Raw genomic sequence first — 72089 nt, 5'->3', positions numbered from 1 at the left:
TGAGCTGGACCGCAGAGTGAAGGCAAATGGGCCAAAAAGTGCTAAGCGTCTCTGGGAACTCCTTCAAGACTGTTGGAAGACCATTTCCAGTGACTACCTCTTGAAGCTCATCAAGAGAATGTCAAGAGTGTGCAAAGCAGTAATCAAAGCAAAAGGTGGCTACTTTGAAGAATCTAGAATATAAGACATATTTTCAGTTGTTTCACACTTTTTTGTTAATTATTGTATATAATTCCACATGTGTTAATTCATAGTTTTGATGCCTTCAGAGTGAATCTACAATTTTCATAGTCATGAAAATAAAGAAAACTCTTTGAATGAGGTGTGTCCAAACTTTGGTCTGTACTGTATACATGTACATGTATACAGAGTATTACATATTTACAATTTATTAAAGTTTTTTGTGTTCTAAAGTTGTATTCCAATAAATAGATATTATGTTCTAGCTAAATATCTTGATTATTGGATCATAGAAATGATTAAATGTCTGATGTTCACATTGTACTACAATACATTTTTCACTTAAATATAAGCAATATATGTGGGAGTCGGAGTAAGGGAAATTGAGGAGTCGGAGACGCAGGTTTGGCTTACCGACTCCACAGCCCTGGTCGGCATGTTCTCTACATGAACTAATGCAAACCTTAAAGAAAAAAAAAAGATTCCAGGTTTCAAGGAGCAAAACAGGGAAAATACCAAGGGGGTGAATACTTTTGCAAGCCACTATTGGACGACGGATCTGCTCAGTCGCCTCCCAGTACTGTGTGATATAATGTCATATATGGTATCTATGATGTAACATGGGATATAATCAGTGATTCCACAATCTAAGGTGGGATATAACTTGTGATGTCAGTCTACGATGGGATATAATCTGTAATGTCACAATCTACGGTGGGACATAATCTGTGGTGTCATAGTCTACGATGGGCTATAATCTGTGATGTCACAGTCTACGATGGGACATAATCTGTGGTGTCACAGTCTACGATGGGATACAATCTGTGATATCACAGTCTACGGTGGGATATAATCTGTGGTGTCACAGTCTACGATGGGCTATAATCTGTGATGTCACAGTCTACGATGGGCTATAATCTGTGATGTCACAGTCTACGATGGGACATAATCTGTGGTGTCACAGTCTACGATGGGATACAATCTGTGATATCACAGTCTACGGTGGGATATAATCTGTGATGTCACAGTCCACGGTGGGATATAATCTGTGGTGTCACAGTCTACGATGGGCTATAATCTGTGATGTCACAGTCTACGATGGGCTATAATCTGTGATGTCACAGTCTACGATGGGCTATAATCTGTGATGTCACAGTCTACGATGGGCTATAATCTGTGATGTCACAGTCTACGATGGGCTATAATCTGTGATGTCACAGTCTATGGTGGGATATAATCTGTGATGTCACAGTCTACGATGGGACATAATCTGTGGTGTCACAGTCTGCGATGGGACATAATCTGTGGTGTCACAGTCTGCGATGGGATATAATATGTGATGTCACAATCTACGTTGGGATATAATCAGTGATGTCACAGTCTACGATGGGCTATGATCTGTGATGTCACAGTCTATGGTGGGATATAATCTGTGATGTCACAGTCAATGGTGGGACATAATCTGTGGTGTCACAGTCTACGATGGGATACAATCTGTGATATCACAGTCTACGGTGGGATATAATCTGTGATGTCAAAATCCACGGTGGGATATAATCTGTGATGTCACAGTCTACGATGGGCTATGATCTGTGATGTCACAGTCTATGGTGGGATATAATCTGTGATGTCACAGTCAATGGTGGGACATAATCTGTGGTGTCAGAGTCTACGATGGGATACAATCTGTGATATCACAGTCTACGGTGGGATATAATCTGTGATGTCACAGTCCACGGTGGGATATAATCTGTGATGTCACATTCCACGGTGGGATATAATCTGTGATGTTACAGTCTACGATGGGACATAATCTGTGGTGGCATAGTCTATGGTGGGATATAATCAGTGATGTCACAATCATGCTGGGATTACATATAATTTCCTATAATCTGGGGTGTATACTTCACAGGCCGCTGTTGCAGTTTGCTGCAGGTTTGGCATTTCCTCGCAATGCGGACGCTCATTTTCTTGCTGAGGAAAATCACTATTTGTCTGGTATTTTCTGCAGCGATCAGCAGAGATCGCCGGAGTAATCCATACCCGGCTACACGGCGTATTAACCCCGTCGTGTCCTCCACCAGGATTCACTCTGATCTCAGGACTTGACCTTCTGCGTTTTTTTTGCGGTGAAGCTTTAAACTTCTGTCTGCGGTACAGTCACTGATACACTGTAACGACGTCAGCCGCTCACCGAGGACTCATCAGTCTGCAGCAAAACACAAAAATGTCAGAAAATCTTCTTATACAGACGAATTTCTGAGCGTCTTATGAAGGGACACAAGAAGGTGACATTGTCCCGAAGGGGGAAAACATCCAGGAGGGAGGACTGCTGCTTCCCCAACTTTCTTATGTACTTTATGCTTCAATTCCTCCCCATTTTCACCTTCTCTGCTTGCTGTCTGTGAATGTTCTGACCCAGAAGCTAAAAAAACAGCACCAAGCTGATACTTCTCACAGCTGAGGGTTGGCTGCAATTGTGTAGCCAGTATTCCCACACTGCGTGTTTCTGCAGGTTTCGACCCCCATTCTCAGTGCAAGGCCTCGTTTTCAGAGTCGAGTCCTTGTGTCGCCCATTAGGCTCTGCAGCTCTCGCTGTTTTCAGCTCCGGCCTTCATTTTTCTTTCCGTAGTTTCAGAGTCGTGGGAACTCAGAGATTTTTCCCCAATGAAAATTAAAAGCAGCTTCACCAGTTTCCTGTTTGGATGAGGATGGATCAGTGAGACAAAAGCATCCGCTGCCCCCACATCCAGCACCGCCACATAGTAACCACACAGACAGTGCTTGCTATGGACCTGAGGAGCAGGAAAATATGGAAACACAAAGAAATAATACTGACATGTGGAAAACACACAGCGAGCTGAGATACAAAGGTGCAGGAACATCTGTGAGAAACCAAGGGCAGTGCAAGACCCCAACACACATCATATACAGCAGAGAGGAGACAGGAGATATATTACACATAGGAGCAGTATTATAGTAGTTATATTCTTGTACATAGGGGCAGTATTATAGTAGTTATATTCTTGTACATAGGGGCAGTATTATAGTAGTTATATTCTTGTACATAGGAGCAGTATTATAGTAGTCATATTCTTGTACATAGGAGCAGTATTATAGTAGTTATATTCTTGTACATAGGGAGCAGTATTATAGTAGTTATATTCTTGTACATAGGAGCAGTATTATAGTAGTTATATTCTTGTACATAGGGAGCAGTATTATAGTAGTTATATTCTTGTACATAGGAGCAGTATTATAGTAGTTATATTCATGTACATAGGAGCAGTATTATAGTAGTTATATTATTGTATATAGGAGCATTATTATAGTAGTTATATTCTTGTACATAGGAGCAGTATTATAGTAGTTATATTCTTGTACATAGGAGCAGTATTATAGTAGTTATATTCTTGTACATAGGGAGCAGTACTATAGTAGTTATATTCATGTACATAGGAGCAGTATTATAGTAGTTATATTGTTGTATATAGGAGCAGTATTATAGTAGTTATATTCTTGTACATAGGAGCAGTATTATAGTAGTTATATTCTTGTACATAGGGGCAGTATTATAGTAGTTATATTCTTGTACATAGGAGCAGTATTATAGTAGTTATATTCATGTACATAGGGGCAGTATTATAGTAGTCATATTCTTTTACATAGGAGCAGTATTATAGTAGTTATATTCTTGTACATAGGAGCAGTATTATAGTAGTTATATTCTTGTACATAGGAGCAGTATTATAGTAGTCATATTCTTTTACATAGGAGCAGTATTATAGTAGTTATATTCTTGTACATAGGAGCAGTATTATAGTAGTTATATTCTTGTACATAGGAGCAGTATTATAGTAGTTATATTCTTGTACATAGGGGCAGTATTATAGTAGTCATATTCTTTTACATAGGAGCAGTATTATAGTAGTTATATTCTTGTACATAGGAGCAGTATTATAGTAGTTATATTCTTGTACATAGGAGCAGTATTATAGTAGTCATATTCTTTTACATAGGAGCAGTATTATAGTAGTTATATTCTTGTACATAGGGGCAGTATTATAGTAGTTATATTCTTGTACATAGGAGCAGTATTATAGTAGTTATATTCTTGTACATAGGAGCAGTATTATAGTAGTTATATTCTTGTACATAGGGGCAGTATTATAGTAGGTATATTCTTGTACATAGGGGCAGTATTATAGTAGTTATATTCTTGTACATAGGAGCAGTATTATAGTAGTTATATTCTTGTACATAGGGGGCAGTATTATAGTAGTTATATTCTTGTACATAGGGGCAGTATTATAGTAGTTATATTCTTGTACATAGGGAGCAGTATTATAGTAGTTATATTCTTGTACATAGGGGCAGTATTATAGTAGTTATATTCTTGTACATAGGGGCAGTATTATAGTAGGTATATTCTTGTACATGGGGGCAGTATTATAGTAGTTATATTCTTGTATATAGGAGCAGTATTATAGTAGGTATATTCTTGTACATAGGGGGCAGTATTATAGTAGTTATATTCTTGTACATAGGGGCAGTATTATAGTAGTTATATTCTTGTACATAGGAGCAGTATTATAGTAGTTATATTCTTGTACATAGGGGCAGTATTATAGTAGTTATATTCTTGTACATAGGGGCAGTATTATAGTAGTTATATTCTTGTACATAGGAGCAGTATTATAGTAGTTATATTCTTGTATATAGGAGCAGTATTATAGTAGTTATATTCTTGTATATAGGAGCAGTATTATAGTAGTTATATTCTTGTACATAGGAGCAGTATTATAGTAGTTATATTCTTGTACATAGGGGCAGTATTATAGTAGTTATATTCTTGTACATAGGGGCAGTATTATAGTAGTTATATTCTTGTACATAGGAGCAGTATTATAGTAGTTATATTCTTGTACATAGGGGCAGTATTATAGTAGTTATATTCTTGTACATAGGGGCAGTATTATAGTAGTTATATTCTTGTACATAGGAACAGTATTATAGTAGCTATATTCTTGTATATAGGAGCAGTATTATAGTAGTTATATTCTTGTACATAGGGGGCAGTATTATAGTAGTTATATTCTTGTACATAGGAGCAGTATTATAGTAGTTATATTCTTGTATATAGGAGCAGTATTATAGTAGTTATATTCTTGTACATGGGGGCAGTATTATAGTAGTTATATTCTTGTATATAGGTGGCAGTATTATAGTAGTTATATTCTTGTATATAGGTGGCAGTATTATAGTAGTTATATTCTTGTACATAGGAGCAGTATTATAGTAGTTATATTCTTGTACATAGGGGCAGTATTATAGTAGTTATATTCTTGTACATAGGAGCAGTATTATAGTAGGTATATTCTTGTACATAGGAGCAGTATTATAGTAGGTATATTCTTGAACATAGGAGCAGTATTATAGTAGTTATATTCTTGTACATAGGAGCAGTATTATATTAGGTATATTCTTGTACATAGGAGCAGTATTATAGTAGGTATATTCTTGTACATAGGAGCAGTATTATAGTAGTTATATTCTTGTACATAGGGGCAGTATTATAGTAGTTATATTCTTGTACATAGGAGCAGTATTATAGTAGGTATATTCTTGTACATAGGAGCAGTATTATAGTAGTCATATTCTTTTACATAGGGGCAGTATTATAGTAGTTATAGTCTTGTACATAGGAGCAGTATTATAGTAGTTATATTCTTGTACATAGGGGGCGGTATTATAGTAGCTATATTCTTGTACATAGGGGGCAGTATTGTAGTTATATTCTTGTACATAGGGGGCGGTATTATAGTAGTTATATTCTTGCACATTGGAGCAGTATTTTAGTAGTTATATTCTTGTACATAGGAGCAGTATTATAGTCGTTATATTCTTGTACATAGGAGCAGTATTATAGTAGGTATATTCTTGTACATAGGAGCAGTATTATAGTAGGTATATTCTTGTACATAGGAGCAGTATTATAGTAGGTATATTCTTGTACATAGGAGCAGTATTATAGTAGTCATATTCTTTTACATAGGGGCAGTATTATAGTAGTTACATTCTTGTACATAGGGGCAGTATTATAGTAGGTATATTCTTGAACATAGGAGCAGTATTATAGTAGGTATAAACTTGTACATAGGAGCAGTATTATAGTAGGTATATTCTTGTACATAGGAGCAGTATTATAGTAGGTATATTCTTGTACATAGGAGCAGTATAGTAGGTATATTCTTGTACATAGGAGCAGTATTATAGTAGTTATATTCTTGTACATAGGAGCAGTATTATAGTAGTTATATTCTTGTACATAGGAGCAGTATTATAGTAGTCATATTCTTTTACATAGGAGCAGTATTATAGTAGTTATATTCTTGTACATAGGAGCAGTATTATAGTAGTCATATTCTTTTACATAGGGGCAGTATTATAGTAGTTATATTCTTGTACATAGGAGCAGTATTATAGTAGTTATATTCTTGTACATAGGAGCAGTATTATAGTAGTTATATTCTTGTACATAGGGGCAGTATTATAGTAGGTATATTCTTGTACATAGGGGCAGTATTATAGTAGTTATATTCTTGTACATAGGAGCAGTATTATAGTAGTTATATTCTTGTACATAGGGGGCAGTATTATAGTAGTTATATTCTTGTACATAGGGGCAGTATTAGTATTATAGTAGTTATATTCTTGTACATAGGGAGCAGTATTATAGTAGTTATATTCTTGTACATAGGGGCAGTATTATAGTAGTTATATTCTTGTACATAGGGGCAGTATTATAGTAGGTATATTCTTGTACATAGGGGCAGTATTATAGTAGTTATATTCTTGTACATAGGAGCAGTATTATAGTAGGTATATTCTTGTACATAGGGGGCAGTATTATAGTAGTTATATTCTTGTACATAGGGGCAGTATTATAGTAGTTATATTCTTGTACATAGAAGCAGTATTATAGTAGTTATATTCTTGTACATAGGGGCAGTATTATAGTAGTTATATTCTTGTACATAGGGGCAGTATTATAGTAGTTATATTCTTGTACATAGGAGCAGTATTATAGTAGTTATATTCTTGTATATAGGAGCAGTATTATAGTAGTTATATTCTTGTATATAGGAGCAGTATTATAGTAGTTATATTCTTGTACATAGGAACAGTATTATAGTAGTTATATTCTTGTACATAGGAACAGTATTATAGTAGTTATATTCTTGTATATAGGAGCAGTATTATAGTAGTTATATTCTTGTACATAGGGGGCAGTATTATAGTAGTTATATTCTTGTACATAGGACCAGTATTATAGTAGTTATATTCTTGTATATAGGAGCAGTATTATAGTAGTTATATTCTTGTACATGGGGGCAGTATTATAGTAGTTATATTCTTGTATATAGGTGGCAGTATTATAGTAGTTATATTCTTGTATATAGGTGGCAGTATTATAGTAGTTATATTCTTGTACATAGGAGCAGTATTATAGTAGTTATATTCTTGTACATAGGGGCAGTATTATAGTAGTTATATTCTTGTACATAGGAGCAGTATTATAGTAGGTATATTCTTGTACATAGGAGCAGTATTATAGTAGTTATATTCTTGTACATAGGGGCAGTATTATAGTAGTTATATTCTTGTACATAGGAGCAGTATTATAGTAGGTATATTCTTGTACATAGGAGCAGTATTATAGTAGTCATATTCTTTTACATAGGGGCAGTATTATAGTAGTTATAGTCTTGTACATAGGAGCAGTATTATAGTAGGTATATTCTTATACATAGGGGCAGTATTATAGTAGTTATATTCTTGTACATAGGGGGCGGTATTATAGTAGTTATATTCTTGTACATAGGGGCAGTATTATAGTAGTTATATTCTTGTACATAGGAACAGTATTATAGTAGTTATATTCTTGTATATAGGAGCAGTATCATAGTAGTTATATTCCTGTACAAAGGGGGTAGTATTATAGTAGTTCTGTTCTTGTACACAGGGGGCAGTATTATAGTAGTTATATTCTTGTACACAGGGGGTAGTATTATAGTAGTTATATTCCTGTACAAAGGGGGTAGTATTATAGTAGTTATATTCTTGTACATAGGGGCAGTATTATATTAGTTATATTCTTGTACATAGGAGCAGTATTATAGTAGTCATATTCTTGTACATAGGAGCAGTATCATAGTAGTTATATTCTTGTACATAGGAGCAGTATCATAGTAGTTATATTCTTGTACATAGGAGCAGTATTATAGTAGTTATATTGTTGTACATAGGAGCAGTATTATAGTAGTTATATTCTTGTACACAGGGGGTAGTATTATAGTAGTTATATTCTTGTACATAGGGGCAGTATTATAGTATATTCTTGTACATAGGAGCAGTATTATAGTAGTTATATTCTTGTACATAGGGGGCAGTATTATAGTAGTTATATTCTTGTACATAGGGGCAGTATTATAGTTGTTATATTCTTGTACATAGGGGCAGTATTATAGTAGTTGTCATGATCCAGGACGGGGTTTCGCTTTGGCCCGTCCTGATCAGACGGGGTTAATTGTTTCTGCCTCTCTCTGGCAGAGGGCGGCTATTTAATGCTCACTAGACCTAGGTCCGGTGTCAGTTTTACTCCTGCCCTCGGCTGAGTTAGTTGACCTCTTTTGTACGTGTGCCTTGTGCTATAACTTGCTGCTTGTTTGGTTTTGATCCGGTTCTGTCCCTGTTACGAGTTCTGCCTGTCCCTTTTGTACCACGCTGCCCTCTTGTGTATGACTCTCTGCTTGTGACCTGACTACTCTCTGCTCGTTCCTTTTGTACTACGCTGTCCTCTTGTGTATGACTCTCTGCTTGTGACTTGACTACTCTCTGCTCGTTCCTTTGGTACCGCACCGCTCTCTCGTGTATGACCTCTGCTTGTCTGACCTGCGTTTTCCTCTCCTCTACTACAGTATTCCAGCAGTAGGTACATCTCATCATCTCCAGTAGTAGGACGCTAAGCCCTGCCCCCTGCAGTCACATGATCGTAGGTCCTGGTACTCCTTACTATTTTCAGTGCCTCAGGTCCTGTCAGCAGAAACCTTCACTACCGTAGTGGGCCCTGTGTTCTCCCGCGGTGTGGGTAAGTCACTCCAGCCGTGGCAGTTGCCGACGCTGACAGGAGCCTGACAGTAGTTATATTCTTGTATATGGGTGGCAGTATTATAGTAGTTATATTCTTGTATATAGGTGGCAGTATTATAGTAGTTATATTCTTGTACATAGGAGCAGTATTATAGTAGTTATATTCTTGTACATAGGAGCAGTATTATAGTAGTTATATTCTTGTACATAGGGGCAGTATTATAGTAGTTATATTCTTGTACATAGGAGCAGTATTATAGTAGTTATATTCTTGTATATAGGAGCAGTATTATAGTAGTTATATTCTTGTACATAGGGGGCAGTATTATAGTAGTTATATTCTTGTACATAGGGGCAGTATTATAGTAGTTATATTCTTGTACATAGGGGCAGTATTATAGTAGTTATATTCTTGTACATAGCAGTATTATAGTAGTTATATTCTTGTATATAGGAGCAGTATTATAGTAGTTATATTCTTGTACATAGGAACAGTATTATAGTAGTTATATTCTTGTACATAGGGGCAGTATTATAGTAGTTATATTCTTGTACATAGGGGCAGTATTATAGTAGTTATATTCTTGTACATAGGAGCAGTATTATAGTAGATATATTCTTGTACATAGGGGCAGTATTATAGTAGTTATATTCTTGTACATAGGGGCAGTATTATAGTAGTTATATTCTTGTACATAGGAACAGTATTATAGCAGTTATATTCTTGTATATAGGAGCAGTATCATAGTAGTTATATTCTTGTACATAGGGGGCAGTATTATAGTAGTTATATTCTTGTACATAGGGGCAGTATTATAGTAGTTATATTCTTGTACATAGGGGCAGTATTATAGTAGTTATATTCTTGTACATAGGAGCAGTATTATAGTAGTTATATTCGTGTATATAGGAGCAGTATTATAGTAGTTATATTCTTGTACATGGGGGCAGTATTATAGTAGTTATATTCTTGTATATAGGTGGCAGTATTATAGTAGTTATATTCTTGTACATAGGAGCAGTATTATAGTAGTTATATTCTTGTACATAGGGGCAGTATTATAGTAGTTATATTCTTGTACATAGGAGCAGTATTATAGTAGTTATATTCTTGTACATAGGAGCAGTATTATAGTAGTTATATTCTTGTATATAGGAGCTGTATTATAGTAGTTATATTCTTGTACATAGGAGCAGTATTATAGTAGTCACATTCTTGAACATAGGAGCAGTATCATAGTAGTTATATTCTTGTATATAGGAGCAGTATTATAGTAGTTGTATTCTTGTACATAGAAGAATTATAGTAGTTATATTCTTGTACATAGGGGGCAGTATTATAGTAGTTATATTCGTGTATATAGGTGACAGTATTATAGTAGTTATATTCTTGTATATAGGTGGCACCATTGTAGCTACAGTTGTGCTCAAAAGTTTACATACCCCGGCAGAATTTTTGCTTTCTTGGCTTTTTTTTTCAGAAAATATGAATGATAACAACAACTTTTTCTCCACTCGTGGTTAGTGGTTGGGTGAAGCCATTTATCATCAAACTACTGTGTTTTCTCTTTATTAATCATAATGACAACCAAAACAGTTTTTTTGAAGTCTTTTGTGGTAGTTGTGGATGAGATTCTTTATATTCTCAGATGGTAAAGCTGCCCACTCTTCTAGGCAAAAAGCCTCCAGTTCCTGTAAATTCCTGGGCTGTCTAGCATGAACTGCGCACTTGAGATCTCCCCAGAGTGGCTCAATGATATTGAGGTCAGGAGACTGAGATGGCCACTCCAGAACCTTCACTTTATTCTCTTGTAGCCAAAGACAGGTCAATTTGGCCTTGTGTTTTGGATCGTTGTCACGTTGGAATATCCAAGTATGTCCCATGCACAGCTGATAACGTGCTGCGTTCATCTTTCCTTCAACTTTGACCAAGTTTCCTGTGCCTTTGTTGTTCACACATCACCAAAAATTCAGCGAACCACCTCCGTGCTTTACAGTAGGAATGGTGTTCCTTTCATCACAGGCATTGTTGACCTCTCTCCAAATGTAACTTTTATGGTTGTGGCCAGAAAGTTAAATTTTGGTCTCGTCACTCCAAATTTTCTTGTTCCAGAAGTTTTGAGGATTGTCTCTGTGCTGTTTTGCGTATTTTAGGCAAGATACATTGTGGCATTTATGCAGTAATGGCATTCTTCTGGCAACTCAACCATGCAGTCAATTTTTCTTCAAGTGCCTCCTTATTGTGCATCATGAAACAGCCACACTAGTTTTCAGAGAGTCCAGGATTTCAGCTGATGATATTTGTGGATTTTTTTTGCATCCTGAACAATTTTCCTGGCAGTTGTGGACGACATTTTTGTTGGTCTACCTGACCGTGGTTTTGTTTTTATAGAGCCCCTGATTTTCCATTTGTTAATCACCATTTGAATGCTGCTGACTGGCATTATCAATTCCTTGGATATCATTTTTGTATCCCTTTCCTGTTTTATACAGTTCAACTACCTTTTCTCATAGATTCGTTGATAATTCTTTTTCTTTCCCCATGTCTCACAATCCAGAAACGTCAGTGGCTGGATGAAAGATGCAAGAGTCTGTCTGGATCCCAGAAACTCACTCAGCTTTTATGCACACACACTGATTACAAGCAGACAGCTCACAGGTGAGGATGTTACCTTTAGTAGTCAGTCAAACCCATTTGTGTCAACTTCTGTGCATGTTATCAGGCCAAAATCACCAGCGTATGTGAACTTTTGATCAGGGTCATTTGGATGTTTTGGGTTGTCATTATGATATAAAAAGAGAAAACACAGTAGTTTGACAATAAATGGCTTCACCCAAACACTAATCATGAGAGGAGAAAAAGTTTTGGTGTTATCATTCATGTTCTCTGAAAAAAGGCCAAAAAAGCAAAAATTCGGCCGGGGTATGTAAAGTTTTGAGCACAACTGTATATTCCTGTACATGTGGTAGTATTAGAGGAGTTATATCGGGCGAGTTACAGCCCTAGCTGGGATGGATTTTTCTTCCATGCATTTAATAGAACGGTCAGCATGATTCAGCACTATAAAGTAAAGCAATGGTCATAATGGTGCTGTTATGCCGATACCTGCAATGAAGGAATCTAATCTTTGGTTACTGCCTGATCAGCCACTAAAGTTTTCTTCTAATGACGTCTTCTGTGTGTCAAGGTGGGATTGGGATAGGTTCCTCATCTGCTCCTCCGCCTGCCTCGTGTGTCCATGAGAGGTCACTGATTATTCAGCAAACTGCCTCCTTTTTGAAATTCCACACCGCCGCTCTCATTGGGGTGGGCAGCGCATGCGCAGTGTGATTCCACAGCTGGTCAACAATTCTTCAGTAAAATGGCGCTGTAAGCAGCGCATCCGGAGATCGAGAGTTGGGGTTAATGAAGACGTTATTTATCAGAGATCTCGATCTGCGCATGCGCAGTCTTTGGTGCCATTTTATTGAAGAATGTGGAATCACACTGCGCAAGCGCTGCCCACCCCAATGACTGTGCCGATGCGGAATTTCAAAAAGGAAGCAGTGACCGGTCATGTACACACACAGGAGGCTGGCGGAGGAGCAGAAGAAGACCCTACCCCCTCAGCCTGCCTAATTTTCGAATGTCATTAGAGGAGAACTTTAGTGGCTGATTAAACAAGAACCCGAGATCCGATTCCTTCACCGCAGGTGTCAGTTTTATCAGCAGCACTCGGCCATTACGGCCGTGCATTTACTTTATAGTTTTACATTCCGCCGACAGGTTCTCTTCAAGTTCTATGAGCCTAATGCATCACCGGCAGACGTCTGTCACCGGTCTGGTTAGAAGCAATTATTTTGGTCTTCGCTTGGAGATGTCGGAAATATGGGTCATGGATTACAGTACCTGCGGATGAAGGGCATACAATGGCGCTGATAATCAGTCCCTCAGGTCTATGTGTCTCCATGATCTCAGTTTATGGCTCTGAACTTTTATCGCTTGTATTCTGGGCTCACTAATATTATGCTGAACAGAAGTTAGGCTAGCTTCACGCTAGCGTTTTGGGCCGCAGCGCACGGCCGCCGCTAAGCCCCGCCCCCTCCGGTCATCTCAGCCTAGTATCGCACACTGCTGCTTGCGATCTGCACACCCTCTCTTTAGCATAGGGTGCGCAGACCGTGCGCTAGTAGAATTTTGCGTGCGCTGCGCCCTTTTGTCGGTGCTCCGAGCGCACCAAAATGCAACATGGTGCGTTCGGCGCACACCGGCGCACCGTCAAAAGGGCGCAGCGCACACAAAATTCTACTAGCGCACGGTGTGCGCACCCTATGCTAAAGATAGGGTGTGCAGATCGCATGAGCCGTGTGCGATACTAGGCGGAGATTACCGGAGGGGGCGGGGCTTAGCGGCGGCCGTGCGCTGAGGCCCAAAACGCTAGTGTGAAGCTAGCCTTAGTTCTGTAAATCAGGAGTCAAAGACATCAGCAGCGCAGAAGCCCCCCACCAAAATCTCTGCAGCCAGGCGAAGCCCGAATGAGCAGAACTCTTTCCTAGTGCCGCAGCCTTTACACAGCCGCACACCTCCGATGCTGGTAACATAGAGTCATGTGCAGACATAGAATAACGTGCTACAGATAAAGCACCAAGTGTCGATGTGTTGATTTATGCTGCCCTCTAGTGTTGGCTACAATAATATAGTGACATTTACGCCCAAATTAGAAATATTTCCAGTAAACGTCAGGGGTCCGCGGCCGCTGGATTAGAGCCTTGCAAATCTGATTTTACCGCTCAGATGTCTGGCATTTTTTCTGATTTATATATAAATTCAGTTCAGCCGTTTCATACTTTCCTGGTTAGTAAGTCAGTATGTGGGCCATGCTTTCTCTCAGCTGCTCCATTCATTGTCAATGGCACTGCCGGAGTTAAGCAAGCTCTGTACTCGGAAGTCCCATAGACAATGAATGGAGCAGAGGTAGAGCCTCGTACTCTGGATCACCAGTCATCAGTTTATTGGCCCCTACTCAGTGGATAGAAGATAATTGGAGATTTTGATTTTAAGAAAATCCCTTTAAGACGAGAGGTAATGTATCTCAGGCCGGATTCTGTGCGCTCTCTATTCTCTAAGAGCAGCCATTCTGCTGACATTCGACTCTAAAAGTGACAATTTCAGTGGCGCCTAAGATGAAGCTTTATACTCTGCATTTTGGGGTATCCACGTTCCCCCCTTTCCTCGCAGTAAATTCTGCACTTGCCACTCCTGAGTACAGCGAAGACGTCTTTATTGCAATCGTGTGATATAAAGTTATGGAAGAAATCTTCTGTTGCGTCCAAGGTTCACTGGAGCAGCGGTGTTTCCTCTAGGAAAGGGTAAAGTACAATCACTCCCGTCGGGTGAACTGAACGCTCAAGATCAGAGACGGCTGGATCTTATAGGGGTGAGAATTATCTGCTTACTATATAATTATTACGCTTTTCTGCAGATTCGTCCCAAATCCGAGAACAATGAACATATTTCCGCTTTATGTACGATGCTGGATCGTTACATGATGGAAACTTCTGAAACTTTCTAAACAGTTTATATTTTAAATTCTGAGCCATTTTCAAGAGCTCCGCTTGCTGCCAGTGAAAAGGAGCATGCTAGCTTATATTCACCAACTGAAACTCTTTTGTTCTGATACTTGTCACAGCTGAGGTTTCATTACAACGTACACATTTCGCTGTAGACTGAACAGAGCAGACTCCAGGTGGGTACAGATTAGACTCGTTTCACATTCTGTATTTTGCACATTTGGGCGATGAAAGCTCCTGATGTGCACTATATAAACGCCCTGTAGACCAAGTAAATCCCAAGAAAGGAGCCTTTTGTCATAGACTGGGCCAGTGTCCTCGAGCAAATATTTTTTACTTTAAAGCTACTCTGTTATAATAGAGTAATAAGAAACAAACTAAAAAACCTGCAACTGACCCTGCTGATTACTGTACAGACTGGAGATCTTAGAATCATAGAATCATAGAATCGTAGAGTTGGAAGGGACCTCCTGGGCCATCTGGTCCAACCCCCTGCTCAAAGCAGGATTCGCTAAATCATCCCAGTTAGATGTCTGTCCAGCCTCTGTTTGAAGACTTCCATTGAAGGAGAACTCACCACTTCTCGTGGCAGCCTGTTCCACTCATTGATCACTCTAACTGTCAAAAAGTTTTTTCTAATATCTAATCTGTGTCTCCTCCCATTCAGCTTCATCCCATTGCTTCTAGTCTTTCCTTGTGCAAATGAGAATAAAGTTGATCCTTCTACAATGTGACAGCCCTTTAGATATTTGTAGACAGCTATTAAGTCTCCTCTCAGTCTTCTCTTTTGCAAACTAAACATCCCCAAATCCTGCAACCTTTCCTCATAAGACAGGGTTTGCAGACCGGTCACCATTCTGGTCGCTCTTTTCTGAACTTGCTCCAGTTTGTTGATGTCTTTTTTAAAATGTGGTGCCCAAAATTGGACACAATATTCCAGATGAGGTCTGACCAAAGAGGAGTAGAGGGAAATAATTACTTCACGTGATCTAGACTGTATGCTTCTGTTAATACATCCTATAATTGCATTTGCCTTTTTTGCTGCTGCATCACACTGTTGACTCATATTCAGTCTTTGATCTATTAGTATACCCAAGTCTTTTTCACATGTGCTGTCACTTAGCCCTATTCCTCCCATTCTATATATGCTTTTTTCATTTTTATTGCCCAGATGTAGTACTTTGCATTTCTCCCTGTTAAAAACCATTCTGTTAGTTGCTGCCCACTTCTCCAGTTTATTTAAATCTTTTTGAATCCTCTCTCTCTCTTCTCTAGTATTAGCTATCCCTCCTAGCTTTGTGTCATCAGCAAATTTAATCAGTTTACCCTCAATTCCTTCATCTAAATCGTTGATAAAGATGTTGAACAATACAGGGCCCAGGACAGAGCCCTGTGGTACCCCACTTGAGACATTCTTCCAACTGGATGTGCAGCCATTTACGACCACTCTTTGGGTCCGATCACTAAGCCAGTTATGAATCCACCTAACAGTTGCCTTGTCCATTCCATACTTAGTCATTTTTTCAATAAGGATTGTATGAGAGACTTTGTCAAATGCTTTGCTGAAGTCAAGATATACTATATCTACAGCATTTCCTTGATCCACCCAATCAGTAATACCATCATAGAAGGAAATTAAATTAGTCTGACATGACTTATTAGTTACAAACCCATGCTGACTCTGTTTAATCACTTCATTCTTATCCAGGTATTGACATACATGTTGTTTAATAATTTGTTCAAAGATCTTTCCTGGTATAGAAGTCAGACTCACCGGCCTATAGTTGCCTGGGTCCACCTTCTTCCCCTTTTTGAAGATAGGAACAACATTTGCTCTTCTCCAGTCTTCTGGCACTTCTCCTGTTCTCCAAGAATTTTCAAAGATTATGGAGAGGGGTTCAAAAATTTCTTCTGCTATCTCCTTCAGTACTCTGGGGTGTAATTCATCTGGACCTGGAGACTTGAATACATTTAGGTTAGCTAAGTGTTTCCTCACTATCTTTCTGTTTATAGATATCCTGGATTCTTCTATTCCCTTAATAGGACAGTGAATAACAGTTGATGTTACATTTCCTTTCTGAGAGAAAACAGATGCAAAATAGGAATTTAAAAGTTCAGCCTTCTCAACATCCTGTCTTACCATTTCATCATTTTCATCCTGTAAAAATCCTATAGCATCTTTGACTTTTCTTTTACTTTTGACATATCCCCAAAATCCTTTATTATTGCTTTTGACATCTCTTGCAAGCCTCAATTCATTTTCAGCTTTAGATAATCTGATTTGTGCCTTGCAGGTTCTGCAGACAGCATTATATTCTTCTTTAGATATGCCTCCTTCTTTCCATTTTATAAACATTTTTTGCTTCCTTTTTAGCATGTGCTTAAGTTCTGTGTTCATCCATCCTGGTTTCCTTAAATGCTTCCTATTCTTCCCTCTTTTCGGAATTGTTAACAACTGTGCTTTGAGAATTTCATTTTTCAAGATTTCCCATCCTTCCTGGACATTTTTGTCTTTAAGGATATCCAGCCATTGGATCCCTCCAATTCTCTTTCTGAATCCCTTAAAATCTGCCTTTCTGAAATCTAACCTTGACGTCTGAGTCTTCACAGGTCTTCCGCCTCTAGTTATCCAAAATTCTAAAATAGCATGGTCGCTACCTCCTAGGGTCCCAGCCACTTTTACCTCCTCAACCATTTCCTCCCTGTTTATAAGGATTAGATCCAAGGTAGCAGTTCCCCTTGTTTTCTCCTTTACCTTTTGGAAGATAAAGTTGTCAGCAAGAGAGGATAAGAATTTCCTTGACCTGTTAGTTTTGCCTGAGAGAGATTCCCAACAAATGTCTGGATAGTTGAAATCTCCCATGACAACTATGTCATATTTTTTGGAGAACTTGGCCATTTGATGCATAAAGAGTTCATCCATATCTTCAGCTTGCACAGGTGGCCTGTAGTAAATGCCTACAATGGTGTCCTTTCCATTGTTCTGTCCTTGTATTCTTACCCAAACAGTTTCCACAGAACTCCCAGTCTCTGAAGCTTCAATCTCTGTGCAGATATACGCATTTCTAACATACAATGCGACACCCCCTCCTCGTTTATCAAGTCTGTTTCTTGCAAATAAGTTGTATCCTTCTAGTCTTGTATTCCAATCATGTGTATTGTCCCACCAAGTTTCAGTGATTCCAATGACATCATATTTCTTTTCCTGTGTTAGTAGTTCCAATTCTCCTTGTTTGTTGCCCATGCTTTGTGCATTAGTATAGAAACATTTTAGTTTGTGATTGGTTTCTCTTTCTCCAATATTTTTTTTAATTAGATTCTTTCGTCTTTGTTCTTCCTTTCCACTTCTAATAGCAGAGTTCTCAGTAGCATTTGTCAGGTGTATGGCTTTTTCTGGTCGTTTGCTTCCCTTCCCATGTTGTTCTAGTTTAAAGCTCTCCTTACAAGTGTAGCAAGGCGACTTCCAAATACATGTTTTCCAGTCTTCGTAAGGTGCACCCCATCTCTAGCAAGTAGTCCATCGTATAAGTAGTTCACTCCGTGATCCAGAAATCCAAATCGTTGCTGACGGCACCATCGACGTAGCCAGTTGTTCACCTGCAGAATCTTATTCCACCTCCTTGTTCCATGGCCATCCACTGGGAGGATGGAAGAGAAGACCACCTGCGCTCCCAGTTCTTTCACTTTCTTGCCTAAGTCTTCAAAGTCTCTGCAGATGGTTTCCAGGTCGTTTCTTGCGGTGTCATTTGTCCCCACATGTAGTAGCAGGAATGGGTAGTCATCTGTAGGTCTGAAGAGTCCTGATATCCTGTCAGACACATCTTTAATTTTTGCACCTGGAAGACAGCACATTTCTCTTGAAGTTATATCCGGTCTGCAGATAGCGGCCTCTGTTCCTCTCAACAGGGAATCCCCCATGACCACCACTCTCCGTTTCTTCTTCACAACATTTTTCTTTCTCCATCCAGGAGGACTCTGAAGGCGTACAAGGTTGCTGTTTGTTGGCAAGGTCTTATCCTGATGTATTTCTTCATCGTTTTCCTGCGTGAGAGCCTGGTACTGGTTTCTGAGCAGTATGGGTGCTGACTGCCTCCTGATCCTCCTGCTTCTCTGTGTCACATGTCTCCATTCCTCTGTTTCTTCAGGTGCACTTCGAATTTCTTCTCTTTCTGTAACATGAAGAGATAATTCTGCTCTGTCCAAGAACTCTTCACCTTCCTTAATGATCTTCAACGTAGCTAACCTCTCTTCGAGATTTTGCAACTTTTCCTCCAACAGGGTCACAAGCTTGCATTTGTGGCATGTGAAGTTTGGCTTTTCCACTGGTAAATCTGTGAACATGTAGCAAGAAATGCAGCTCACCAAATGGCTCCTGGCCTCTTCCATCTTGAGATTTCTTAAAAAGATGAAAGATGAGCCAAAATTCGATTTCCTCTTTTCAGCTGCAACGGCCAAAACCCAGTGATCGTTGAGCTCGCGGAGACTCTTCACTTATCCCAGAAGGCACTGGGAATATGCAAATGATCTCCTCAAGACTCTTCCCCTGGTTTCTTGACCCCGCAGTTCATAGTGGTTCCTGCGTGAGCTGAGATAGCCCTAACCACAGACTAGACTATGGTAGCTCGGACCTGTGCGGCCTGAAAGGCTATCGAGTGCTTAACGTTCCTCCTAAAGGAGCGGAGGGCAGAGCAGAGTGTAAATTACCTACAGAAGGGAAAGTGTGCTGAAATAGAAAGAGATCACAGAGTGAGGAAAGTAAACCATGAAGTACAAACTAAAGTATGAAGTGTTATTAAATATGTAATTATTTCCTAAAAAGAAACAGAAGGTAGGTGCAGGGCAAAGAACAGAAACAGCAGAGCAATAAACCGCAGCTGGTTTTTCACTGACTGGCTTTAGGCTATAGCAGAATGGGTGAACATCCACAAGAGACTATCACCAGCAGGAAATACCAGCAGGGGTACAGAATATAAAGCCGCACCAGAAAGGTGATACTGCAGACAAATGAAAACACCTGTGTTATGCAAAACAGACTGCAGCCAGAATAAAAGAACCTAAACACCCGGAGGAAAAGGTGTATCTGCTGTGGCTCGGCCCACAGAGAAACCAACCACAGGCTCAAGGTTTAGAAGTCAGGAGCATGATAATTTCTTTACCCTACAGGGGGCGTATTAAAAATTGTATTCTGTGCAGTATGTTTCTTTAATGGGGGTCAATGGCTGATGTATTGGACTGTACTGTATGTCTATACAAAAGCATATGTAAGCTGTACACTGGGATGAATACTGACGACATACAATGCAAAGGAAAAAAAAGATGTTAGCCCAGCCTTACCTGCACTGATACAGAGTAAAAAATAACAGGACTGGAGAGCTCTCCAGCTGAGATGTGCAGCTCACAGAGGATTGTATAGATTATAAGTGGATATGTCTAGGATATACAGCACTGAGGAAAAGTTTTAAAAAGGTGTTTAATTTTTTTTTTTGCCATTTTAGCAGTTTACCAAAACATTTTCAAGATCCTGTTCTATAATCAATCTGGGCTTAAAGTGCCGACCCTCGGCTTTAATTTTAAGGGATTCACATGGTTATTGGAGGAAGGGTTTAGTAATTACAGCGCTTAAATATGTAGCTGCTTCTTTTAAAGGGACCAAAAGTAACGGGAGAAATATCGCAGAAGCTCTTTAACGGTCTGCATGGTCTTTTCCCTCATTAATCCATCATCAGTTAATCAGGTAAAAGATCTGAAGCTGATTCCAGGTGCAGAATTTGCATTTGGAAGCTGATGCTGTGAACCCACAACATGCGGACAAATTATCTCTCAATGGAAGGGGAAACAGACCATCATTTGGCCAAAAAAAGAAGACGAAATCGATCAGAGTGATAGCAGAAATATTAGAAGCGGCCAAAGCAACAGTTCGGTGCATTCTGCAAAAAAAGGTGACGTGAGCTCAGGAACTTAAAAAGGCGTGGATGTCCCCAGAAGACATCAGTGGTGGATGATTGCAAGGTAAAGAAAAACCCCATTATAACATCCACCCAAGTGAAGAAAACTCTCCAGGAAGTCGATGTCTCAGTATCTAAGTCTACCATAAGGCTGAGCTCGCATGTGGCGGTTTTTTCTTGTTTCCGCGGCGGTTTTAACCTCGCGATTTTGCCGCGAAAACGCGAAAAATAAGCATCCCATGCATTCCTATGGGATTCCGCAATGCTGTGCTAATGCTGCGGTTTTTACCGCAGCGGAATCGTTTGCGGTAAAAAATGCAGCATGCTCATTAATTTCGCGGAATCGCGGCGATCCCGCACCCATAGGAATGCATTGTTCTGCTTACTTTCCGCATGTGGCTGTGCACACCATGCGAAAAGTAAGCAGAACATTTGCGGATGGTACCCACGGCCCGGAGGAGAGGAGACTGTTCTCCGGGCTCTGGGTACCGTATCCCTGTAAAAAATAGAATTAAAATAAAAAATATTGTTATTCTCACCTTCCGACGTCCCGCGCAGCCTTCCCGCCTCTCACCACGCTCCCGGTCCCAGTAATCCTTTGCGAGCGATGACGTCCGTTCTCGCGGGATCGCGAAGTCTCGCGGTCATTGCGAATGACCGCGAGACGTCGCGATCCCGCGAGAACGGACGTCATCGTGGTAATTCGCGCAAAGGACTACTGGGACCGGGAGCATGGAGAGAGGCAGGAAGGCTGCGCGGGACGTCGGAAGGTGAGAATAACAATATATACGGTATATATATTTTTTTAATTATTTTTTACATCCTATCTTTTACTATTGATGCCGCATAGGCAGCCTCAATAGTAAAAAGTTGGTCACACTCGTCAAACACTATGTTTGACTAGTGTGACCAACCTGTCAATCAGTTCTCCAAGCGATGCTCCAGATCGCTTGGAAAACGCTAGCAATTCTGCAAGCTAATAACGCTTGCAAAATGCTAGTTTTTCCGCAGGAAAATCACGGGAATTTAAAATGCGATTTTCCCGCAGAATGGAAATCGGAATTCTCGAGGTAATTTCCGCGAGAGTTCCGCTACGTGTGAACCCAGCCTAAAGAGAAGACTTCATGATAGCAAACACAGAGGGGTCACCACAAGATGCAAACCATTAATCAGCCTGAAAATATAAAGGCCAGATTATATTTTGCTAAAAAAAACATCTAAGGCTAGGTTCAGACTAGCGTTTTGGCCAGCAACGCACAGGCCGCCGCTAAGCCCCGCCCCCTGCGGTCATCTCCTCCTAGTGTCGCAGATCGCTGCATGTGATTTGCACACCCTATCTTTAGCATAGGGTGCGCAGACCGTGCGCTAGTAGGGCTTTGCGTGCGCTGCGCCCTTTTGATGGTGTGCCGACGTGTGCCGAACGCACCATGTTGCATTCTGGTGTGCTCGGAGAACCGTCAAAAGGGCGCAGCACTCTCAAAATCCTACTAGCGCACGGTCTGCGCACCCTATGCTAAAGATAGGGTGTGCAGATCGCATGCAGCGATGTGCGACACTAGGAGGAGATGACCGGAGGGGGCGGGGCTTAGCGGCGGCCGTGCGCTAAGGGCCAAAACGCTAGTCTGAAGCTAGCCTAAGAAAGACAATCAGTGCTGGAAAAGCAAAACTAAGGGTACCGTCACACTTGGCGACGCACCAGCGATCCCGACAATGATATGACCTAGTAGGGATCGCTGGTGCGTCGCTACGTGGTCGCTGGTGAGATGTCAAACAAAGAGATCTCACCAGCGACGCAGCAACGATACGGAAAGATACGACGGTCGTTGGGACCCTGTCTCTCAGACCTGTAGTATTGAGGTCGTTCGTCGTTGTCCCTGTCAAACACAGCGATGCATGCTGGCCAGCGGGACACCAGCGATCAAAAAATGGCCCAGGACATTCGAGCACGATCAGCGACATCGCAGCATGGGCCCGATCGCTGCCATGTGTCACACGTAGCGAGATCGCAGGCAAGATCGCTGTTGCGTCACAAAATCGGTGATGCAATAGCGATCTCGCAAGCGATCTCGCTATGTGAGACGGGGACTTAAGATCAACCTGTACAAGAATGAGAAGACAGTATAGAGAAGGATTGGAGCGGCTCCTGATCCTCAGCACATCCTCTATAACACTTGGTGGAGGTAGTGTGATGGCGAGGGCATGAATGGCTCACAATGGAGCAGGGTCACTAGTGGTTATTAATGATGTAACTGAAGACAGAAGCAGCCAGATGAATCCTGTGAGCACAGAGAGATACTTTCTGCTCTGTTTCAACCAAGTGCAGCAAGGTTGATTGGACGCTACACAGGACAGATGGACAATGACCCAAAAACATTCTGCAATGGCCGAGTCATCAACAGAGCTCAGCCTCATCGAGCTGCATTTCACAGGGTATAGTCAAAACTGACGGCAGAAAGATCCACAAACAAGCGAGAACTGAAGTCACTGCAGTAAAGGTGGCAAAGCCTCACACCAAGACCAGCGATGGTGACGTCCATGGCCTCCAGATTTCAGACCATCATTGCTGCAAAGCTTCACACTGGAGGAGACCAGCGATGGTGACATCCATGATCTCCACACTTCAGGCCATCATTGCTGCAAAGCCTCACACAGGAGGATACCAGCGATGGTGACGTCCATGATCTCCAGACTTCAGGCCGTCATTGCTGCAAAGCCTCGCACAGGAGGAAACCAGCGATGGTGACGTCCATGGATCCAGACTTCAGGCCGTTATTACTATGAAGGATTCTCTACAAAGTATTAAACATGAACATTTTATTTATGGGAAAGTTAATTTGTACAATTACTTCCGAGCCCCTGAAATTAGGAGACTTTGTGGAAAAATGGCTGCAATTCCTAATCGTTTCACAGGACATTTTTGTTCAACACCTTTAATTACACCTGAAAGTCTCAGGTCGCATCTCTGTTGTTTCATCTTACATCCAAAATAGCGGCCTGCAGAGTCATGAAGATTCGTCATTGGCTAAATATTTCTGGACCCAATCGTACATGATTGGTAAGTATGTGCCCGGACTTCTCAGCATGGAGGACACCATTAGTCCTGACCAAATCCACATTTCCATTTGCTGACATCATTATTATTTTTATTATTATTTATTTACAGTATATAGCACCATTGGTTCCATGGTGCTGTACATGAGAAGGGGTTACATACAGATTACAGATATCACTTACAGCAAACAAACTAACAATCACAGACTGATACAGAGGGGAGAGAGGACCCTGCCCTTTTGGACTTACATGCTACAGGATGGTGGGGAAGGAGACAGTAGGTTGGGGGGTTACAGCAGTTCCAGTGATGGTGAGGTGGTAGCTCCAGTAGTGGTGAGGAGGCAGCGGGGATCACTGCAGGCTGTAGGCTTTCCTGAAGAGATGGGTTTTCAGGTTCCGTCTGAAGGATCCAAGTGAGGTTGATAGCCGGACGTGTTGGGGCAGGGAATTCCAGAGGATGGGGGCTATTCGGGAGAAGTCTTGGAGGCGGTTGGGTGAGGAGCGAATAAGTGTGGAGGAGAAGAGGAGGTCTTGGGAGGACCGGAGCTTCCTTGAGGGAAGGTATCTGGAGATTAGTTCAGAGATGTATGGAGGAGAGAGGTTGTAGATGGCCTTGTAGGTCAGTATTAGTAATTTGAACTGGATACGCTGAGGGAATGGGAGCCAGTGAAGAGATTTGCAGAGGGGAGAAGTGGAAGAGTAGCGAGGAGATAAATTAGTCGGGCGGCAGAGTTGAGATTGGACTGGAGAGGTGCGAGGGTGTTAGCAGGGAGGCCACAGAAAAGGATGTTGCAATAGTCGAGGTGGGAGATGATGAGGGCATGCACAAGCATTTTAGTAGATTGAGGGTTGAGGAAGGGACGGATTCTGGAAATATTTTTGAGCTGGAGGCGACAGGAGGTGGAGAGAGCTTGGATGTGCGGCTTGAAGGACAGGGCAGAGTCAAGGGTTACTCCGAGGCAGCGGACCTCCGGTACAGGGGAAAGCGTGATGTTGTCAATTGTTATAGAAAGGTCGGGTAAGGAAGATCTGTGAGATGGGGGAAAGATGATCAGTTCAGATTTGTCCACATTGAGTTCGAGGAAGCGAGAGGAGAGGAAAGGAGGATATGGCTGATAGACACTCTGGGATTCTGGAGAGCAGAGAGGTGATGTCTGGGCCAGAGAGGTAGATCTGAGTATCATCTGCATAAAGGTGGTACTGGAATCCGTGGGACTTTGAGTTGCCCCAGACCAAGTGTGTAGATTGAGAAGAGTAGGGGTCCTAAAACAGAGCCTTGGGGGACTCCAACAGAGAGAGGGTGGGATGAGGAGTTAGTGTGGGAGTGGGAGACGCTGAATGTGCGGTTGGAAAGGTATGAGGAGATCCAGGATAGGGCAAGGTCTTTGATGCCAAAGGAGGAGAGGATCTGTCGTAGGAGGCAGTGGTCAACTGTGTCGAAAGCAGAGGACAGGTCTAGAAGCAGGAGTATAGAGTATTGTCCGTTAGCTTTGGCTGTATGTAGGTCGTTGGTAGTTTTGGTCAGGGCTGTCTCAGTGGAATGATGGGGGCGGAAGCCAGATTGTAGATTGTCAAAGAGCAAGTTAGATGAAAGGTGGGAGGAAAGTTCAGTGTGGACATGCTGCTCCATGACATGCAGCCACAGACTTTCCGCACCCTTCACCAAGCGTCACTGCTCCTGCAGACCCTCATTAGTTTGCTGCTCTTCAGACCTTTGGGATCTGCCTTCTGTGACAGCAAAATATTTCACATGATGTCCTCAAGGCCAGACATTTTTCTGCTCCCCAGTTCCTATGTTTTTGTCCATAGTCGGATCCCTTTGCCTTGTCTCGCTGTGAAATGTCCGGGGTTTTTGGCTTCAGGTCTTCCATAAAGTCGACTTCTGGACAGACGTCTTTGAACAGTAGATGAGTTTTGCTGGTTCACAATAATTGCAGCCACATTGGAGCTTATGTCCTCTTCCTATAGGACGTAAGTTGTGCCTCATCTGCTGCACTGAGCTTGCCCATTTGCTTATGTTGCCCATTTCTTGGTGCTTCTTCAAAACAGCTTGAAAAACTGAGGATTGAAATACAATTCTGCTGTGAAATCTTTACCTGGGAGAGACGCTGCCTCTACCCCTTATAATCAGCTTTAAAGGATACCGATTATCTGCCATGGCAGCTGTAGACCCCACCCCCATATAGTCGCCATTAGTGATGAGCGACTTTGCCTTTTTTAGGGTCGAGTCAGGTTTCATGAAACCCGACTTTCTCAAAAGTCGAGTCGAACGAAATCGGCCGACTATAGGGAAAAGTCGTGAAACACGAAACCCAATGCAAGTCAATGGGGAGAAAAGTCGGCAGTGAGTGGAGGACTGTAAACACACCTGGCATGAAATTTAACCCTAGAGGCGTCGAAATCGTTCTCTCTCTCTCCCTCTCTCCCACTCCAGCTCCGCTCCCGCTCCGCTCTGCTTCTCTCATTGGCTGAAAAAAGTCACGTGCAAGCATTCGGCGAAACCCGACTTTGACTTTTGAATCTGACCGACCTGTTTCACTCAACCTTAGTCGCCATCTTGGTACACCTGTGGCCAGGCTTCACAGGAACCCGAGATGTCTTCTATATACTGAAGAAAATAAAACAAGTGAACAAACGATAGAAAATTCAAGTCCCCTAAAAATAAAAAGTCCAGTAAAAAAACAAAAAAAAAAACAAGTTCTAAAAATATCAAATATAAAGTTTTAAAAAAACATAAAAAGGTTAAAAAAAACAAAGCAGTTTTCGAAACATAAGGAAATAAAAAGTTTTGAAAATATCAAAAATAAAGTTTTTTAAAAAAGTAAAAAACGCAGAGATTCAAAAACAAAGTTTTAAAAATATATAAAAATTTTAAAGATTAAAAAAAGCAAATCACTATCTAATAACCATAAAAAACAGATGTGCATATTTGCGTATGTAAAGTCTGATCCAAACATCATCTAAAAACCAATAAAATAATAATCTATATATAAAATTGAATGTGCGTGTGTGTGTATGTGTATCACCAACCAATCACGAAGCATCTTTCATTTCACCAGAGCTGATTAAATAAAGCCGAGCTGTGATTGGTTGCTATGAGCAACAGTTTTCTCACTCCACGACACCTCAGCAGACTCTGACCGGGTGGAAGAAATCTAGCATCTGTGGGAACATAAGCTCCCAGCCATTGTCTGCCCCCCAGAAAGGAGCAGAGAGCACATGACAGAAATGAATCCCTCCCTCCCTGCCCATATACCCATCATACATCCTCCATCCCATAGGCACATCTTCCTTCTTAAAGGGATCCCAGGTATGGAAGTCAGGGCAATAATCCAGCGTCCTGATTCTCACCCCAGGCTGACGGGATGATGTGGGATATTAGGGGTAGTAGTCCGGTGGCTCTGGCTGATGGGGATGATGTGGGATATTAGGGGTAGTAGTCCGGTGGCTCTGGCTGACGGGATGATGTGGGATATCAGGGGTAGTAGTCCGGTGGCTCTGGCTGACGGGATGATGTGGGATATAAGGGGTAGTAGTCTGGTGGCTCTGGCTGATGGGATGATGTGGGATATAAGGGGTAGTAGTCCGGTGGCTCTGGCTGATGGGATGATGTGGGATAATAGGGGTAGTAGTCTGGTGGCTCTGGCTGATGGGATGATGTGGGATATAAGGGGTAGTAGTCCGGTGGCTCTGGCTGATGGGATGATGTGGGATATAAGGGGTAGTAGTCCGGTGGCTCTGGCTGACGGGATGATGTGGGATATTAGGGGTAGTAGTCCGGTGGCTCTGGCTGACGGGATGATGTGGGATATTAGGGGTAGTAGTCTGGTGGCTCTGGCTGATGGGATGATGTGGGATATAAGGGGTAGTAGTCCGGTGGCTCTGGCTGACGGGATGATGTGGGATATTAGGGGTAGTAGTCCGGTGGCTCTGACGGGATGATGTGTGATATTAGGGGTAGTAGTCCGGTGGCTCTGGCTGATGGGGATGATGTGGGATATTAGGGGTAGTAGTCCGGTGGCTCTGGCTGACGGGATGATGTGGGATATTAGTGGTAGTAGTCCGGTGGCTCTGGGTGATGGGGATGATGTGGGATATTAGGGGTAGTAGTCCGGTGGCTCTGGCTGACGGGATGATGTGGGATATTAGTGGTAGTAGTCCGGTGGCTCTGGCTGATGGGGATGATGTGGGATATTAGGGGTAGTAGTCCGGTGGCTCTGGCTGATGGGATGATGTGGGATATTAGGGGTAGTAGTCCGGTGGCTCTGGCTGATGGGGATGATGTGGGATATTAGGGGTAGTAGTCCGGTGGCTCTGGCTGACGGGATGATGTGGGATATTAGTGGTAGTAGTCCGGTGGCTCTGGCTGATGGGATGATGTGGGATATTAGGGGTAGTAGTCCGGTGGCTCTGGCTGATGGGGATGATGTGGGATATTAGGGGTAGTAGTCCGGTGGCTCTGGCTGACGGGATGATGTGGGATATTAGGGGTAGTAGTCCGGTGACTCTGGCTGATTGGATGATGTGGGATATTAGGGGTAGTAGTCCGGTGGCTCTGGCTGATGGGATGATGTGGGATATTAGGAGTAGTAGTCTGGTGGCTCTGGCTGACGAGATGATGTGGGATATTAGTGGTAGTAGTCCGGTGGCTCTGGCTGACGGAATGATGTGGGATATTAGGGGTAGTAGTCCGGTGGCTCTGGCTGATGGGATGATGTGGGATATTAGGGGTAGTAGTCCGGTGACTCTGGCTGACGGGATGATGTGGGATATTAGAGGTAGTAGTCCGGTGGCTCTGGCTGATGGGATGATGTGGGATATTAGGGGTAGTAGTCCGGTGACTCTGGCTGATTGGATGATGTGGGATATTAGGGGTAGTAGTCCGGTGGCTCTGGCTGATGGGATGATGTGGGATATTAGGGGTAGTAGTCCGGTGGCTCTGGCTGACGGGATGATGTGGGATATTAGGGGTAGTAGTCCGGTGGCTCTGGCTGATGGGATGATGTGGGATATTAGGGGTAGTAGTCCGGTGACTCTGGCTGATTGGATGATGTGGGATATTAGGGGTAGTAGTCCGGTGGCTCTGGCTGACGGGATGATGTGGGATATTAGGGGTAGTAGTCCGGTGGCTCTGGCTGATGGGATGATGTGGGATATTAGGGGTAGTAGTCCGGTGGCTCTGGCTGACGGGATGATGTGGGATATTAGGGGTAGTAGTCCGGTGGCTCTGGCTGATGGGATGATGTGGGATATTAGGGGTAGTAGTCCGGTGACTCTGGCTGATTGGATGATGTGGGATATTAGGGGTAGTAGTCCGGTGGCTCTGGCTGACGGGATGATGTGGGATATTAGGGGTAGTAGTCCGGTGACTCTGGCTGATTGGATGATGTGGGATATTAGGGGTAGTAGTCCGGTGGCTCTGGCTGATGGGATGATGTGGGATATTAGGAGTAGTAGTCTGGTGGCTCTGGCTGACGAGATGATGTGGGATATTAGTGGTAGTAGTCCGGTGGCTCTGGCTGACGGAATGATGTGGGATATTAGGGGTAGTAGTCCGGTGGCTCTGGCTGATGGGATGATGTGGGATATTAGGGGTAGTAGTCCGGTGACTCTGGCTGACGGGATGATGTGGGATATTAGAGGTAGTAGTCCGGTGGCTCTGGCTGATGGGATGATGTGGGATATTAGGGGTAGTAGTCCGGTGACTCTGGCTGATTGGATGATGTGGGATATTAGGGGTAGTAGTCCGGTGGCTCTGGCTGATGGGATGATGTGGGATATTAGGGGTAGTAGTCCGGTGGCTCTGGCTGACGGGATGATGTGGGATATTAGGGGTAGTAGTCCGGTGGCTCTGGCTGATGGGATGATGTGGGATATTAGGGGTAGTAGTCCGGTGACTCTGGCTGATTGGATGATGTGGGATATTAGGGGTAGTAGTCCGGTGGCTCTGGCTGACGGGATGATGTGGGATATTAGGGGTAGTAGTCCGGTGGCTCTGGCTGATGGGATGATGTGGGATATTAGGGGTAGTAGTCCGGTGGCTCTGGCTGACGGGATGATGTGGGATATTAGGGGTAGTAGTCCGGTGGCTCTGGCTGATGGGATGATGTGGGATATTAGGGGTAGTAGTCCGGTGACTCTGGCTGATTGGATGATGTGGGATATTAGGGGTAGTAGTCCGGTGGCTCTGGCTGATGGGATGATGTGGGATATTAGGGGTAGTAGTCCGGTGGCTCTGGCTGACGGGATGATGTGGGATATTAGTGGTAGTAGTCCGGTGGCTCTGGCTGATTGGATGATGTGGGATATTAGGGGTAGTAGTCCGGTGGCTCTGGCTGATGGGATGATGTGGGATATTAGGGGTAGTAGTCCGGTGGCTCTGGCTGACGGGATGATGTGGGATATTAGGGGTAGTAGTCCGGTGACTCTGGCTGATTGGATGATGTGGGATATTAGGGGTAGTAGTCCGGTGGCTCTGGCTGATGGGATGATGTGGGATATTAGGAGTAGTAGTCTGGTGGCTCTGGCTGACGAGATGATGTGGGATATTAGTGGTAGTAGTCCGGTGGCTCTGGCTGACGGAATGATGTGGGATATTAGGGGTAGTAGTCCGGTGGCTCTGGCTGATGGGATGATGTGGGATATTAGGGGTAGTAGTCCGGTGACTCTGGCTGACGGGATGATGTGGGATATTAGAGGTAGTAGTCCGGTGGCTCTGGCTGATGGGATGATGTGGGATATTAGGGGTAGTAGTCCGGTGACTCTGGCTGATTGGATGATGTGGGATATTAGGGGTAGTAGTCCGGTGGCTCTGGCTGATGGGATGATGTGGGATATTAGGGGTAGTAGTCCGGTGGCTCTGGCTGACGGGATGATGTGGGATATTAGGGGTAGTAGTCCGGTGGCTCTGGCTGATGGGATGATGTGGGATATTAGGGGTAGTAGTCCGGTGACTCTGGCTGATTGGATGATGTGGGATATTAGGGGTAGTAGTCCGGTGGCTCTGGCTGACGGGATGATGTGGGATATTAGGGGTAGTAGTCCGGTGGCTCTGGCTGATGGGATGATGTGGGATATTAGGGGTAGTAGTCTGGTGGCTCTGGCTGACGGGATGATGTGGGATATTAGGGGTAGTAGTCCGGTGGCTCTGGCTGATGGGATGATGTGGGATATTAGGGGTAGTAGTCCGGTGACTCTGGCTGATTGGATGATGTGGGATATTAGGGGTAGTAGTCCGGTGGCTCTGGCTGATGGGATGATGTGGGATATTAGGGGTAGTAGTCCGGTGGCTCTGGCTGACGGGATGATGTGGGATATTAGTGGTAGTAGTCCGGTGGCTCTGGCTGACGGGATGATGTGGGATATTAGGGGTAGTAGTCCGGTGGCTCTGGCTGACGGGATGATGTGGGATATTAGGGGTAGTAGTCCGGGGGCTGTGGCTGACGGAATGATGTGGGATATTAGGGGTAGTAGTCCGGTGGCTCTGGCTGACGGAATGATGTGGGATATTAGGGGTAGTAGTCCGGTGGCTCTGGCTGATGGGATGATGTGGGATATTAGGGGTAGTAGTCCGGTGGCTCTGGCTGATGGGATGATGTGGGATATTAGGGGTAGTAGTCCGGTGGCTCTGGCTGATGGGATGATGTGGGATATTAGGGGTAGTAGTCCGGGGGCTGTGGCTGACGGGATGATGTGGGATATTAGGGGTAGTAGTCCGGTGGCTCTGGCTGACGGAATGATGTGGGATATTAGGGGTAGTAGTCCGGTGGCTCTGGCTGACGGAATGGTGTGGGATATTAGGGGTAGTAGTCCGATGGCTCTGGCTGATGGGATGATGTGGGATATTAGGGGTAGTAGTCCGGTGGCTCTGGCTGATGGGATGATGTGGGATATTATAATGAATGTGGCTACGCGGAGTGGGCGGGGTTCTACACTCAGCTTTATATATATATATATATATATATATAGATATAGATATAATCATAATTTGCTATAACTAAGCGTAGTTAGTTACTATGCGCGGGCAGCTCCGGGCTCTTCAGCTAGTATCTCTATATTAAATACATAGAACAAATGCTGATTTGCCAGAATTGCCGTTTTTCGGTCTTTGCGCCTCACAGTATAAAAAAAGGTAAAAATGTTGCAATTCCCCCCAAAATGGAATCAATAAAATAGTCAGGAGCCCCCTCCTCCTCTCCCCCCGACGTCAGCGATGTTGACGGGTTCGTGACAGAAGAAATGGCCAGGAATGGGTTAATCCTCCAGCATTTAGTATAATAAACCGCATAAAACCCCTCCAGGCCCGCTGAGACTTGTAGTTCTCCAGCAGGCGGCCGGGTGTATCTCACGCACCTCCCGGTTAGTAGAAATGGCCCCTCGGTCCCGGCCATAGTCCGCCGGCCACACACAAGTGACAGGACCCAGCGGGCGCGGGGCACGCCGGGACGAGTAGTTCTGCCTCCTCATTGGTAGATAGCAGTAAGCAGGAGGGAAGCTGTGTCCGGACTACAGCTCCCGGCAGCCACTGCGACACCGGCCGCGCTGAGAGCAGCTCCACTGAGCAGGAGGAAGTCGGGGTGTCTGTGCATGGTGAGGAGGTCGGGGGGCTGCGGACTGGGGTCACGTGACCGGGGGGGGGTGATTGTGATGTGACCTATAATGGGGTCTGGTCTGTAGCTGACAGATGATTGGGGGCCACAGAACCAACATTTTGGGGGCCACGTGACAACACTTGGTTATTAGGAGCCAATGGGAATATTCCGCGCTGTCGCCTTCGTAGAACACGACCCTCCGATGTATCCGCCAAAGGCGCAGGAAATGGGGGCCGCGGGGGATTTGTGCTGAGACCTAGCGATATTGGGGTCTATAGATATGTATTTGGGGGGATTGGTATTCCAGTGACCAGCGCAGATTGTTTTGGAGACTTTAAAATTTTTTATTTTGGGTCGTCTGGGGTTTCTGGGGTTTCCGGGTCGTCTGGGGTTTCCGGGTCGTCTGGGGTTTCCGGGTCGTCTGGGGTTTCTGGGGTTTCCGGGTTGTCTGGGGTTTCTGGGGTTTCCGGGTCGTCTGGGGTTTCCGGGTCGTCTGGGGTTTCCGGGTCGTCTGGGGTTTCCGGGTCGTCTGGGGTTTCTGGAGTTTCCGGGTCGTCTAGGGTTTCCGGGTTTCCGGAGTTTCCGGGTCGTCTAGGGTTTCCGGGTTTCTGGGGTTTCCGGGTCGTCTGGGGTTTCCGGGTCGTCTGGGGTTTCCGGGTTTCTGGAGTTTCCGGGTCGTCTGGGGTTTCCGGGTTTCCGGGTCGTCTAGGGTTTCCGGGTTTCTGGGGTTTCCGGGTTTCTGGGGTTTCCGGGTCGTCTGGGGTTTCCGGGTTTCTGGGGTTTCCGGGTCGTCTAGGGTTTCCGGGTTTCTGGGTCGTCTAGGGTTTCCGGGTTTCTGGGGTTTCCGGGTCGTCTAGGGTTTCCGGGTTTCTGGGGTTTCCGGGTCGTCTAGGGTTTCCGGAGTTTCCGGGTCGTCTAGGGTTTCTGGGGTTTCCGGGTCGTCTAGGGTTTCCGGGTCGTCTGGGGTTTCCGGGTCGTCTGGGGTTTCCGGGTCGTCTAGGGTTTCCGGGTCGTCTGGGGTTTCCGGGTCGTCTGGGGTTTCCGGGTCGTCTAGGGTTTCCGGGTTTCTGGGTCGTCTAGGGTTTCCGGGTTTCTGGGGTTTCCGGGTCGTCTAGGGTTTCCGGAGTTTCCGGGTCGTCTAGGGTTTCCGGGTTTCTGGGGTTTCCGGGTCGTCTAGGGTTTCCGGGTTTCTGGAGTTTCCGGGTCGTCTGGGGTTTCCGGGTTTCTGGGGTTTCCGGGTCGTCTAGGGTTTCCGGGTCGTCTGGGGTTTCCGGGTCGTCTAGGGTTTCCGGGTCGTCTGGGGTTTCCGGGTTGTCTGGGGTTTCCGGGTTTCCGGAGTTTCCGGGTCGTCTGGGGTTTCCGGGTCGTCTGGGGTTTCTGGAGTTTCCGGGTCGTCTAGGGTTTCCGGGGTTTCTGGGGTTTCCGGGTTTCCGGAGTTTCCGGGTCGTCTGGGGTTTCCGGGTCGTCTGGGGTTTCTGGAGTTTCCGGGTTGTCTGGGGTTTCCGGGTTGTCTGGGGTTTCCGGGTTGTCTGGGGTTTCCGGGGTTTCCGGGTTGTCTGGGGTTTCTGGGGTGTTTGGGTCGTCCGACGCTCCGGGATTCTGCTTCCAGTATGTGACACTTTTTGGCTTCTGTTCACACTGAGTTTTTTTCAGGAGTTTTTGGAGCGAATCGTCCTTAGAAACTGCTTCAAAAACTCCTGGAAAACTTTTATAGTTCATTTAGATGTGAAATCCACTTTGCTGTTGATCTGAGGAGTTCTTTGGACTTTATATTTTCCCTTCAGAGGTTTTTTAAAAAATGTCTTGTGAAAAAAAAAAAGTGCAGTCACTTTAGAAAGAGGAACCTGATGGAAACCGCTGCAAATTTCCAATCCGAAAACCGGAAAGAAACCATAAAACCTGGAGCGTTTCTTCTCGGAAGCTTATGGGTTTTGAACATCTTGAAAAACTCCATGTGTCAAAGTCATTCAGGGAAACAAGGCTGAAAAATCTCATAAACAGTAAAGCGATGAGAAGGGAGGAGTTTTGAAGTAGCAATTTTGCAAAGAAACTGCTCCAAAAATGTCCTAAAAAACCGCCGAGCGATCGTCACCGAGGGAGGGAGGTCTGACACCGAGGGAGGCCATAGGGAGTGTTCACTCTGAGTGTTTATTTCAGGAGATTTTCAAGCAGAAACTCCCAAAAAAACCCTGAGTTTGATAGAAGAGGTGGAGAATTTCTGCTCCGAAAACTCAGCAAAAAAAAAAAAACTCATTGTGTTCTCGCCTTTAGTCTCTGTGCATAAGATTTATCAAACTCCGCTTCGGAGCAGTGACTTGAACTTTTTTTTCCCACAAGTTTTTCAGAACTTTAAGCAGAGAAAAGAAAACACCCAAAAGACTGATATAAGACCAGCGAAGCGGTGTTACAACAGAAATGAGCAGGAAGCGTCTGTCAAGTATTTTTTTTCGACTATTTTTCGGGCTCCATAAAACCTATGTGATCTCTTAGGTTTTGCCCTCACACAGTTTTTTTGGGGGGATGGTTTTGGAAGCAGGTTGTCTCCAAAATCCTCCTCCATAATTGCTTCCAAAACTTTAGAAAAACTTCCTGTTCCTTCCTGTTGGCGATCCAGTTTGCTGTTAATAATGAGTGCAGTCACTTCTCTGAAGTGGATCCCGATAGAATCCGCTCCGAGCCAGGCACTGTCCAACCAGAAGGCTGCATTGTGGAGAAACCTGATTCCCATAAGGGCTGTGTGCACACTGGATCTTTCAGCTGAGTTTTTGGAGCAGAAACTGAACAGATACTAAAGGTGTTTGAGTTTTCAAAGAGTTCCTGCTCCAAAAACTCAGCAAAAAGCCTGTGTGCACACACCCCAAGGAAGGAGAGTTTTTTTTTTTTTATAAGAGAAATCCACTTCTGTAAATGTTTTGCTTCCTTTTTTTTCTTGCTGGTGTTTTTTTTAAGCTTTTTTCCTTGTTTTATTTTGCATCTTTTTGAGTCCAAAGTCAGATTTGAAGTCAATGCCACAAGGAATTCGCCTGAAATAGGGGGCGTCACTTTTTTTTTTTTTTTTCTGATGTGAGGTTTTCGAAACCTTATCGGCAAAAAAACCCCCTCAAAAAAAGTCCCAGTGACTAGGACAAGTAATCGAAGCGTATGTGACATTTATGGTGTGGATATTGGACCGGATCCGCATCAAAGTCCTTCTAAAAAATTCTGTGTGAACGTAGCCGAAGGTTACAAATGTTTTTTAATGAACATTCAGAGATGAAACCCCGTCCTGACCTCATAGTTCTCACGGCTGAGGGTTTGTTACAATTGTATCCAGTGTAGAATAATTGCATGCACCAGCGCAGATCTCTGCACTGATACATTGTATCGACCTGAGGTTTACGCATCAGTGTTGGCCGATGATGACATCCTGGAATATTCTCTAGGGCCAATCTATGTTTGTGGTAATATTCCAGTAATCCGGCACGGTTGGCTCTGATTATACGGCTTCTTTCCGGTAATCCGGCACGGTTGGCTCTGATTATACGGCTTCTTTCCGGTAATCCGGCACGGTTGGCTCTGATTATACGGCTTCTTTCCGGTAATCCGGCACGGTTGGCTCTGATTATACGGCTTCTTTCCGGTAATCCGGCACGGTTGGCTCTGATTATACGGCTTCTTTCCGGTAATCCGGCACGGTTGGCTCTGATTATACAACTTCTCAATGACTGGAAGCTGCAGATGCCGCGCTTTAATCCCGCTCTGCACGTTCCGGGTTGTGCCTGACTATCGGGTAATAAACAATCTTTTAATCCGCCACGAACAGACTAGCAGGATTTGGTGTCGGATTAAAGGACTTTCTCCGGATCAGCGGACGGATTTGCTTATTCTTGTGACGGATTCATTTTTATGGAAACTGCTTTTATTTCAGGCAATAAGAATGGCGCCAAAGATAACAACCGAGCTCCTGCGCCAACTGCGCCAGACCATGAAGTCCTCCCGGAGCGTCGCCGAGCCCATCCAAGCCTACATCGTGCCGTCCGGGGACGCACACCAGGTAATCCCTCCATAGTCGCGGGTCTCCATGTGGCCCCCTGCGCCTCGCTCCTCGTCTCTGCCGCCTCCAGTGCATTTAGACAAACCTTTTTCCAAAATTATAAAAGAAAAAAGACAGCCTTGTCTAATTTGATGTTAAAGGGTTATAACTCAGCTTTTCCCGGCTCCTGAATGGCAGACCACTCCAGCTTTTCACAGAGACATGCCCAGCTACTATATCAAGCATCTTCAGGCTGATTTACCATTCAGGTGCCAGGGAAAGCTGGTTGACATCCCCAGTGCTATAGCATCTATTCTGGATGCCACCCAGCTTTCCCAGTTTCCTGCATGGCTGCCTTCTTAGTTATACAGCAGTATGTGAACAGGCTGATGCAGGTCTGCAATTGAACAGTGACACTCAGGAGTCAAGGAAAGCCGTGTGACTACTTCTGTGCGGGTTTTATCAGGAGTCAAATTTAATGTCATTCAGCTTTCCTAAACTTCTAGGCTTAATCTTATGTCGGGATAACAGACTATTTCGAGGCACATTTGACGTTGAGAGGTCTTGGAAAACTGAACCACAGCCCCTATGGAAGTTTTAAGCTTATCGCTGTGATTTGTCACCCGGATTTTCTTAAGTCTTGGGTCTTTCTAGATGTGCAGTGAGGTGTGAGCGCGAGTATCATTGCCTGAATTGGAAGATGTGATATTCAGGGGTCTTAGAAAGTTAAGTGACGACCAATACGGCCGCCATGACTACAAAAGGTTTTCCTGCTTTCCATGACTCCTGAGACTGCAGTGAGGAGCGAGCAGGGGGATCACTGCAAACCAAAGAAGATTTTACACTAAAGAGTCTGGGAAAGCTGGGTGAAGACCCTTGTTCTGGTAGCCATGTTGGCTGTCGCCCAGCTTTTCCAGAATCCTGAATGTGAAATATTTGTTATAAACACACGCCTTTATTGCAGAAGTATCACTGCAGACATAGGAGCCAGGGAAAGCTGGGTGAAGACGAATATTTATGCAAAAACTTCAAGAGGTTCCGTTACCCAGCTTTCCCAGAGTGTGAAATCTTTGAAAGTAATCCTGCTTCCATTGCACGCTTAGGGGATAGAGGAAAGCTGAGTGACGACACCTATTGGGTTTCTGGTGGCCATGTTGTTGTCACCCAGCTTTTCAAGAAAGAGATAATTAAATAGAACTTTGAACAACTTTATAGAAGATGACGACCTGAAGATTTCTTAGAATTTTTGGTATTTTTTTTGCATGTTTTGTAAAGATCATCATCATCATCATCCTCAGCGGCCGATTACAGGATGGTAAAGTTGTCCGAATAAATTAGAGAACCAGTAAAACCAGTATGTGAACTGGAAGGTGTAATCCGGGATGTTGCAGGGTTCCCGGGAGCTGGAGAGAGCGATGGACATGGACAGCATGAAGCGGTGGACATCCGATAATCCGGCCTCCAGGGGACAGACACTGGATTATGGGAGATTCCGGACTTTTCTATAAATGCTCCTGTTTATGGGAATTTCTTACATTTCTGATACATTTATTGTAATGTTGCATAATTAATGGCGCCCTGTACATCTTTTTTTCAGGCTGATCTGTCTGTATGAGCAAAGACAGACCGCCAGATATGTTGTGGACACCTTCTGGGCCTGGGTTTTTTTCGTAAATCATGTAGTTTGGGTTTAATTGTTGAGTGAGCTATTTAGGGAGGGCTAAATTAACCCTTCACAGTTGATCCAGTGATTTCCAAATTAATCCACAGAGTGTTGCTAGCAACTGGGGATGACCACACGGAGACGGGGGTCTCTGTACGGGAGGATCGAGACAGATCACTAGTCCCCTTTATTTTAGTCACTTCTTTTATAATCTTTTGCTTAATTATGCAAATTTCTCAACTACCAATAGCATCATTTCACTTTATAAGCCAATAATATTGCAAGAAAACTGGAAACTACATATATGTCCGAATCCAAAAGTAGTAATTCTTCAGAGTTCTACACCCCCGGTTCCCTTATCTTGCACCTGATGGGAACAGTCTGGTTTCATCCTAATTACAAAAATTTATCTTACAGCAACAAAAATGGAGAAACGAAACCTTCAGAGAATGGGGAAAATGAAACTTCAGCTCTGATTTTAGTTTTAACCCTTCACATCATTACAAATTTTGCACTTTCTTTTACCAGCTCATTGAGGTAACTAAGAATCTGTCAGTGAGCTTGATGTGATGGACAGTTTATAGGTTTTTATTTGTCTTTATCTGAGCTCCTCTGCGCTGATTTTTGACCACATCAAAGTGCAGCTGAACTTATTGTGATCTGTGGTTATAAATGGGAACAGAGGAGCTCTGAAAATGACAGGTAAGAGCTACAAGCTCCCTATCAGAACAAGCTCACTTATGGATACTAAGTTGCCTCATTGTATAGGCAAGCAAATAGCCTGTGGGGAAAAAATCCTAAAAAGCAGAAGGTGCAAAATTTTTAATGAAACCCAACTTGTAGAATGATTTTTAGTTTTAAATACATGGATGTAAAAGGGTTGTCCATTACTAGGAGCAACTCATCAGTGGCCGCAATGCCAGATACAGTAAGAATCTCTACACTCTCTTCCCGTTGGTCCGGCGTCCCTCCGCCGGGGGCCCCGTGGTCCGGCGTCCCTCCGCCGGGGGGGCCCCTTGGTCCGGCACCGCTCCTCCTCCGTCCGGGGACTGTTAGCCCGGTCAGTCTGGGAAGTCGCAGGACGCGCAGTCTTACCTCTCGCTTTTCCACTCTGCAGAGTGAATACATCGCCCCCTGTGACTGCAGACGGGAATTCATCTCGGGGTTCGATGGTTCGGCAGGTGAGCGCCTGATGGGAAAAGTCTGGATTTGAAGTAATGGAATTTTTCTGTCTCCTTCAGTTAAACATTTCTGTAATCCAGTAGTTCGTCCATTCCAATAACTCGCCCTGTGGTGTAGACACAGAAATGCCTGCTAATTAGGAAAGTCTGCAGCAAACCTCAGCATCTCCTTTATCTCATATCACAGTGGTCCTGGAAGCTGAGATATGAGGCGCTGTTTGTCCTCACAATGTACAGCCTGCAGAAGTCCTGGAAACTGAGATACGAGGTCCTGTTTGTAGAGACCCCTGACTGTAAAGTTAGGGAATAGAATGAGTGATCACCCTCCGTCCTCACAGGTCAGCGACTCTGCAGACAGCCCCCCATATCTCAGCTTCCTTGTATGGCACGGCAGTTTATTTTGCACGTTTGATAACTTTGATGATCTGACGGAGTCTTGTCTTGTCGGTGTGAACAGGCACCGCGATCGTAACGGAGCAGAATGCAGCGATGTGGACGGACGGACGCTACTTCCTGCAGGCGGCTCAGCAGATGGACAGCAACTGGACGCTGATGAAGATGGGTGAGGTGCATCGTTGCCGGCTCCTCTCTGTATTATTCAGGGGTTTCCCCTTTTATATCGGTTCTTCGGGACTGAAGACCCCATTAGGGTGGCATCTATATTAGATCGGTGGGAGTCCGCCTCACAGAACCCCCAAGTGTGGCCCATTATATCCGGTCTCGGCTCCTTCCATCTGTCGGACCCCCAATAATCCAACATGTCAGAGAAGTCTTCAGCCGGAAGCCTCGTGTACTAGGGCCCGCTCTCATTTCCGTTTGCTGGTGGACGTCTGATTATTTCTTCCATTTTCTATCCGGATTATAATCTCTCTTTATTGGTTTCAGGCCTGAAGGACACCCCGACGCAGGAGGACTGGCTGGTCAGTGTGCTCCCGGAGGGCTCCCGGGTCGGGGTCGACCCATTTATCATACAAACCGGTAACGTGACCACGACCAATAGTATAATCTTCTCTGCCCTGTGGCTAACCAGCAGGTCCACACCTACATCTCCCAGCAGTTGTCTGTTAGCGCATGCTAGGGGTTGTAGTTGTACAAAAATTGGTGGCTCTGGTAGCAAAATAAGTCTTTTCTGATGACTTTTGCCCACTTTTGCCTCGGGACTTTTTAGCTGGACATCCCCTTTGAGACTTAATTGTATTCGTTTTATCGCCTTGTAGATCAGTGGAAGAGCATGTCCCTGGCCCTGAAGAACGCCGGTCACCTCCTGGTACCTGTCCAGGAAAACCTGATCGATGCCATATGGAGCGATCGTCCCGAGAGACCCTGCCAGTCCCTGATAACACTGGGGCTCCACTACACGGGTTTGTATATGCCGTCCCCATGAGGTCACTCCGTCGGGCTCTGTTCACACACGCTTCTCGGCTGTCACCCATATCCGTGATAGCAGTATTCTGAGTATTTGCTACAATGTATCAGTCCGGAGCGGAACACGAGAGGATTACCTATGGTCGCATGTTGTGCTAAAATGTCACAAAAATTGCTAAAAAATAAATAAAATTGCAGCCGGACCTAAAATAACTCCAGGGGGGGTGAGAGGCAGAGAACGTTGGAGCAAAAAATGGTGCAAAAAAAAAGTTGCAATTGATGAATCCTCTGCAAACGGCAGGATAACAAAAATCCTCCCCACATTGCTGAACATATAAAACTACCAGGGGACAAAACATAGACTCGAAGAAAGGCGCAAATTAAAATAATAAATTGATGCAAATCTAAAACTGGCAAAAAAACACCAAACAGTATATAGAAAAAAAGGAGCAATTGCTGGAATTATTCAGTATTAGAAAGTTGCACAACTTTTTGAGATTTGTCTCCATAAAACCAGGACCCCTTCTTGTAGAGCTTGTGGCCCCCGCAGGTGTCATGGCTGCTGTTGGCGCCCACCCTGCGATTTAGATCCTGGGGTTAAAAATTCTCTAACAATGCAATGAATATCTCTGTATCCACAGGGGCGTCGTGGCAGGAGAAGATTTTGGCGCTCCGGGCTAAGATGGCGGAGAGGAAAGCCGCGTGGATCGTCCTGACTGCGCTGGATGAGGTTGCGTGTAAGCGGTGATGTTATAGTGTTGTAGTCTATGTTCTTCTTATATCAGGCGCGTGACAAAATAAATCGCTTATTCCGGCGAATATAAGACCTAGCGCCAAGTTATTAGATGTAAGAGAGGAATAACCTCTAGACGACTAGGGTCTGAGAAATGTCACAATTTCTGCTATTTAATTCATTCCTTCCGATACTTTATTCTTTCCGTTTTGGTTAAAGGTATAAAACAGATTTTTTCTTTTCCGCTCTTTTTTTTTTGCACATTGAAACTTGAGAAAATATTGATTTAAAACATAAAGTTGCAGTAAGTTAGAATAAACATCCTGTGTATATATTGCTACATCTTACTTCACTTTATGGAACGGAATATTCCGAATTCTGCACCTTCCTGATCTTACACAGCACAGGCGGCAGCTCTGGTAACTGCAGGCCCCATGGTGCTCTGCCCGGGCATCACTAGGGTAGCTGCGCACAGAAAGCGAGCAATAATATATAGAGTATCCAGAATGGGACCCAGAGGTCGGCGAGGCGCCAGTGCTGCTCTGATGCCCACGAGATGCTTCAGCAAAGCATTTGACAAAGTATCTCATACAATCCTTATTGAAGTATGGAATGGACAAGGCAACTGTTAGGTGGATTCATAACTGGCTTAGTGATCGGACCCAAAGAGTGGTCGTAAACGGCTGCACATCCAGTTGGAAGAATGTCTCAAGTGGGGTACCACAGGGCTCTGTCCTGGGCCCTGTATTGTTCAACATTTTTATCAACGATTTAGATGAAGGAATTGAGGGTAAACTGATTAAATTTGCTGATGACACAAAGCTAGGAGGGATAGCTAATACTAGAGAAGAGAGAGAGAGGATTCAAAAAGATATAAATAAACTGGAGCAGTGGGCAGCAACTAACAGAATGGTTTTTAACAGGGAGAAATGCAAAGTACTACATCTGGGCAATAAAAATGAAAAAAGCATATACAGAATGGGAGGAATAAGGCTAAGCAACAGCACATGTGAAAAAGACTTGGGTATACTAATAGATCACAGACTGAATATGAGTCAACAGTGTGATGCAGCAGCAAAAAAGGCAAATGCAATTCTAGGATGTATTAACAGAAGCATACAGTCTAGATCACGTGAAGTCATTATTGCCCTCTACTCCTCTTTGGTCAGACCTCATCTGGAATATTGTGTCCAGTTTTGGGCACCACATTATAAAAAAAAAGACATCCACAAACTGGAGCAAGTTCAGAAAAGAGCGACCAGAATGGTGACCGGTCTGCAAACCCTGTCTTATGGGGAAAGGTTGCAGGATTTGGGAATGTTTAGCCTGCAAAGGAGAAGACTGAGAGGAGACTTAATAGCTGTCTACAAATATCTGAAGGGCTGTCACATTGTAGAAGGATCATCTTTATTCTCATTTGCACAAGGAAAGACTAGAAGCAAAGGGATGAAACTAAATGGGAGGAGAAACAGATTAGATATTAGAAAATACTTTTTGACAGAGTGATCAATGAGTGGAACAGGCTGCCACGAGAGGTGGTGAGTTCTCCTTCAATGGAAGTCTTCAAACAGAGGCTGGACAGACATCTGTCTGGGATGATTTAGTAAATCTTGCTTTGAGCAGGGGGTTGGACCAGATGGCCCAGGAGGTCCCTTCCAACTCTACCATTCTATGATTCTATGAGAGGCGACTCTGAGCTCTGCGCAGCAGCACGCAGCGTGTCACATGCCGTCTGCAGACTCCTGCTGCTCGTGTCTATGCAATGAATGGCAAATGTGATAAGGGGTTTTAATCTGAGACTGTCTCCTCCTTGTTCAGGGCTCTTCAACCTCCGCGGTTCGGATGTGGAATATAATCCGGTCTTCTTCACTTACGCCATAATAGGGACGGGTACGATCAGGTGAGATTCTGCCCCTGATCTATGAAGCGCCACTCCACAGTCACTGCCCATGGGGCTCTTGTGTCAAATTAGATTATTATTTTTTTTTTTTTTTTTTAAGACTCTTCAGAATCTTCAACTTATTTGAAACTAATTAAAAAATGAAATATAAATTATTTTGCGCAGGTATCTAGTTAATGAATTATAATTAAATCGTGTTTCCTAGAGGCTGCTAGATTCTCCACTAGCTGGTCTTGTTGGTTTAGACCCTGTATTTGTTGCGGTTTCTAGTGGGTATTAATGCGCCACTAACATTACACATATATATATATATTTTCTAATTAAAAAATGATTCGTATATATATAATGGCGCCCCAGGCTCCTCCTCCTCATAGCTCCTCCTCCTCATAGCTCCTCCCATTTGTGTTTGCTGCGTTTTCCTAATAATCTATCACAACAGTTTTTGTTTAGTTATATTATTATTCTGTAATCAGCTCTTGGTATAAAGTGTGTGCGCTAAACAGTCTGCTGCAGTGTAAAGCAGAGGGGGGAAGAGAGATCAGCATGATCCACTAACGAAGCAAGAAGGGGATTTTTATGCCATTAGTATAGAAATGAAATAAAATGAGCTGATTGCAGGATGCAGCATCGGTGAGATGTGTGGGTGGTCGGCATTTCAGTCTGATATAATCTCCCTGTTCCCCATGTTTAGGTTGTTCATTAACGGCGAGCGACTGCAGGATCCCGCTGTCAGACAGCACCTCCTCCTGGACTCTTCTCCTCCCGCTGAGTTCAGCATCCAGCTGGAGCCGTACCAGTCCGTCCTGAGCGCCCTGCAGGGTGTGTGCGCTGCGCTGCCCCCGAAAGAGAGGGTGTGGATCAGCGACAAGGCCAGCTACGCGCTGTCAGAGACCATTCCCAAGGTGCAGTCACTGGGATGTGTCTTGTTTTTTTTTTTTTTTACATTTTTATACTGGTTCCATCTTTGAGATTTTGATGTTTTTAGATTGAGATTTAATATCCCTTATATTATTTATTTTTTTTTTTTTCTCCGTCTGCAGACTCAGAGGTACCTGTCCCCATACACACCTGTATGTCTCTCCAAAGCTGTGAAGAACGCCAGGGAGGTGGAGGGCATGAGACGGGCACATGTGAGTACAGGGACGGAGGCAATGGGACTGCTTTAATCGTCTTGCATGAGGACACCCCTCGTCCATGGGCATTATTGGGGGGACTACGTGTATTGAGACCACCCACTGATATCTCAGATCACAATGGCGGCAGTCACCAAACTTTCTCAAATGCCTGAATGCAAACCTGCGTGCGGTTTTAATGCTGTTTCTCATGTCCAGATATCGCTGTGAACTTGGCAGATTTGATCTTCAGAAGTCTAAGAAGAATTAATAACTGGATAGAACAGTAAAAGTTCTATGTCGTCCGGTGTTCTTGGGGGGGATCATTCCATCCAGCTGCTGTTTGCTCGTCCCATGGTTGGGAGGGCTGCACTCTGATTTTGTGGCTTCGGGGGGCGCTCTAGTGTCATAGCTGGGGGAATGCATTAGCGCACTTCATCTGATGACTCCTCTGCCCGCTCCATTATAAATTCTCTGTTTCCTCTCGCAGGTGAAGGACGCTGTTGCTCTATGTGAGTTTTTCAACTGGCTGGAAAAAGAGGTAAAAATACCAAATTGATGCCAAATTCTAGTCCTTTCCCCCTTTATCGAGATTTCATTCCTGTGCTGACTCCTTATCCTTATACACAGACACCAGTCTGAACAAGTAGCATTGCAGTATAAAGAATGGGGGATGGGCAGATTGGTGACCTAAGCTGTCACTGATATCCAATGCTAAAGAAAACCCTGCATGGCACCACTAAAAATATAGAAAAAGCTTCTAAAGACTGCAAGTATACGTCTGGCACGTTAATCAGATGAGCGGGGGGCGTGTAGAATATTTCTGACTTTGATAAGAACAGTCACGCCTCATCTTGTTCTAATATGACAGTATTTTCCCATCACAGATACAGAAGGACACGGTGACCGAAATATCGGCTTCCGATAAAGCGGAGGAATTTCGCAGGTAAAACGCTTCCGGTATCGCTGTGATAATGTAATAGTTCTGATGTGTAGTAATAATGTAACCAGCAGACCCCGTCATGGGAGAGGAGCGTCGCCTGTCCATACTGGTCAGATCTGTATGATACCGGGTTACTATAATATTCATATTGTCCTATTGCAGACAACATGATATTCAGTGGCATGTAAAAGTTTGTGCACCCCTGGTCAAAGTTACTGTTACTGTGAACAGTTAAGCAACTTGACGATGAAATTATCTAAAAGGCCTAAAGTTACAGATGACACATTTTCTTTGTATTTTAAGGCAAAAAAATTGTCATTTTTTACAGTTTAAAAATTACAAAAAGGAAAAAGGGCCGATGCAAAAGTTTCAGCGCCCTTGGAGATTTGTGTGGTCAGGTAACTTTGACCAAGGTTTCAGACCTTAATTAGCTTGTTAGGGTTATGGCTTGTTCACTATCATCGTTAGGAAAGGCCCGGTGATGCAAATTTCCCAGCTTTACAAAAACCCAGCCTCCTCTATCCTTGTGCCAAAAACCATGAGCCATGGCTTCTTCTAAGCAGCTGCCTAGAACTTGGAAAATGGTGGAGGCCCACAAAGCAGGGGAAGGCTATAAGAAAATGGCAAAGTGTTTTCAAGTTGCCCTTTCCTCAGTTCGAAATGTAATTAAGAAATGGCAGTTACCAGGAACAGTGGAGGTGTCACGGCACCGCCAGACTCAGGGCCTGCTGTCCCGGCCTCGGCCAGTAGGAGGCGCCGGACTATCACATCACCGTCAGACTCAGGGCCTGCTGTCCCGGCCTCGGCCAGTAGGAGGCGCCGGACTATCACATCACCGTCAGACTCAGGGCCTGCTGTTCCGGCCTCGGCCAGTAGGAGGCGCCGGACTATCACATCACCGTCAGACTCAGGGCCTGCTGTTCCGGCCTCGGCCAGTAGGAGGCGCCGGACTATCACATCACCGTCAGACTCAGGGCCTGCTGTTCCGGCCTCGACCACTAGGAGGCGCCGGACTGTCCTATCACCGTCTGACCCGTGGCCTGCAGTCTCGGCCTTGGTCTCTGGGAGGCGTTGTGCTTCAACCCCGAGTGGTGGCGGCGATAGTCATGAGGCTCCTGCGCAGGCGTCCGCTGGACGCAGGCTTCGCTCCTCGGTCAGTCATGAAGGGGCTGGTGCATTACCATCCAGCTTGGTCCTGGGGGCGGTCCGGATGACATCATCAGGCCACGGGCCTGTAAGGGATGACCTGATCCCTCAAATACCTTGGGACTGCTCTTGCAGGCCGCCGGATATATTCTTGGTTCCCCTGCGTGTTACTGTGTGAATTACTGTTGACTGACTCTGACTTTTGCCTGGACTTCTGACCCTTCTTCTGCCTAACGATTCTGTACCTCTGCGACTCTCCTGGTTTATGACACTGACTTCGGCCTGGATTCTGACTCTGCTTCTGCCTAACGATTCTGTACCTCTGCGACTCTCCTGGTTTATGACACTGACTTCGGCCTGGATTCTGACTCTCTGCTTCTGTCTAACGATTCGGTACCTCTGCGACTCTCCTGGTTTATGACTCTGGCTTCGACCTGGTATCTGTCTTTGCTTCTGTCTACCGTGCTTATACCATTTCTGCCTGACTGGTTTAGTCTCGGATATCATTGCCTCTGTGTCCTGTGTTGGAACACCTTTCTGGCGACCGTCCTGCTCTGGTCTTTGCTCCTATTCAGACAGCACCTCCTGGGCTCTGCTATAAATCCAGATCCCTGTATAGGGGTAAAGGGTATCAGTGTTTCTCGGGGTGTTGTCCGGCTGCAGCCCAGACCGCAGGCAGACGTCACAGGAGGTCATGATAAGGTCTGGAAGACCAAGTAAAAATTCAGTCAGAGCTTGTCGTAGGATTGTTACAGAAGCAAATCAGAACCCCGGCTTGACTGCAAAAGACCTTCAGAAAGATTTAGCAGATTCTGGGGTTGTGGTACATTGTTCTACTGTTCATAGACACCTGCACAAATATGGAAGAGTCATCAGAAGAAAACCTCTCCTGCATCTTCACCATAAAATTTAGCATCAGAAGTATGCAAAAGAACATCTAAACAAGCCTGATGCATTTAGGAAACAAGTCCTGTGGACCGATGAGGATAAAATAAAACTCTTCGGCCTCAATGATCAAAGGTATGTGTGGAGGAAAAAGGTCACAGAATTGCAGGAAAAGAACATCTCACCCACCAATAAGCATGGGGGTGGATCAATCATGCTTTGGGGTTATGTTGCAGCCAATGGCAAGGGGAACATTGCACAGGTAGAGGGAAGAATGGATTCAATGAAATTTCAAGAAATTCTTGATGCAACCATAACACCATCTGTAAGAAAGCTGAAGGTGAAAAGAGGAAGAGGATGACTTCTACAAATGGGTAACGATCCTGAACACATGTCACAATCCACAATAGACGACCTCAAAAGGCGCAAGCTGAAGGTTTTACAATGGCCCTCACAGTCCTCTGATCTGAACATCATTGAGAACCTTTGGCTAGACCTCACAATAGCAGAGGATGGAAGACAAGCCAGGAATCTCAGAGAACGGGAGGAATTCTACAAGGTAGAATGGAGGAAAATCCCTCGGACAAGAATTGAAAGACTCTTGAAAAAGTGTTCACAAGCTGTGATTCCTTCAAAAGGGGGCGCTACTAGGTACTAACCATGCAGGGTGCCCAAAGTACTTGGAAAATATTAGGTGTAATTTGTCATTTATTGAGTTAAATTCCTGCTCGCTCTGGATTTACAAGTCTATTGGGGGCAGTAAGTCAGAGTAACTCCACCCACCAGCCCCCAAACCCAGAGCAAGCAGGATTTTCTGTAAATAAGTTACACCTAATCTTTTCCTAGAAAGCTGTATATCAATCAGCTCCTCCTGCTTTATAGCACGGTGCCTGCAGAGAGAACAATGCGAAACTCCACTCCGCTTCTCCCGCTCTACATCATGCTGCCTGCAAATAGTGGAGTGATGTTTCGCTTTCTGGGAATAGATTTGGTGTAATTTTTGATTTATTGAGTGAAATCCCTGTTTGCTCCGGAGTTACGAGTCCAGGAGGCGGCAAGTCATTGAGTAACTCCGCCCATCGGACTCATAGACCCAGAGCAAGCAGGAATTTTACACAACAAGTCACACCTAAGCTTTTCCCAGAAAACCATCCATCAATCTACTCCGCTTCTTCTGCTCCATAACAAGCTGCCTGCAAATAGGACAATACATAAATTCTAACATTCAAAGTCAGTGTCACTAATTTGGGAAAAGATTAAGTGTAATTTTGTTAATTGAGTCAAATTCCTGCTTGCTCTGGGTTTATGAGTCTGGTGGGCGGTCTTACTCAGGGAAGGAGGTCGGTTATTAAGTAACGCCACCCACCAGACTCCAGAGCAAGCAGGAATGAAGCCAAATAAACTACAACTTATAGGACTTTGTATTGAATTGTTTTTGACGGGAGGATATACCATATATATGGGGGCTGTGCTGACCCCCTCAGAGGTTCCGTTCATCCTATTGAATGATCTGCAGCCTTTGGTTTTAGTGATTGTACCGATCCGACCACTAGAACTCTCAACAATCAGATCTTTCTACCATGCGGAGCTCTCCGAGGAGTCCCCTGTGATGTCACTTACTGGGGTCTCCTCCATGGTTTGGCAGACCCTGAAAGCCGATCACACGCAGCGGTCTAATAGCGGGCGATAACACATTAAATCATAAATATATAAAGGAGTCACAGACTGTCACAATGTAGCCGGATAGTGCACACAATTTAACCCTTTCTCTCCCTTTCAGTCAACAAGAAGATTTTGTTTCCTTGAGTTTTGCCACGATTTCGAGCTCCGGACCCGACGCCGCCATCATTCACTACAAGTGAGAATTTTTTTTTAAATGTTCTAAGGAAAAAATAAAATCCGTGAGTCTCTGATGGTGATTTGCACTTGACAGGCCGGTTCCCGATACGAACAGGAAGTTGAGCGTGAAAGAGATTTTCCTCCTGGACTCCGGAGCTCAGTACAAGTAAGGACGACGCGTCGCGTCCTGTTACAACAGCCATTTTTTACAAAATATAATAACTGTGTCTGCGGCCGTATTAGTCGTCACTTTTGCAGATCTCAGCAGCCGGTGACTGACGGTACATTGTGGATTTATGTCTGTATCGCTTTGCTGTAATGGCCGGGATGAGAGGTGACTCTGATCCTGGCTGCCAAACCCCTCAGATGCTGCGCTCAGTAACTGTATAGGTATTGAAGTGGTTAGACAAAGGGGAGGGGCCATCTTTACAACTTAATATTAAGGGCTGCTTTTTGCAGCTAGGTTCTTAAAGGGGTTGTCCTTGATTAGAAACCTATAGTTGCTTTGTTCTCAAAACAGCGCCACAGCCGTCTTCAGGTTGTTTTTGGTATTGCAGCTCGGCCTTCCTCACTTGGAGCTGAGCTGTCAGTGTTTTTATTGCATTTTTGATGGGAAGTTTCTAAAAAGAAATATCCTACATTCTTCTTTATCCCCATGAAAAGGGACGGAACGACAGATGTCACCAGAACCGTGCACTTTGGCACGCCCACGGACTATGAGAAGGTGAGTGCATCCCCTGCAATTGTGTTACCGTCCTTACTGAAGTTATGGGGAAAGTAGCTATAGTAGTGACCCCCGGACTTGACCGTCTGCCGTGACCCCCGGACTGACCGTCTGCCGTGACCCCCGGACTGACCGTCTGCCGTGACCCCCGGACTGACCGTCTGCCGTGACCCCCGGACTGACCGTCTGCCCTGACAGCTCTGTGTGATGCATGCTCTCTCCCTTCCTATAGGAGTGCTTCACATATGTATTAAAGGGACACATCGCCGTCAGCTCTGCCGTGTTTCCCAATGGCATCAAGGGTGAGTACAGCGCACCGGGATTTGCCCTTACTATGGACATATTTACAGCACATTCGATCACCGGTAGATATAAATTAACCCCAGCACTGCCCTAGAGATGTTACGTTCTCAGGGGTAACACTACCCTTTACCCTAATCCCCCTGAGACCACCATGAACAGATCTGAAGTGCACTACATTTATTGTAACGGGATTTGTGTCTAGTCGTAAATTTAGCCTAAAAATCTCTAAAGAACGAGACGGGTCACAATGCGGCCGAGGGGCCATTTCCACTCATTTGCTAGGACTCAAGCCCCAGCATTTCACGACATTCTGCAGCATTCTTCACTATACATTCACACCCAGTTATATTTAATTTTTTTTTTTTTTTTATTGCTCCAATAAATCCTTTAAAAAAAAAAAAAAAAAAAAAAAAAAAAAAATCAACATTGCAGATCGCCTTTAATCCTGCTATTTCGCGTCTGCGGTCTTTGTGCAGATCTGCGTCTCCATGGTAACAGACAACAAACTCCCGGTGTAGTCTGATCCGGCGGTTGTGATCTCTTCCTTCTGTATCTTCTCTCTAGTGTGTTTGGTTGGATCACCAGCAATATCCACATGGTGGGTGATAAATGTATGACTGGTAGGGGTTACACGCCCGGGACCCCCTGGCATCCTGAGAATTGGGGTCCGGTGTCTAACATTTACAGGGAAGTGTTGTAATATATATATATATATATTCCCCGCTGCATTCACAGTCTATGGGACTGAGGGGGGGTTGCTGAACTCCTACAGATAATAGATGGAGAGGTGTCTGTGTGTGATTGCGGCTTCTCCTAAATGCGGGATACAGGACCCCCAGGACTGGTCGGCGTCTCTGGGTCGGGTCCCTGAGCAATCGTGCACTAATCACTTACGCTGGGGTTCCATGAAGGGAGAATGTCTGCAGGGTCTGACTACACAGGGTTTGTTGTCTGTTACCATGGAGACACACAGGTTTGCAGAGAAGCTGCAGACATAAACCACATTTTTATGAATTAATTGGAGGAATAAAGGACCTGGCCGGCCGTGCGGTGGACATGGGCTCCACCGGTCATCGGTCGCTCAGACGGACTTGCCCTTCTGTCCGTGTAATGTACATCAGAGGCGGGTGGTCTTACAATGATGGGCTGCCAGGAGGAGCTAACAGAGGGCGTCCAGGACCGCCATGTAGCCACGTCGTGGGCTTTTCTCGGCCGGCGGAGACAGACCCCCCCCAATGTACAGAAACCTTCAGATCATCTTTTCTCCGTCTTCCCGCTACTTTTTGACTTTCACGCCTGTCACCTCCGTCGTTGTAGCAATTTCAGTATGGCAAGAAAACAATTATGGCGACGTCTGTTAACTAATCGCCTCCTAATTAGGACACGAGCCGCGTGTACAGTGTATCTCCCGGATCTCATTATGTCGGAGGTGGAATTCAGGCTCCAGAACAATAATTTTATTGCCAATTATCGTAACGTTAATTTATCTGATTAGGATCCGCCGCGCTCACTGAGACGTGACGTGTGGCCTCACCGGCTCCGGGCGCTCTCTATCCGTGACTGCTGGGTGCTGCCTTCACCTCATGTGACTGTCACTGCACCGGGGGCTGTAAATGGGAATCTTTGGGGGGGGGTGATATTTAGTGGGGACCCACTTTTTGGTCACTACACCCGTTTTTAGGATCTTCGCTTACTGCCAGCTTTCCAGTTTTTATCCAGAGGCCTTAATATCTGGGCACAGCTGAGGGTTTGCTACAATTGCCTCCAGTGTAGACAGTCATAACACAACTCTCTTGCAGGACATCTCTTGGACTCTTTTGCTCGCGCAGCATTATGGGAATCTGGTCTGGATTATTTGCACGGCACCGGACACGGCGTCGGCTCCTTCCTCAACGTCCACGAAGGTCCATGTGGCATCAGCTACAAGACGTTTGCGGACGAACCCTTAGAAGCCGGGATGGTTCTGTCTGATGGTGAGATGGGCCCCGGAACCACGTACAATGTCATGTCTGCTCTAGTCACAGCCAAACCAGCACTCAGAACTCTGCTGGACCCTTCTTTGCTCCGGTCACACTGCAGTTTCCTCCCCCCCCCCCCCGTGTCCGGTGCAGGCTGTACCAAGGTGTATGCCTGGAGATGTCGTCTTCACATCCGGCGCTAATCATGGCATGAAACAGAAAACTGTATCTGCCCAAATGCAATGCAGCCGCTGCAGTGCACTGCAGAACTCATTTACAGTAGCAGAATTGTGAATGCAGCTCTGGAGGTGACTGGAGACAAAGGGAGGAAGTAAAATAATTTCTGAGACTGTAAGATAATGCACTCTTTATCTTTTACTTCTTAGAGCCGGGTTACTATGAAGACGGATCATTTGGGATCAGGATTGAGAACTTGGTTCTTGTAGTTCCTGCCACCACTAAGGTGAGGCTTGAAGTCGGAGACTGTGCTGGACACAAAGATATAAATAAACTGGAGAAGTGGGCAGCAACTAACAAATTGGTTTTTAACAGGGAAAAATGCAAAGTACTACATCTGGGCAATAAAAATGAAAAAAGCATATACAGAATGGGAGGAATAGGGCTAAGCAACAGCACATGTGAAAAAGACTTGGGTATACTAATAGTAACATAGTAACATAGTTATTAAGGTTGAAGGGAGACTTTAAGTCCATCTAGTTCAACCCATATCCTATCCTAACTTGCCCTAACATGTTGATCCAGAGGAAGGCAAAAAAACCCCATGTGGCAACAGTAAGCTTCACATTGGGGAAAAAAATTCCTTCCCGACTCCACATACGGCATTCAGACTAGCTCCCTGGATCAACGCAATATTAAGGAGACTAGTGTATATACCCTGTAATATTATACTTTTCAAGAAAGGCATTCAGTCCCTTCTTAAATTTTAGTAGTGAATCACTCATTACAACATCATATGGCAGAGAGTTCCATAGTCTCACTGCTCTTACAGTAAAGAATCCGCGTCTGTGAGTATGCTTAAACCTTCTTTCCTCCAGATGTAGAGGATGCCCCCTTGTCCCCGTCACAGGTCTAAGAGTAATAGATCACAGACTGAATATGAGTCAACAGTGTGATGCAGCAGCAAAAAAGGCAAATGCAATTCTAGGATGTATTAACAGAAGCATACAGTCTAGATCACGTGAAGTCATTATTGCCCCCTACTCCTCTTTGGTCAGACCTCATCTGGAATATTGTGTCCAGTTTTGGGCACCACATTTTAAAAAAGACATCAACAAACTGGAGCAAGTTCAGAAAAGAGCGACCAGAATGGTGACCGGTCTGCAAACCCTGTCTTATGAGGAAAGGTTGCAGGATTTGGGAATGTTTAGTTTGCAAAAGAGAAGACTGAGAGGAGACTTAATAGCTGTCTACAAATATCTAAAGGGCTGTCACATTGTAGAAGGATCAACTTTATTCTCATTTGCACAAGGAAAGACTAGAAGCAATGGGAGGAGACACAGATTAGATATTAGAAAAAACTTTTTGACAGAGTGATCAATGAGTGGAACAAGCTGCCACGAGAAGTGGAAAGTTCTCCTTCAATGGAAGTCTTCAAACAGAGGCTGGACAGTCATCTGACTGGGATGATTTAGCGAATCCTGGTTTGAGCAGGGGGTTGGACCAGATGGCCCAGGAGGTCCCTTCCAACTCCATGATTCTATGACTGTTTCCTGGGGGTCCTGTGATCCTCTGACTTAGAGGAGTATTCACAGCTAATGGAGAGAAGGGCTATCATTAGGCCCTGACTTTATGATCTGTGCGTCCCACACAATAACTCATTTATCCTGGGAGTGAGGGGCCCCAGGGCTTGTGTAACAATAGGGCCCCTTCCTTCCTGCACTGCTCTATTCACATATAGGAGCCTGCAAAGTGAGTGGCCAGGAGCGCCGATATACAAGGATACAGCGCTAAGGTGGATACCTTCATCATTGGAATTAGTGAGGGTCCCAGAGATCGGACCCTTCCAGTCATCCTAAACATGTGCTGGACAAAATGGGAATATCCTCTTATGGTTCCCAACACTTGCAGTAGCTGTTGGCTGAACCCCTTGTTTTGCCATCTATGCACATTTGCGCCACCTATGGCCATGGAGTCATGAGCTTCTGTTGAAAAAAGAGGAAGACATCTGGCCATACGCAATATGTGAATGGTGGCCAAACCCACCAGCGTGGCAGGACCCCCCCCCCCCCCCCCCCCAAGAAAAAAAAAAAATACCGGGTGGCAGGAAAAGAAGGACCTGACACATGGGGCTCATTGCTTTTAATTTTGTGCTCTCATGGAAAATGGATAACTGAAGAAGGGTCTTTATGAGCCAGAGGGATCCTGGAGGAGAGAGGGGGCCTGGGGGAAGGAGGAGAGAGGGGGCCTGGGGGAAGGAGGAGAGAGGGGGCCTTGGGGAAGGAGGAGAGAGGGGGCCTTGGGGAAGGAGGAGAGAGGGGGCCTGGGGGAAGGAGGAGAGAGGGAGCCTGGGGGAAGGAGGAGAGAGGGAGCCTGGGGGAAGGAGGAGAGAGGGAGCCTGGGGGAAGGAGGAGGAGGAGAGAGGGAGCCGGGAGGAAGGAGGAGGAGAGAGGGAGCCGGGAGGAGAGAGGGAGCCTGGGGGAAGGAGGAGTGAGGGAGTCGGGAGGAGAGCGGGGGCCTGGAGGAAGGAGGAGGACAGGTGAGCCTGGAGGAAGGAGGAGGACAGGTGAGCCTGGAGGAAGGAGGAGGACAGGTGTCTCCCTAGACGGAGTAGGACAGAGGAGTTTGAGGAAAGGGACAGATTAGCAGTGGATGACACAGGGATCTGAAATCTTATTACCTTGCTTCATACTGAAAACACAAGTACGGTCAGACGGTCTGAGCATGCATGTGTCCGATGGTTGGGAGGGGCGTTGTCCACTTGACAGCGATCATCCATGAGATCTAAAGATTGACATAGGAGACCCCATACACATTAGACATTTGTCTGCTTCTGCCTCTTCCCTCTTGTGTTTGGGCTTTGTTACAATGATGATCTCGGTGTGTGTGATCCATCCTGCACATCTGTCCCTTCATCTAAGGCCTGTTTCACACTTCCGTTTTTTCAAATCCGTCAAAATCCGTTGTTTTCCGTAAAAAAACGGATCCGCCATTTTTTGCAGGATCCGTTTTTTTTGTCCCATAGACTTCCATTACGGTTACCGCGGATCCGTCAAAAAAACGGATCCGTTTTTAAAAACACGGATCCGTTTGCATCAGTTTCCGTCAAAAAAACGGAAACGGATCCGTTTGGCGGACACAAAAACGGAAGTGTGAAACAGGCCTTACTGATGACCCATTAACCCTGTGTCCCCCCTGGAGCCGCCTGATCTTGTTTGGGTACATCCACACATACGTAGAGGGGACGCCTGTAAACCTGGATGCAGAATCGCTGTGGATTTCTCCTGCGCACAGTTTTCTTCAGGCGATGAAAATCAATGAGTTTTATAGTGGACTCCATTTCTGGAGACGCTCCTTGTTCGGAGAGATTTTCTAGCAGTTTTTTGTTCCCTGAAAAGGTTTTGGAAGGGTGCTTGTGGTTTTTTTCTTTTTTGCAGCCTTCTGATTAGACAGCGCCTGGGTTGGAGCTTTCATAGTAGCCGTCGCTTTCTTTCCTCCCCCACTTCTTAATAAATCCTCTGTGTACATTAGGCCTAAAGATGAAATCTGCAGCGCCAACTAATTTCCGAATTCCCGTGCTGACTTTGTCCTCTGCGTGTGGATCAGATTTGGTAAAATATCGCCCATGTTACATGTTCTGTTATTGGCTGCAGATTTTCTTCCTTGAAATTGCAGGCGTAATATCCACCCCGTGTGAACAAGCGGTAAGACAGAAGGAGCCGATCCCAGGGTGATTTATTGCCTTTACTTTCAGTACAACTTCCGGGAGCGGGGAAGCCTGACCTTCGAGCCGATCACACTGCTGCCGATCCAGACCAAGATGATCAATGTCGACCTGCTGACTGTAAAAGAGGTGAGAGCTGATGGCACCGCAGGTCATTTAAAGGGGCTGTCCACAACTAGACAAATCCCTTTGAAATACCCTCAGTGTGGTAAATAAAATATCAAAAATAAATCATTCTGGCTCCCCCGATCTGAACGCTGAGGCCCCCAGAGATCCCGTGCATTGTCTCTACCCCGAGTTCTCCCCGTGTCACCGTCCGCTGAGCTTCGGGGCTCACGTAACGTTCCAGATCACCAGTTTTTACCCTTATTATGTAAGAAAACTTTATAATTGTTGCAACCTGTGCAGATCTTGGTGTCCAGACCTGGTTATGGCTTCGACCTTTGTTGCAATTTTTCCGCATGGAAATTCACTTTGTAGGGGAATTTTTTTGTGTTTTTTAACTTTAAACTTTATTTTTTTCCCATTTCTGTTACACTTTGAGGGATTTCCTATTGTCCTTTCCGACACTTTTTGTTGTATAAAAGTCGCACAAACTGCAAGTATGGAAAATGCAATAACACACGGCCGGTGTTAGACCCCCCCCCCCAGCTGCAGAAATAACCATCTGGCACTGGGAAATTGGGGGAGATTCCATATTGTTTAAAGAGGACTTCATTCCTTTGATTAACCACTTAGGTGCCACAGTCAACATTAACCGCAGGTATTGGGGGCTAATCGATTCACTGATTTCAGCAGCGTGACTCGTTTTCTTACCTCTATGAAGACTTCACCCCTCTATTTCTCCCTCCTCCAGATCCGCTGGGTGAACGACTACCACAACAAGTGTAGAGAAGTCGTCGGAGCTGAATTAGAAAAGCAAGGACGCCAGGACGCCCTCCAGTGGCTGATAAAAGAAACGCAGCCCATCTGCAAATCTATTTAACTTTTTTTTATACTCTTAGGTTTTTTTTAACCCTTTCATTGACTGATTTGATATGAGCCAAGTAATGGACCCATCTTTATCACGGTTTCATAGATGACATTTTATTGGCTTTACAACCTCAGGGGAAGCAGGAGGAGCCGTCACTCAATCAGGCCTGCGGTGATCTGACAAATACACAGTGTGATATTATAGTATGGAGAAATAAAGGAAAAGGCACGCATTGTTTTCCTTTATTCAAATGAATCTTAAATTTTACATCTCCAATGAATTTATCTGACATAAAAGTGGAGTCGCTGAATAGATATGAAATTAAAGGGTTTGTCCACTGCTAGGACAACAAGGACCACCCATTCTTAATGTAAACGTTTGGCCCCTATAAAATAAAAAAAAGCCTGAGGTCCTCTCCTGTGCTGTTCCTGCGACGCCGGCACGGGAAGTGAGTCTAGGCTTTTTTCATTTTATCGGAGCCAAGTATGGGATATGAGAAGGAATTGTCCAAATAGTGGATAACTTTAATCCCCTACTGATCCTGTATTATTCTCACACACATCTATCATGCACCCATTGTACCATGGTCCGGGCTTACCCAGGAGGGGGTGCAGCTAAGCGACCTCCTGGTTTTCGCTAGAGCTTCTAATGGTGGAGTTAGGCTTGAGGTGCAGGTGACTGCTAGGTACCAATCAAAGGGCAAACCCCCAGTACTGCTGCTGCTGACCCTAAGGGTCGGGATCGCAGACATGTACTCGGAGTCCAAAGCAGGACTGGATTCTGATGCTGGAACACATAACAGGACGGACACTGGTGCAGGCTTGGGTACCGCTGGAGCGGCTTCAGGGCATGGGTACCACCGGAGTGGCTTCAGGAGACATGTACCGCCGCCACGGCTTCAGGGCACAGGTACAGCCAGAGTGGCTTCAGGAGACAGGTACCGCCTGTACAGTTTCAGGGCACAGGAACCGCCAGAGCAGCTTCAGGAGACAGTTACCGCCTGCACAGTTTCAGGGCACAGGAACCGCCAGAGCAGCTTCAGAAGACAGTTACCACCTGCACAGTTTCAGGGCACAGGAACCGCCAGAGCAGCTTCAGGAGACAGGTACCGCCTGCACAGTTTCAGGGCACAGGAACCGCCAGAGCGGCTTCAGGAGACGTACTGCTGGCACGGCTTCAGGGCACAGGTACTGCCGGAATGGCTTGAAGGCACAGGTGCTGCCTGCACAGGAACCGCCAGAGCGGCATCAGGAGACAGGTACCGCCTGTACAGTTTCAGGAGACAGGTACCGCCTGCACAGTTTCAGGGCACAGGAACCGCCGGAGCGGCTTCAGGAGACGTACTGCCGGAACGGCTTGAAGGCACAGGTGCTGCCTGCACAGGAACCGCCAGAGCGGCTTCAGGAGACAGGTACAGCTGGCATGGCTTCAGGGTACAGGTACCGCCTGCACAGTTTCAGGGCACAGGAACCGCCGGAGCGGCTTCAGGAGACGTACTGCCGGCATGGCTTCAGGGCACAGGTACTGCCGGAACGGCTTGAAGGCACAGGTGCTGCCTGCACAGGAACCACCAGAGCGGCTTCAGGAGACAAGTACAGCTGGCATGGCTTCAGGGTACAGGTACCGCCTGCACAGTTTCAGGGCACAGGAACTGCCGGAGCGGCTTTAGGAAACGTGTAGCGCCGGAGATGTTTTAGGGCACAGGTACCGCCAGAGTGGCTTCAAGAGACAGGTACCGCCTGCACATTTTCAGGGCACCGAAACACCAGAGCGGCTTCAGGGCACAGGTAAGGCTGGTTTCACATTTGCGTTTTTTAGCGCTGGAAAAAAACGCACATGTGCGCATGCGTTTTTTCCCCTATATTTAACATGGGTGCGCATACCTGCGCGCTTGTAAGCGCATGTATGCGATTTTCATGCGCTGCGTTTTTTTGGGGTGTGCGTTTGTATTTTCCAGACGCAGCATGTTGCATTTTTTGGCCCTGCAAAAAAGCGCATGCGCACATATGCGCACGTTTTGCGCTAAAAAAGGCCATTATAGCCTATGGATGCGCATATGTGCGCACTGGCATGCTCATGTATGCGTTTTTTTGCATATGCGTTTTTTTTTTTTAAACAAGGAATTTAGGGGTTTGGGTTAGAGTTAGGGTTAGTTAAGGGGGGTTAGGGTTAGTTAAGGGGGTTTAGGGTTAGGGTTGGGGTTTGGGTCAGGGTTAGGGTTAAGTATGGTTTGGTTAAGGGTTAGGGTCAGGGTTAGGGTCAGGATTAGGGTTAAGTATGGTTTTGGTTAGGGTTAGGGTCAGGGTTAGGGTTAAGTATGGTTTTGTTAAGGGTTAGGGTCAGGGTTAGGGTCAGGATTAGGGTTAAGTATGGTTTGGTTAAGGGTCAGGGTTAGGGTCAGGGTTAGGGTTAAGTATGGTTTTGTTAAGGGTTAGGGTCAGGGTTAGGGTCAGGATTAGGGTTAAGTATGGTTTTGTTAAGAGTTAGGGTCAGGGTTAGGGTCAGGATTAGGGTTAAGTATGGTTTGGTTAAGGGTTAGGGTCAGGGTTAGGGTCAGGATTAGGGTTAAGTATGGTTTTGTTAAGGGTTAGGGTCAGGGTTAGGGTCAGGGTTAGGGTTAAGTATGGTTTTGTTAAGGATTAGGGTCAGGGTTAGGGTCAGGATTAGGGTTAAGTATGGTTTGGTTAAGGGTTAGGGTCAGGGTTAGGGTTAGGGTCAGGGTTAGGGTTAGTAAAGTCATGGTTTGGGTAGTGTGAGGGGCCACCTAAAAATGTTGGAAAAAAACGCAAACGCGGTAAAAACGCACTAAAAACGCATACAAACGCATAAAAACGCTGCGTTTTTTTCATGCATGCTCATAAAAATGCTTGAAAAAAACGCAGCAGTTGTATGCTTTTGTATGCGTTTTTTCAATGCGTTTTTTTGCGGGAAAAACGCGCTGCAAAAAAAAGCAAGTGTGAAACTAGCCTTACACTGATATCAGGTACCATTCAGGTACTAAAAGAATAGGTTCAGGGATCTGACAGCTAACTGGAACAAACTCAATCTAACACTAAAGAGCTTGTTGTACAGGCACCTCCCTAAAAGGGAGTGTGCCTTAAATGCCTGATGCCTCCCAGCTATTGGTCTGGCTGTGGGCGGGGGGCGTTATGACGTGCTGGATGTGGGGACATTATGGGGGGCTGGCAGTGGGGGACATCATTTATGGGGGAGATTATGGGGGACATCATACTGTATATGAGGGGCTGTGGTGGTGAAATACAATTATAATGGGGGCTGTGACAGACATCATACCATTAATTGATTGGTTGTGGTTATACTATGTAATGGGGTCTGTAGTGTATATATATTGCATAGGGGGTTGGGCAGGACATCATTGTGTATATCTGGGGCTGTTGTGGATATATTGTATAGGGTCTGTGGGGAACATCATACTGTATATTGAGGGTGGTTGACATAATAGTGTATATTGGGGGATGTGGATATCGCACTGTATAGGCGGTGATATAGAAGGGTTAATGGTTTGCCTTTAACTGCCTTTAATTGCCTTTCACCTCTTATTGCTAGAATTTATTCTCATGACGCAGCAGTCTCTTCTTCAAGGAAACTATGCTTCTTATCATATATGTTCTCAATAGTCAGCCACAACGTGTTCTGGGTACATTGTAAACAAGGTATGACCGGGGGTGATGGTGGGGGCCACATGAGCTCCATAGAATTACATATTGTTGTAAATGGTATAAAAGATTGCCTTGTGTTTCATTATGTCAGATAAAGTGATTTGCCCACGACCAGTGTGCAGTTCTCCTTTGCCACCAAGCGCTTGTAAATTAAGGGCGTAAACTCCTAATTTGGCCTCACTGGTGATCTGGCATGCCTGACTTTGGTCAGAACGACAGCAGCTACAACAGTTTTGGCGCCCGAACACGGGACAGTGGAAACCAGCCTATTCGGAATCCGTATGTGGGAGCTTCCTGGGAGGTTGAATATGCAAAATCCAGCTGCAGCAGGTGAGAAAATTTATTCTTACACTTTGATTTTGCATTTGCAATCTCTCTCTGGATCTCTACATACAGTGGGGCAAAAAAGTATTTAGTCAGTCAGCAATAGTGCAAGTTCCACCACTTAAAAAGATGAGAGGCGTCTGTAATTTACATCATAGGTAGACCTCAACTATGGGAGACAAACTGAGAAAAAAAAATCCAGAAAATCACATTGTCTGTTTTTTTTTTCATTTTATTTGCATATTATGGTGGAAAATAAGTATTTGGTGAGAAACAAAATTTAATCTCAATACTTTGTGATATATCCTTTGTTGGCAATGACAGAGGTCAAACGTTTTCTGTAAGTCTTCACAAGGTTGCCACACACTGTTGTTGGTATGTTGGCCCATTCCTCCATGCAGATCTCCTCTAGAGCAGTCATGTTTTTGGCTTTTCGCTTGGCAACATGGACTTTCAACTCCCTCCAAAGGTTTTCTATAGGGTTGAGATCTGGAGACTGGCTAGGCCACTCCAGGACCTTGAAATGCTTCTTACGAACCCACTCCTTTGTTGCCCTGGCGGTGTGCTTTGGATCATTGTCATGTTGAAAGACCCAGCCACGTTTCATCTTCAATGCCCTTGCTGATGGAAGGAGGTTTGCACTCAAAATCTCACGATACATGGCCCCATTCATTCTTTCATGTACCCGGATCAGTCGTCCTGGCCCCTTTGCAGAGAAACAGCCCCAAAGCATGATGTTTCCACCACCATGCTTTACAGTAGGTATGGTGTTTGATGGATGCAACTCAGTATTCTTTTTCCTCCAAACACGACAAGTTGTGTTTCTACCAAACAGTTCCAGTTTGGTTTCATCAGACCATAGGACATTCTCCCAAAACTCCTCTGGATCATCCAAATGCTCTCTAGCAAACTTCAGACGGGCCCGGACATGTACAGGCTTAAGCAGTGGGACACGTCTGGCACTGCAGGATCTGAGTCCATGGTGGCGTAGTGTGTTACTTATGGTAGGCCTTGTTACATTGGTCCCAGCTATCTGCAGTTCATTCACTAGGTCCCCCCGCGTGGTTCTGGGATTTTTGCTCACCGTTCTTGTGATCATTCTGACCCCACGGGGTGGGATTTTGCGTGGAGCACCAGAATTAGGGAGATTATCAGTGGTCTTGTATGTCTTCCATTTTCTAATTATTGCTCCCACAGTTGATTTCTTCACTCCAAGCTGGTTGGCTATTGCAGATTCAGTCTTCCCAGCCTGGTGCAGGGCTACAATTTTGTTTCTGGTGTCCTTTGACAGCTCTTTGGTCTTCACCATAGTGGAGTTTGGAGTCAGACTGTTTGAGGGTGTGCACAGGTGTCTTTTTATACTGATAACAAGTTTAAACAGGTGCCATTACTACAGGTAATGAGTGGAGGAAAGAGGAGACTCTTAAAGAAGAAGTTACAGGTCTGTGAGAGCCAGAAATCTTGATTGCTTGTTTCTGACCAAATACTTATTTTCCACCATAATATGCAAATAAAATGAAAAAAAAACAGACAATGTGATTTTCTGGATTTTTTTTTCTCAGTTTGTCTCCCATAGTTGAGGTCTACCTATGATGTAAATTACAGACACCTCATCTTTTTAAGTGGTGGAACTTGCACTATTGCTGACTGACTAAATACTTTTTTGCCCCACTGTATCTCTGGGTAAGGCTGTACAACACGGTTCAAAAGAACCCACATCACCAGTGAGCGGTGAGTATGTCCGTATCAGAGTTGAATAATAGAGTAATAAGATAATAATTGTCATCTGTATTGTCTGTCAAATCTGTCAATCTGTTCTGTCAATATACTAACTGGCTGTGTACTGTGTAGCACAGAGCTGGGATACCCCGTGCAGTGTGGTTATTTTGGTCATTTTGGATTGGCAGTAAATCATGAGGCTGTATTTTGTATAGGGCTGTGGTTTTTGATTTTTGTGTTTTTTGTTGTTCTTGTTTAAGAAGTTGGCTTTGGTGTTCTCAGTGTCAGTGGACACTGAAATTAACACCTTATGAAACTACAGCAAAGTGCAAAATAGGCAGGCTGTGTGAATCCTTGTATGTATGTATGTCTATGAGAACCTCTGAATGAGATGAGTAATTGAGTAAGGGATTTTTGTTCTCTTCTTTTTGTAAAATCAAATGACCACTGAAAAGTGTGGGAAGATCCCGGACAGATGCGTTATAGATATTTCAAATCTACATCTGAGACTGAATAAATTGAGTAATGATATAGCTCCTGTTATATGGGACATTACATTGTAAAATTTCTTGGATGCATTTGGCCAGGAAAGGGCAAGACTCGGTTACTCACATTATACAGTTACCTGCTCTTAGTGAAATCCCGTGATTTTGAGGGTTTTGTAGAAATTGATTTTGATTAGGTCTAAGAACTGCTGCATTCTGTTTCTGTGTGAAGGACACTAAATTTCTAAAATTCTGATGGGAGGAGGCAATGAAAGCGCTGCGCAACTGCTTGGGTGTGTTTTCTCCTATCCGTTCTTATCTACGCTGAGTTTCTCTGTATTTCTGTCCTTGGTGAAATGCTCGCTAGGAGATTTGTGCATTTTAAAGCAACAGTACTTAATTGAAGTGGAATGAAATTTTGTAAGTTGAAGTTGAAAGTAAAATATGGTGCCTAATTTAGAAGGAAACTTGTAAGTGATTGTTTGGTCATTAATGTGTTTGAACCTGCTTCTATAGTTGTGTGATTGATTTATAGCAAATTGAGGATCAGCAGAAGGAGGTAGCCAACTGCACGGCTGATAACGTAGGTTAGAGGCCTATCACATCTGGGCCTTCTTACTTTAGTCAGCGGGTTTTTTTGTTGTAGGTGAGAGGCAAGGGTAAGGAGCCTTCTGGCTACACCTTGGCAGGCTCGTTCTGACTTTGCTATGTGTGGCCTGTAAGACAAGGTCCAGGCACACTGAGAGGGCATTTCAGAATAAAGGTGAGCTGTCTAAGTTGAAACAGCCTTCCCACGTTCCATGGAGCTGGGCTGGAAGGAAAAAGGCCTATTCCTATCTAGTCAGCTGATCTAACGGGTGAGAGGCAAGGAGCCTTCTCGTTACATACTGTAGGTCTACTGGGTGAGAGGCAAGGAGCCTTCCTGCTACACCTTGGCAGGCTTGCTCTGACTTGCTACATGTGGCCTGTAAGACAATGTCCAGGCACACTAGAGGGGCATTTCAGAATAAAGGTTAGCTGTCGGGAGCAAAAGTTGAAGCCATGGGCAACTTTTTCTGTGTGCAGTCAGGGCCTCCCAATGGAATTCCACCGCTATGCAGATTGTAAAAGACAGAGGAGGAAGGAAGCAGTAAAACAGGTAGGACGAACATTGAAAAAAGGCACAAATGCTAGAGTGTGAATGTACAAAAAAAGGAAAATAGCAAGTGAATAAATGATGTTTGAGAATGTGCAGCAGTACGGAAGTAAGGTGTATTATGAATGTTTTGATTGATAAAGTTTAACCAGAGACCCAGACAAAACATATGGACTTGTAAACACTGTGGTCAGACTCGGACAAACCCAGACTGAATAGCTACTTGTGTGACCTGTGCTACTGACCTAAGCGAGTTGCGCTAAAACCTGTCCAGACAAGATCATATGTAGTGACATAAGAAGCTGACAGAATAGTGTGGGTAGTGGGGACATTGACCTTTGAGGAGTAAGGTGACAGTAAACACCAGACAACCAACCACATCAGGACCTAGAAGGGTGACCAGAGTAAGAAAGATGCAGGAGTGTTGTCCCTGGAGCCACTCTGACCAGCTAGCTTTGCTGAAGCAGCTTCCTGACCCTGAAAACCAACCATTCCCGTTTTACAGACACATAAATGAAATAGAGGAGACATATAACTGTACCTGGGCAGACCTAGAGAGGTTGGCGAGTTTAAAGGCAGGTGACATAGTAGGACATATAATTAAGACACACACAGATGTGGCAAAGAATCAGGCTTGGGGCATGGATGATAAATCTGCACGGTCTGGGGAGATGTACTGTGAGTCACTAAGACAGTGGGCTACAGTGGAACAATCAGAACAGTCCATACTCCTGACTAACGTGACAGCAAAGAGGAGAGAGTGTAGAGATGTACTTTGGATGGTTACAGCTGAAATGGGCAGACATGGGGTACAGTCGCATAAACCCACTTGATGTGAGAATACTGGTGAATGCATTCATTGACGGTATGAACAAAGACTTACGAGACGCAGTACAGACAGCCAGACCTGAATGGAGACATGTAGATCCGAAAGACCTCCTTAAGGTAGCTAAAGTAGTTGAGCAAACAAGGACAATAAGACAACCTGTCATGTATGCTGGAGCACAAGGAAAACAGTGGAGACGTAATAAGGGACCTAAGGACATAGAAACAGTGAGGTGCTGGAATTGTGGTACTTACAAAACTTATTGTTAGTGACAATACCCCTATGAGTTTACTGTCATGATTAAGTTGAAAGAAGGAACCACTCCTCCTTGTTTAAAGCAATACCCCTTGAGCCTAGCCAAATCAATGGCCCCGAGCAGAGATATTAAAGAGTATGATAAGGCAGGGGTTCTGGCGCAAAGATCTTCCCCCTGCAACACCCCTTTGTATCCCATTAAGAAAAAAAGGATACTTATAGAATGGTTCATGACTTAAGGGCTACTAATGATGTTACAGAGAATATGACCTCAATCGTCCCTGATCCACACACATCTGTCACAGATCCCAGCAACGTCAACATGTTTCACAGTCAGTGATTTGGCTAATGCATTTTTGTCTGCACCCCTGCACCCTGACTGTCAGTATCTTTTTTCTTTTACTCATAAATGTAAACAATATTTTTGGACAGGCCTCTCACAAGGGGGAAAGAAATCCCCTGCCATCTATTCAGCAGCGATGGCAGGGATCTTTGAGTAGTGGCCATCACCTCATCCGCAGATTGTACTATTACAGTACATGGATGACCTTTTGCTGTTCTGCCTGGGCCAGAGGTCCTGCAGGGAAGCTATGGTTTCCTTGCTATGTTTTTTGTCAGAAAAGGGCTGCAAGGTCTCACGTGACAAAGTACAGTATTACAAACAAAAGGTGACATTTTTGGGACATTGTATTGCCAAAGATACAAGACACCTGACAGAAAACAGGCAATTCAAAGTCTCCCTCTACCCAGGTCACATCAGCATCTACGCACCTTCCTAGGCTTGGTGACCTACAGTAGGCCTTGCATAAGGTCTGCTTCACAAATGATGCAACCACTTTTTGGGTTAACTAATGCGCCCGCTATTTTCCAGAATTTCATCAATGTTGTGTTTTCTGACCTGATAGGCCGTTTTGTTATTATTTATTTGGATGACATTTTGGTGTATTCCCCGGACAGCCAATCTCACTTGCAACATCTACAGACAGTTCTCCAGAGACTCAGGGAGAACCAATTGTTCGCTAAATTGGAAAAATGTTCATTCTTTTGTACAGGAACTGTCTTTTTTGGGGTTGATTGTGTCCTGTGAGGGGTTTCGTATGGATCCTAAGAAGGTGCTGGCGATCGCTGACTGGGTTCAGCCTCAAGATCTCAAGGGGCTCCAGCGCTTCTTAGGATTTGCGAACTATTATCGGAGATTCATTAAAGGTTTCTCACAAGTGGTTAAACCACTCACGGATCTTGCCCGGAAGGGCGCTGATGTAAAAAATTGGTCTGTACTCCCTAAGGAGTCCTCAGCTATTAAGAAATGTTTCATGTCCGCCCTGGTGTTGATCCAACCAGACCCGTCCAAACCATTCATTGTGGAGGTGGATGCTTCTGAAGTAGGGGTGGGGGCAGTACTGTCCCAGGGTCCGGCCACCCTTACGAATCTCTGACCCTGTGCCTTCTCCAAGAAGTTCTCTTCAGCCGAGAGAAACTATGATGTAGGCAATAGAGAACTTCTTGCGGTCAAGCTGGCGTTTGAGGAATGGAGGCACTTTTTGGAAGGGGCGGCTCACCCCATCACGGTTGTCACGGATCACAAAAATTAGGCATACCTTGAATCTGCTAAGAGGCTTACTGCTAGACAAGCCCGTTGGTCACTTTTTTTTTTGACGATTTCAGTTCTCCATTACTTTTCGACCGGGGTCCAAAAATGTTAAAGCGGATGCCCTGTCCAGGAGTTTTGAGCCGGTGTCTCCCCCCGAGCAGCCATCCTCCATTCTTCCCCCATGGGTGGTAGTGGCGGGGGTCTCATCTGAGTTGGAACAAGAAATTCTAAGGGCTCAGGCCCTAGCTCCGGCAACCAGGCCAGGGGATAAATTGTTTGTTCCAGATTTATTGTGGCCTAGACTTCTGCAGGAGTTTCATGAGTCTAGGCTGAGTGCTCATCCAGGTATCACGGACACTAGAGAGGCAGTAGCCTGGGGTTTTTGGTGGCCTTCACTAAGGTCCGATGTCAAGAAATTTGTATCTGCTTGTGGTGTGTGTGCCCGTTCCAAAAGCTTGCGGAACCGGCCGGCTGGGGAACTCATACCTTTACCGGTTCCTGATAGGCCATGGACTCATCATTCCATGGATTTTATTACCGGCCTGCCACCTTCCAGGGGCAATACCGTGATCTGGGTGGTGGTGGATAGGTTTTCTGAACAGGCCCATTTCATTCCCTTGGCAGCATTTCCCTCAGCAGAAACATTGTCAAGGTTGTTTATGCAGCATGTGGTCCGATTGCATGGGGTACCCCTGAATGTGGTGTCTGCCAGAGGTGTGCAGTTTGTGGCCAAATTTTGGAGGGCGTTCTGTATGAAGTTGGGCATCTCACTCTCCTTCTCATCGGCATATCACCCAGAGAGTAATGGTCAGACAGAACGCACCAATCAATCCCTGGAACAAATTCTCAGGTGTCTGACCTCCGCCAGACAGGAGGATCGGTGTGATGCGTTACCGTTGGAATTCGCTTTTAACAACCGGGTGAGTCAGTCCACCAACATGTCCCCATTCCTGATTTAACTATGGGTTTAATCCACATTTTGGGGAGTTTTCACGGGTGGATTCCGGTTGTCCAGGGGTAGAGGGGTCCGTTCAACGGTTAAAAAACCTCTGGGCTGAATTCCAGCGTAATATCTCTCGGGCCCAGGGGAGGTACAAATATATTGCTGACAAAAAGAGAGCCTCGGGAGACATGTTTCAGGTGGGAGAGAAGGTTTGCCTTTCCACACGTAACATCAACTTAAAGGTACCATCAGCTAAGTTGGGACCAAAGTTCATAGGTCCATACGAGATTATGGAGATAGTCAACCCAGTGGCATATAAGTTGCGTCTCCCCGCCTCCTTAAAAATATCCAATGTGTTCCATAAATCTCTGTTGAAATCCGTAGGTTCTGTGAAAGAGGACTCTGAGCCTGTTGTTCCTCTAGTGCTGGTGGAGGGTCAATTGGAGTATGAGGTCGGACATATTGTGGACTCTTGGCGGGTGCGCCGCTCTTTGCAGTATCTGGTCCACTGGAAGGGATATGGACCAGAGGAGCGCTCATGGGTCCTTGCAGATCGCCTGGTTCGGGCTTTCCATACCAAGTACCCGGGGAAGCCTGGGGGTCCAGAGGCCCCCCGTTGAGAGGGGGGTACTGTCATGATCCCAGTGCAGGTTTTTGAGCTGCATGTCAGGGGTTAATGTCTGGAGCTCAGTGCAGGTTTTGTCCTGCACACCTGGGGTTAATGATTGTGGCCTCTTTTTGGTTCTGGGAGAGCTTCTTAAACCCCTGGGAAGCTCCAATCCCTGTCAGCTATACTTTTGCCTTTGGCCGAGTGTGTTGACCTCTGTGTGCCTGTTCGTTGTTATAGCTTGTTTATATGGTTCTGACCCGGTTCTGTTCCCCGTTGTGAGTTTGCCTGTTGATTCTGTACTGCGCTTCCCTCTCTGTGTATGACTCATTGCCTGTGATCTGACTACTCTCTGCTCGCCCCTCTTGTACCTTGCAGCTATCTCTGTGTATGACTCACTGGCTACGTCCTGACTATTCTCCCTGTCTATGCCCCTTGGTAACTTTGTCTTGCAGTTACCCTGCTAGGAGTTCTCTTGCAGCTCCTAGCTCTCTGGCGTTTTGGCCACGCCCCCAGCAGTCACATGCTTCAGGTCCTGCTGTTCTGAAGTATGCATCTACTCCGCTGCTGCCCGCTCCACAGGTATCTTTGAGCACAGTTCGCTTTACTCAGGACACGCGCACTGGCTCAGTGAGCAAGTTCAGTGCGGTGTTCCTGACAATGACCAGCCATTTTTCTTGTTTTGCACAGAGCAAGGAGGACATGCTACTGCAGTACTGACACAACATGGAGGGAAGCAGAGACCAATAGCTTACTACTCAGCACAATTAGACCCAGTGATCCGAGGGTCACCTATATGTGTCCGTGTGGTAGGAGCAGCGGCACTACTACTAGGAAAGGCATGTGAGATTACACTGACGTTTCTTTTGACAATCTATTCCCCACATGACATCCATGCCATACTCCTACAAGTTCAACCAAAACATCTGTCTATGGCGAGACAGCTCCGACTTGAGTGTGCTCTACTAATTCCTGAGTATGTTACCCTCAAAAGATGTAACGTTCTGAATCCAGCCACCCTCCTGCCTGTGGATTCAGAAAAGGGGGAATCGGTGACCGTATTAGCAAGTGAGGAAGGATACTTTGACATGACGCATGAACATGTCTGCATAGAATTGATGAGTCAGGAGACAGTGGGGTTTTGCACACGTCCATGAAAAACCTGTTCCTAATGCAGATTTTGAGTTTTTTGTAGATGGCTCCAGATACCACCAAGATGGACGATTCTACACTGGATATGCAGTAGTATCCTCACATGAGGTAATCCGAGCAGAACCACTCTCTCCTCACATGTCAGCACAGGAGGCAGAGGTGAAGGCACTCACTGAGGCGTGTAGAGCCGCTGCAGGTAAAGTCGCTAATATTTACACAGATTCGAGTTATGCATGGGGAATAGCCCATGATTATGGCCCGATCTGGAGAAGCATAGCGTTCCTTACATCAGCCGGTAGGCTCATTAAGAATGCAGAGCTGGTGAAACAATTGATGGAGGCGTTGATGTTACCAGTCTAGGTTGGCATTGTCAAGGTAAAAGCACACACAAAAGGTGACTCCGTGGAGGTAGAGGGCAACAGAAGGGCGAACGAGGCTGCTAAAGTAGCACAAGGTGGCCTAGGGAGCAGTGGACGGAGGCGGGGAGTCAGCGTGTTCCAGCCACACTGAGCTTAGATGTCCTGAAATCTCTCCAGCAACAGGCTGCCCAAACAGAGAAGGTACACCGGGGGAGACTGGGAGCTGAGCTGAACTCAAATGGAGTATGGGAGAATAAGGATAAATTGGGCCTACCGAAGTCCCTGTTCACAATCATGGCGCAAGCAGCACATGGCCCCACTCACACCTCAAAAGTCAGATGTGTGCCATGGTGGATGCCTTCTGGATTGCTCTTGGTTTCAGTTATGCAGCCGCGAAACTTGTACAATCATGCCTCATCTGTGCACAGCACAACCCAGGTAAAACAGTAAAAGTCACTAAGAAAGCGACACCTAGGCCTCTCTACCCGTTTCAGAGACTGCAGATTGACGACATACAGCTACCAAGGTAGGAGTGTATGCAAATGTCCTAATATGTGTAGATCTCTTCTCTGGTTGGCTGGAAGCCTATCCGGTAAAACGTGAAAATGCTAAAACGACTGCAGACAAACTGATGAAAGAACTGATCTGCAGGTATGGTGTCCCAGAAGCCACAGAAACAGATAGGGGTGCACACTTCACGGGAGAAATAATGAGGGAAGTCATGCAGGCCCAGGGTGTACAGCAAACATTTCATACACCATATAGGCCACAAAGTTGTGGGAAAGTGGAAAGACTAAACGGGACACAAACTGAAAATTCAAAAGGCCATGGCAGACACAGGAAAGAGCTGGGTGGAGTGCTTACCTCTTGCACTCTTTTCATTCAGACACACTCCAAATAGAAACACAGCCTTGTCTCCTTCTGAAGTCCTGTTGGTAGTGCACCAAAGACTGGTCTGTGCTTCCCACAGGTGCTACAAATGCAACACGGTGCTATCACAGCCTACGTCCAGGCCTTGCAGGAAAGACTTAATGTGGAGCATAAACATGTGTTCTCATCCATTCCAGATCCTAATGCCAGTGCAGATGTGCATCAGCTGAATCCAGGTGATTGGGTGGTTATACGCAGACACGTGAGAAGGAGCCTGGACCAAGATTTGACGGCCCCTTCCAAGTCCAGCTGACCACATCCACCTCAGTAAAACTTGAGGGAAAGCCCACCTGGATCCACGCCAGTTACTGCAAGAAGGTCCTGTCAACCGCAGAAGGACTGTTCTCCTCATCACCTTGCTGGCAGTGACAGGGTTACAGGACTCTACAGAGACACAGGACAAACTCTTAAATGCTGACTGGGACAACAAACTTATTCGGCATCATGCTCTTCTCATAAAGGACATGGAAGGACAGAAACCGAAGGACTGTTGGACCTGTACACACAGCCCAGTATCTGCGAGGACCATGACGTACTTGGCCTTACCTCTGGAACCATGGGAGGCATTACCCCACACTGCATACACAATGAGACCTGGACTCAATCTAGGTTTTGGGGAAAAGATGTGCCCCGTGATATATCTGCCTCATTGGCTATAATCAGCCGCTAATCCCTGGTTTCAGTTTAATATAACGCGGCCTAAGGTACAAATGTGGTGGCGGGAATATGATTCAGACATCAGAGATATGGTCGCCAGGAGGAGGCCTGAAATCCCTCACTCAGACCCCATTCCCAATGATGGACTGTGGTTCAGTCTTCAACACACTGGAGCAGACACCTGTGGTGAGGACAATAATTGCTTCCGCATATACACTCGCGATCAAACACAGGTTAATGAGACGGTGTACCAAGATGGTGTTGAAGGCTGCAAAGCATCTACGGGTAAAATAATAAGGAATGGGGTAAATGTACATC

General features: G+C 45.1%; 1 protein-coding gene across 3 annotated transcripts; it reads left to right on the top strand.

Moving 5' to 3' along the window:
• The first annotated feature begins 14671 nt into the window (after positions 1 to 14671).
• On the top strand, positions 14672 to 57340 carry XPNPEP1 (X-prolyl aminopeptidase 1). Of its 3 annotated transcripts, none has more exons than XM_073553089.1 (20): positions 14672 to 14750; positions 36378 to 36503; positions 39263 to 39326; positions 39784 to 39888; positions 40212 to 40304; positions 40544 to 40687; positions 41333 to 41428; positions 43243 to 43324; positions 44016 to 44226; positions 44365 to 44454; positions 44927 to 44977; positions 45324 to 45382; positions 49191 to 49268; positions 49344 to 49415; positions 49913 to 49973; positions 50206 to 50275; positions 52076 to 52249; positions 52621 to 52697; positions 56166 to 56264; positions 56992 to 57340. In XM_073553089.1, exons 2-20 carry the CDS (start codon positions 36387 to 36389, stop codon positions 57118 to 57120), a joined length of 1872 nt encoding a protein of 623 aa, XP_073409190.1. In that variant the 5' UTR covers positions 14672 to 14750; positions 36378 to 36386; the 3' UTR covers positions 57121 to 57340. The 3 variants fall into 3 exon arrangements, with proteins under 3 accessions (XP_073409190.1, XP_073409191.1, XP_073409189.1); XM_073553090.1 differs by lacking the exon at positions 14672 to 14750 and adding an exon at positions 32178 to 32237; XM_073553088.1 differs by lacking the exon at positions 14672 to 14750 and adding an exon at positions 32316 to 32468.
• The last annotated feature ends 14749 nt before the right edge of the window (positions 57341 to 72089 follow it).

The sequence above is a fragment of the Dendrobates tinctorius genome, unplaced genomic scaffold, assembly GCF_039654945.1.
Source record: "Dendrobates tinctorius isolate UK_male_01 unplaced genomic scaffold, ASM3965494v1 ptg000196l, whole genome shotgun sequence".
Classification (NCBI taxonomy): domain Eukaryota; kingdom Metazoa; phylum Chordata; class Amphibia; order Anura; family Dendrobatidae; genus Dendrobates; species Dendrobates tinctorius.
Note: the sequence above shows the minus strand (reverse complement) of the source record. Positions and strands in the feature narration are given on the sequence as shown.

What these genes read in the sequence shown, in the direction of transcription:
- XPNPEP1 (XM_073553088.1), top strand. An exon ending in ACTGGGGCTCCACTACACGG is followed by an intron (nt 40,688 to 41,332) that starts GTTTGTATATGC and finishes CTGTATCCACAG; the next exon opens with GGGCGTCGTGGCAGGAGAAG. An exon ending in AAAGCGGAGGAATTTCGCAG is followed by an intron (nt 45,383 to 49,190) that starts GTAAAACGCTTC and finishes TCTCCCTTTCAG; the next exon opens with TCAACAAGAAGATTTTGTTT.